Source organism: Phaenicophaeus curvirostris, chromosome 3, assembly GCF_032191515.1.
Source record: "Phaenicophaeus curvirostris isolate KB17595 chromosome 3, BPBGC_Pcur_1.0, whole genome shotgun sequence".
Lineage (NCBI taxonomy): Eukaryota > Metazoa > Chordata > Aves > Cuculiformes > Cuculidae > Phaenicophaeus > Phaenicophaeus curvirostris.
In genome coordinates, this window is record NC_091394.1 from 22,092,789 (window position 1) to 22,153,417 (window position 60,629).

Sequence of the window (60,629 nt, forward strand, 5' to 3'; positions counted from 1 at the left end):
TGGGTCCCTTTGTATACTCTTTTTTCATTAAGTTACTTTAAAATGCATTAAAAAGTCTGTTACAAAAATATGTACAGGAACATATATACATAGAAACATATATACATGTAAAACCACCCTCTGAGACATGCAAGACTAGATTCTAAAAGCTTAAAATACAGTATCAAGGTCTCTCTCAAATCTCTGCAATTTCAGTATGTGTAAGATTACAAGAATGACTGTAGTGATGGCAAAAAATATTTAATTATTGCTATGTATTTGCTATATGTTACCCTGCTTAATTCAGTCTTAAAGTCTCTCACATGTATACTTCTGCTAAGCCCAGCTACAGGGACAGATACCCAATATTTTTCTCATAACTATGCTTTGGAGAGGAACTATGTATTCCAGAAAGGAAAATCAATATTATTAGTTTAAGCTCTGTAACTCTCTCTCCTACCTGTCTTTAAATTGCCACAATTTACTGAGGAAATAAAAGCACATGTGGCTTCCTCAGCATTTTGTTCCAACTTTTCCTCATCCAAAGGGAGAAATGCAGTCATCATGATCAGTTTATCAGTTTACTCACATCCTCAGATGTGGCATCATCCTGCCAGGAAACAAACAACTTCACATGAATTATAACTGATCCCATACTCCAGATAATAAAATCTCAAGTATTTCAAGGCAACTACTCCAATAGCAATAGGAAGAACAAGGAAGCAGTGTGATGAATGACACTATCTAAATGCAAGTTTGATGGAGCTGGTCACTTATAGCCATCCTGAAAGACAGTTTTTTAATTCCTAGCAATAGAACTGCTTAGAAAGTAAGGTGAAGCACCACCGTAGGAAAACTAGTTGCTTTAGGGGGAATGAGACTAAATTAAACTTGTTTGTAAATTATTCATTAGGAAATATTTTCTCAGCTCAAACCATGTTTTTTATTAGTGTCTCTTCTTAAACCTATTAGATTGTTGAGATGATGAGCGCAGCACAGAGAGGAAGCAGTATATCTGGCTTGGTTTGTAAAATGAATGCTTTCCAAAACTCTATATGTGAATCCTGGAAAAGAATGGTTTTGATTTTCCCTTGAGAAATAGGCTTAAGCATTTTTGTCAATAGATATCCTTTTCAGATAGAAACCTAATGCATTCTGGCCCTGCTGAATGTTTTCAGAGCAGTGCACCCTGGCAGTAATAATAGTGTCAGATTTACTCTCATATTAAATTCACACTTGAGGAGCTGTAAATGATAAATTTCAGATTTATCTAACCCCTGATGTTATTTTCATTTTTTGAGTAAACTAAAGCAAAAGCTGCTTGCCAAAGGGAGTTCATAAGAGTCTGTCAATAAGACTGTCAATAAGGGTCTGAGCCTTGGGGTCATATAGTAAAATGTTGTATATATAGACATTGTATCAATTAATCTATAAGTAGCACAATGGCCTTCCTTTAGGCAAGCTTAAATCAGATATTTTAATGCTCTCTCTCTCTTTCCTTTTAGGTATGCGTATGTACGACATTCATAGAATCACCAGGTTGGAAAAGACCTCTTGGATCATCGAGTCCAATATTATATATATATATATTTATTATATATATATAATATTTATATATATATATTTCAGAAATCCTCAAAGAGAACTTGCATTAGGGTCAATTAAATAAACAAAGGAGGGATCTGGTACTCCAGGTACAGGACAACTAAGTTGCCTTCGGTTTTAATCCTAAATTTTAGAATGCTTCTCCACTGTGGTATGCACTGATCTCAGTGGGGAGTGGGCGGGAGGCAATTTCTGTGCCTTGCATGTTTATACAATGCCTTGAACATTTAAACAAGAAGATGTGCCTACTCAAGATGCAAGCATGATTGCTTTACACAGTAACCTTGAGCCTAGTGTTTACATTTCTGTAGAGAGCACCAGAATGAAAGCCCGATGTCCAAGGGATTGAGATCTGAGTAGGAGCTGGCATGGGAACCAGAGTATTCAGCTCTACTGACAAGTCAGAAAAGCAAGTAAGGGGCAATCCTGGCACAAAGGGCTCATGCACAATTCAGAAACAGAAGTTTTCCACAGAAGAATTTGTATTTTGTTTGATGTTTTTTTTCTTGTGCCTATTAGCATGATCCTACTAGCCTATATACAGCTTTCCCAGCTCACCTGGCATACTTACTCTCTCTTGAGCATAAGTAAATTATGAAACAGAGGTAAGGTTTGAGGTTTTTCCATTCACCAAAGAAAGCAGAAAGAAAAGACACATTGAGAATCTACGATTACCTTACAGTTCTGCTCAGCAGCGTGTTTTTTCCCTTCTTGATATAAGCTATAAACTCTCCCACACCTTTATAAAGTCTGTTCACCTGATCTGTCCATCAGAGATTTCTTCAGAACTGAACATTGCATTACTGGGGAATGAACTTCCCAGCCTTGCCTCACCATAGAAACGTGGCTGGATCTCAAGCAGGTTCCACCCAGAGGTTTTACTTTCCTCCTTAGGCTTCTTTCTTTCCTGGGAGCTATACCCTGTTCCTGATTTACTGAACCCAGCATTTAGGCACAGTATACATGCACCTTAAGGCCATTAAGATGAATAGTAAGAAAATGTCAATAGGTTTTAGATTGCAAATTATATCTAAATTAAATAACCTTACAATATTCACTATTTAATATGGCTTGTTCAAGAGAAGATTAAAATAAATATGACAACACCATTGCAGCATGATCATGGAGAGAATTATATGACTTGTCCCAGTTTTAAGGAAATTAGACTCAGTGGGAGAAGAAAAAAATCCTCAGACATAAGAACCAGCTGTAGCAATAAAATCAATTCCCTGCTCTTTTTTTTTTTAAAAAAAAAGGTCACAAGTGTGTGGGGAGATGTTTCTTTGGAGTTTGGGGGGAGGAGGAGTGTAGGTCTGTGAACACAGGTCTGTGAACACAGGTCTGCATCTGCACATCAGGAAGTCCTCCGAAGCTATTCCCTTTGAACCTGAAATAAGCAGAGTGGATGCTTCTGGGCACTGTTCTTCATATCTTTCCTGTTACACTACTCAGTCCAAGATATAATGTTGTCTCTCAAAATCCAGCCACCAGAAACACAAACCCAATATTTTTCTGCTCAGTTTAGCCCTAACATCATAGGATCTGGCTCCTCACCAGAGGTTCAGAATTACCTGAAAGTACTGTTGGAAGATACAGTATTTAGTTGTATCATACATTAAAATGGAAAGCATTGCAATTCACTCAATGAAACATAAGAAGTGCATAGAGAAGTCTTTCCTCAAAGCACCAGCTTCAGGTTACTCCAACCTACTTCCAGGCACTGAAGAAAGCTGAAGCATGCTAAATTGCCTAAACCTGTCTTAAACCTGGTAGCAGGCACGTTCTCTATACACCTCAGATGCAAAGAATTTGCAAAGACAGTAAAAGATTCCTATTGCAGTGCAGTCAACAGAACTAGGCACATGTGCAAATGCTGTACTTGCCAACGCAATAGAAGTCCAAGAAAGGAAGAGAAATCAAGAAAGAAACAGAAAAAGGTTCTGTATGCTGAGATGGCCCCAGACAGAATCAAATGTAGAGAACCTTTAGAACAAATCTCACACTTGAGTGCACAGTCTTGCCACTGGTGTTTGTAGCACGTGGATATAAAAATAAATAAATAAATAAATAAATAATTGTGTCACTGAAATAATTCTCATTCATGGATGTTTAAGGCACTCCTAAAAAGCAAGATGTATAGATATCCTGGGTTAAATTGGTGAAATGCAGCATTCCAGGATTAAACATCACGTCTGAATGGTAATAATGATCACAAAACTGCTGCATTGTAGTTCCTACTGGGCGTTTCACAACACAATCACTCATTCACTCTCCTCAGCCTGACTAGAGACAGAAATGGAGCAGCATCAGGACAATACTTACTCAATAATTGGCTCTTGTTTTGTGGTTTTCTCCCTCTCCACATTTTAGCAGTATGTGGCTGTTTCTATTATTTCCTGATCTGAGTCCTCTCTGCGTGTAGAGATGTTGCTAATGGCTAATTGTAGCCATTCTAGTCGGGAATGCATTTCAGCATGAAATATGCTGTATAGCCTGCATTTGTTCTTAATCAGGAAGCTCAGCTTCTAAGGAAGCGTACTGATACATCTGATATATCTCCTTTATTTTTATGTCTGGCACCTTACAAAAAAAATAAAAAAAGATTGTCAAGACCTCAGATTTTAACTCCTTCAGAGTATTGTATTAAGGAAAGATGAATCAGTTTGAATAAGAAAGGCATCCTTGTCTGGTAGCTCTCTGAGGGCAGAATTTCAGAGCAATATTATTTCTGATTTCAAATGTAAGCAGGATTTTGAAAATGCATCTGTCACCGAACTACTCAAAATTGAAAGTCTGTATCATAAAGTTTCTTAATCTGCCAGCTAGATATCCTGATCACAAGAACTTCAGTTGCAACACTGAAGTTGATCCATATCTCTATGACTCTTGTGGTTTGTGTATTCTTACAGGGAGATACTTGAACTGAGAACATCTACTTAGCTCTCTTTTTGAGTCAGACTTGTGAATTTCTCAAGAGGTACTCAAAGACCCCAGAAGTTAAAAACCCCACTGGATTTTAGCCATTTCACTGGAGCTGTGCCATCATATATCAGCTTGGGCGTAACTGCTGGAACAAGCAGATAACTTTGGGGTTTGGACTTTCAGTAACACATCACAATTATTTAGAGATTATTAAAGTACTTTTCATGATGAAGTGGATATCAGTGCAGCCTAATATTCCCTAGCAAAGAATAGGGATCTAATACAGATTCTTCTGAACTCATGGGGAAATTTACTATTGTTTTCATCAGATCCTCAGTTAGGAAATTGCTAAAGAAAGCAGAAGTGGAGGTTTTTCTTGATGTGATGCAATGGTAGATTTTCAGACATGCTGCGTGTATCCACTTTTTCTATTCCTCTTTTTTAACTAAAATATTAAAAATAACTTGTAATTTACAGAATTTGCACCTTAGAATATATTTTTTCCTGCCACAATTCATATAAAACCTGGCAGATTTCAATGGGCAGTATCTGCTCAAAGCTTATTTGGTTTTATACGGGTACAAGTTGGAAAGACCATGATCCACAAGTTGCCATATTGTAACATGAGTACAAACTGACCAAGTTAGAATCTGTTCTGTCAGGACGTATTTGATCAAGCCTTATAATGTGTCTTTTAACCCATTATATTAGTCCAGTTCATAAATTCTTATTTGCACAGAAATCTAAAGAGGCAGCTACTGTTTAGAACATCAAGTGTGGTGAGGAAATTTTTATATATCTACTATGTGAAATGGAAAAGCTATTATCTGATGAGAAAATGTTCAAGTTGTCTGCCTGGCAATGACTCACAAAAGGATGCCCTGAGTTTCAGTGCTGGAAGCCACACAAACTTGTTCCTGCTAGTATGTCTCACCTGCTATGGTAAGGAATCAGAGGTAATGTGCAAGCCAGAGTTGGCACCTCTTTCAGAAAGATTTTCTTAGATAAGCTCAAATAAACATCTGAAAAGTGAAAACAAGCCTCTAATAGCATGTTATGTCACCAAATTTTCAATTTGGCCCTGACAACATGCATGGCAATTTTTAGTTCTGAAAGTTAGAGTTCAGCTGTTTTTCTAAATGGGGGCTCTTTACCTATAGGCATTCATTAATAGGTGGGATCCATACTGGGACTGGTGCTGTTTAATATCTTCATCAATGATATTGACAGTAAGATTGAGTGCACCTTCTCCAAGTTTGCAGATGACACCAAGCTGAGTGGTGTAGTTGCCACACTAGAAGGACAGGATGTCATCCAGAGGGACCTGGACAGGCTGGAGAAGTGGGGCTGTGAGAACCTCATGAGGCTCAACAAGGCCAAGTGCAAGGTCCTACACCTGGGTCAGGGCAATCCCCATTTTCAGTCCATGATGGAGGATGATGTGATTGAGAGCTGCCCTGCAGATAAGGACTTGGGGGTGCTGGTTGACGAGAAGCTCGACAGGAGCTGGCAACGTGCCTTGCAGCCTAGAAGGCCGATTGTATCCTGGAAGCCTTCAAAAAAAGCTTGGCCAGCAGGTCGAGGGAGGTGATTCTGCCCCTCTATTCCTCTCTTGTGAGACCTCATTTGAAGTACTGTGTCCAGTTCTGGAATCCTCAATATAAGAAGGATATGGAACTGCTGGAATGAGTCCAGAGGAGGAGTACAAAGATGATTCAAGGCTGGAGCACCTTCCCTATGAGGACAGTTGGGGTTGTTCAGCTTGGAGAAGAGAAGGCTCCGAGGAAATCTTATAGTGACCTTCCAGTACATGAAAGGAGCCTACAAAAAAGCTGATGGGGGGACTATTCATAAAGACTTGTGGTGATAGGATGAGGGGGAATGAGTATAAACTGGAAAGGGGCAGATTTAGGCTTGATATAAGGAAGAATTTCTTCACCATGAAGGTGGTGAGGTACTGGCACAGATTGCCCAGGGAAGCTGTTGCTGTCCCATCCCTGGAGGTGTTTAAGGCCAGGTTGGACAGGGACTTGGGCAGCCTGATCTAGTGAGATGTCCCTGCCCATGGCAGATGGGGTTTGGAACTAAATGATCTTTAAAGTCCTTTCCAACCCTAACTATTCTATCATTCTATGATTATCGTATCACATTGGATCATACAGCAACTTAAAATATCAGAAAACTATTTCAGTGCCAGTGGAGGCTGGTATGGACAATAATATTGTGTGCCATTGTTGCAAGCAAGTGAAAAAAATAATTCATTGTATATAAAAATGTGTCCTGCATCTGGAGAGTTGCATCATATGGAGCTCTAGCTGTATAGACAGATGCATATATTAAAAAACAGTTTGGAAAGCATCTAGATACTGAGAAGGAGGGAGCTAGAATACACAATGGTGGCAAGAGAATCACTTGCTCAGCTGAGAAAAGGGATGAAGGGAATCAAGATTCAGGCTGCCCCAGAAAGACTCCGCAAAATTTAACCTGAGTTCTTCCAATATTTAGAAAAAAATAATGGGAGATGTAGGAAGCTACAGCTACTTCCCTTCCACTTGCTTAGGGTAGCAGCAGATCTAAGCCATTGCCTTTTGATTATCTAACAGCACTGTGTTCACTGGATGATTTGCCATGCTTCAATAATACAGCAACTCAAATATATATGATGATGCATTGTCGTGAGCTCATCTTAAGGCACAGATTGGAGTGGGGGGAGCATATAGACAATGCAAGTTCTTGCACACAGTACAAACCGTTACCATCAGAGCTGCTCCTAAAATGCAACCACAGCTCTAGATAACCTATACTTTGGCTGATAATCTTATTAGTATTTATGGGAACTGGTGTGCACAGTTACACACGGTGTTCCTTGCCAAAGGATCAATTTAATGTTCTGCCCTTAAGGTGCATCAGTTGTCTGAATAGTTTCCTCTTTATAGATTTGAGAATAGAATGCAATATGAGACTGCATTTTCAGATATTCCTGGCTGGGATCCAGTCCAAGATTCACAAATACATTGATTCAGAGAAGGAAATGAAGGAGATGAAGAGAAACAGGGGTAATGGGGAGACTTGATAGTCTGTGTCAGATAGATTGAATCAGTCTTCTATTACCTTCATCAGAGGGACAATATCCATCAAAGGTATGTTTAAGAAATGGCTCTGAATCACTGAGCTCTGTTTCTAAGTAACCAGAAAGCTTATGCTTCTGTGATGTGTTCTGACCTTTTAAAATTCTTCTTTAGAAATACACTTATGATTATGTCTACTACTCACCAGATTGGCACCTGTCAAAATGAACTTAGCTTGAATATTGAAGCAGGCTCCCTTTTCCTCATCTCATCATCTCCAAGCACCAGTTTCATTCCATAGTATTTTGGATGGGTTAATCTAATTGGTGATTCTTTCTAGGATCCAGAATACCATTTTTTCACAATTTCTCTACCTGAAGTAGAATCACATTCAAGAATGGTTCCTAGCTTGGGTGTCCCTACTGAGGCTAACTTATCATCTTCGATTTTCCACTCTAAGTCTTTATCTCAGCTAAGGCAGAGAAAGTCCTGTTATTCAATTCAATTTCCATTATGTACACAGTGCCCACTGACCTAAAACAAGAACAATATAATTACTGGCAAATTATAAGAGGAGGAGATATGCTGATACAAGCAAGATATTTGCAAGGAAGTGTGAAAGTTATAAGCCATTAGGCCAAAAGCCAGTGCAGGTAGGTCTGCTTAGGAATAGACATGTTTTCATCAGATTTGCTGATTCTTTCATAGAATCATACAATAACCAGGTTGGAAGAGACCCACCAGATCATCGAGTCCAACCATTCCTATCAAACACTAAACCATGGCCCTTAGCACCTCATCCACCCGTGCCTTAAACACCTCCAGGGAAGGTGAATCAACCACCTCCCTGGGCAGCCTGTTCCAGTGCCCAATGACCCTTTCTGTGAAGAATTTTTTCCTAATGTCCAGCCTAAACCTCCCCTGGCGGAGCTTGAGGCCATTCCCTCTTGTCCTGTCCACTGTCACTTGGGAGAAAACAGATAGAAATGTTTTCTATCAGATAGAAATCTTTTCAGATAGAAATCTTTTCTGTGGATTACGTGATATCTGTAGATTACGTGATATCTGTAGATTACGTGATGTCTGTAGATTACGTGATTTCTGTAGATTACATGATTTCAGTGAAATCTGTGTAGGAATTCTGCTAGAAACTTGTCTGCTTTCCCACTGTTCTTCTGCCCAGCTCTGGGGTCATCCTTCTTGTTGATGGACAGTGGGATAATGGAAATGCTTGTTACTCAGCAAATCAAGATACAGAGTTACTTTTGTATCCATGGCTCTGGGGTTTTCTTTCCTTTCATAAAAGGAGAGATACTACTTCATGAAGAGATATTGGTGATGTTCATCTCTGCACAGGACAACCCTGGATTTCACCATAATCCAGGTTCCCATCAGATGCAGAAAGTAATTCTCTCAGCTCAGCTCTCCACTGTGTCTGACATCTAGCTCTTCCTAATGCATATAAAAGCAGGATTTGGTGCTTAACTGCTTAGAAAGATGTGAGTGCACAGCCAACCCACTCAAGAACTTTGTATTAGTAAGAGAGAAAGAAAAAACTAAACAATCCACAAACATGCCTGAGGCGCTGAGGGGCATGGTTTAGTTTTTGATAGGAATGGTTGGACTCGATGATCCGGTGGGTCTCTTCCAACCTGGTGATTCTATGATTCTATAATTCTATGGCAGGTCAGGTGGTGCTGAATAGTATGTGGAAAAATCAAACCTTTGAGATATGTTTGTAAGGTACAACTGAGCTATCTGTAATATATATATCACATACTTCCTGATACAATGCCAAGGTTTTAAAGAATTGTCTGCAAATTTAAGATGACACTTTTCTTTTTTTCTAATCTTCCTGCTCATGTCCCATAGTGGATCAGTTTAAAAGGGTTTTCTGCCATCTTAATGTATGCTAGTGGTAAGGAAGTAATACAATCTGTTGTCCAAACATTGGATGTGTTTGATATTTATACTTACAAGGGTAAATTACTTTCTTTCTCCACAGGTATTTGTTCCCTTGCATCTGTGCTGACGTTGCCTAACTAAAAAAAAAAGCTGTCTTATGGATGAATACGTGTATTTCTCCTCTGACTAATTGTTGTTGCTGCCAAAGCTTCATATCCACCCTCTGCTGGAAACTGAACTTTTTCCACTTTCTGAAACTGAACTCCCATTAGACTTAATCTCATACTGCTTCATCCACGCTGTAACTCCTGGAATGAAATAAAATGCTGTGGGGTGGAAAGGACAAGACAATGATAAACAGACATACTTATAAGCTCAAGGTTCATCTTGAGTCAGATGAGCTCAAAATGGAAAACAACAATGATAACCTTCTACAAAATACATTACAGAATCCTCATTTTGGTCACAAAATTGCATGAGCCCTGCTGTTACGTGTATCTGCAGACAGCTGGAATTAGCAGAATGAGAAGAGCTATTTAAATTCTCTCATCTACTGCAGAAGTCTGTCCTGTCTGTCAGTTTGAGGCACTTGCTCCTTTGCTGAGGATGAGTGGAGAGTAGCCTGTCTCAGAGACCACAAATATATATGTACTAATTTCTCCATATAGTAATAAGCTCAGCCCAAGACATCTTTCTGAAACTGACAAAAAATTAGTACTTCCCTAAATTTGTCACATTGTCAATAACAGGTCCATCCCCTAAAACATCTGAAAATATTCCTGGAGTGAACAAGCACTTTTAGTTTATCAGTGTTGCTTTCCACTAGCACACTACTGCATGCAGAAATGCTTCCTGGGCTGGTTTCCTACTCCCAGCCATCTGTTACAATGGCATCCAGAGAGCGCAGAAATCCTTGGGTTTGTTTCATTGATGTGTATGTGCCAATGTAACAATAATAATAATAATAGTAATAATAATAATAATAACAAAACCAACAGGTTGACATGGGCAGGCTACCAAAATCCTGCCAGAGAGACTTCCCCTATTGGAAGTCTCAAGGAAAGGGCTGCCAGCTGCCTTTCCTATTTCCCTTATTTTCACTTCAGTGCCATGGTGATGAATGCACAGTAAGGATCAAACAATGCTTTGCTATCAGATGAGAAATCAGAATCCTTTCAAGGAAGAAAAAAATAGGTCCACATCATTAAAACACATAAAAAGTGCAAGAACATGTTTTCGTTGCACAGTCTGACTCTGAAGCCCATTTAATATTATTTCTCAGGTTATTTCCCAGGATAATTTCCATAAAACTATAGTTCTTTTCTATTAAAAAAAAAACCCAACAAACAAACAAACCCAAAAACCACAACAGTCCTGAAAAACCTGCTCTTCGGTAGCAGTAAATCAAGGTCAATAGTCACAGGAAGAGCATTTAACAAAAGATCAGTCAAATGGCACTTTGTGTAGTGTGTCAGTGAAATGCAGCCACCTGTGGAGTGGACCTTATGTGCTGTTGAGCAGTGCACATCAGGAACATTGAAGACTGAAGAGGGGCACCATTGCGTACCCATCTAGTTAGAAAAGCATATACGGAAGCCATAATTCGAAGAGAGCCAACTCTGTTGACCATAGGTGGTTTATACTGGTTGTTTGTTAATCATAGCATATATACAGATGTTCTCTCTCTGTGCACCTTTGGTCTCATCAGGCTTTTTAGCAACATATCCAGGAAGACAGGCATCCTAGTGGAAAGAAAGATGTATTGTCTTTGGTGAGATTTGCCTTCCAGCTCATATTAGTGTCCTCTTGCACTGAATATAATCCATTGGAAAAGGGGACTTTCAGGGACAAAAAGAAGATTGTGATGGTGATGGGTTTATTGCTGGAAACAAAGAGTTGAGTTTGTGGAGCTGAGAGAGCAGCACAGCAACTTGCTTGCTAGGCACCGAGGTAGTGAAGCTTGTTGCCCAGGGAGGGTACCTAAAGGTACAAGAATGAGATTGCAAATGTTTAGGTATGCTGGTAGCAAATGGCAGGAAAGGGTTGGAATGTAAACTATAGGATAAGGTCTGGCCCTGAAGAAAGAGAATGTATTCCAAGACTTCTATCCTGACTTTTTCTGAATACTTCTGGTTTCCTGGGAGAGACCCTGGGGGAAGGTAGAGGTCCTGAGTGTTGGTGTGTAGATGAGTCTTGGTGTAGAAAGGAGGGACTTATGTCTGCGAAGACCAGGAGATGGGAGTAACCTGCAAAGAATGGATGGGCTATACCTTAACAGAAACAAATCCAGTTTGCTGGTGCAGGAAACCAGGGCTAAGGGAGCTGACAGGCATGGAAAATTCTCTTTTGACAGCTGGCACACTCCTTAGAAGAGACATAGCTAATACTTATTGGGCCTCTGAGAAGGCCAGAAGGGAAATAAATAGCACAATCACAATGAACAGAAAAAATCAAACTTCTACAATGCCAATACTGAGTGACAGAGCAAGGACAGTACTTGCAAGTGCATTTACGCCAATGCTAGAAGTTTAAAAATGGCATGAGAGAGCTGGAACAGTTGGCATCAAATATCAAATAGCAATCTAGATCAAACTGGACCTTCGGGATGCAGTGGGAGGAAGATAATCAATGGTAGCTCTGTCACACTAGCCACTTTACATGAATGATAGGTTGGAGACTCAGGTGGGGAAGTGACACCGTATATGAAAGACTGCAAAAGAACAAATATATCATGGGGAAAAGACACACTGTAAAATGCTTGTGGTTTGAAATACTGTGATGGTACAAACACCGTGATTAGGCAGATGATAACATTTGGGAAATCCTATCTCAGATCAGAAAACCTGAGAGTTTACAACTGTGACAGTAGAAGTTTACAACAGGTGACTGTTGAAATCTTAAGCTACCTCTACACAGAGTGAATAAATGCATCGTCAGGATGAGATACAGAATAAATAGTTTCAGTAAGCACTTTAAGAACCTGTTCCTAGGCTACCCAAGGTGTGTGGGACCTGGTTCATGACACACTAGGTAAAGGGCTGGTCTGTAATAGTACCCATCATGCTACCAGGTGTAACACTACAGAGGGAAAGAACTAGCAAAATAAAGTCAAACTGTGGCTATTCAGTTGCAAGTAAGATATGTAGACATGAGGGAATTGATCAAACATATAAAGACCAATTCAAATGCCTTCCATGACCCTGTTCAAAAATACTATACTGGACACTGGTCAAAAATACTACGCCAGAAGCCCAAGTAAATGGTATAGCACAAGTGAAAAAGAGAACAATAAAATCCCTGAATAGAAGTAGAAATAGAAGAAAATAAGAAATAGAAAATAGAAAAGATTCCATAAAGAAGTCAGGTAGGTTACCACGGGGGGCAGGGGAGTTGGGGGGAAAGCCTGCGCTTTTGTGCTCAAATGAGAACAAAAATGGACATAAAGCAACTCAGGTCAAATGTAAACAGGAAATTAGGAGAGCTAAAAAAGAACTTCAGGAACACCTTGGATGCTTACGCTGACAGCACAAATGTTATGTAAATACTCAAAGGCAGGAAGCACTAGGAAATGTGAGACGGTTGGATGACCAAGGTGTAAAAAAGGACATTTAGGAACAAAAAGGTCATGGCAGAGAAGCTTAGTCAATTCTTTGCTTTTCTTCTTACTGATGAAGATAGCAGGAAGACACAAGCTCCCATCCCACTCTCTGTAGCAGATAGGTCAGAGAAGTTTGATATAAGGTAAATCATCAATAAGTATTAGATTAAATGAGTAAATTAATGTTAGCAAGTCACTGGGACTAGCTGTTGCTCACCTGGGAGTCCAGTGGGAACTGGAGTGTGAAACATATCCCATATCTTGGTCAGCAGTGCTGCACTAACATGCATGTGGTATGCCAAGATAAATCCCATCTACAAATACAGCCCAGAGGATCTTCTGGGAACCACAGGCTCTTGAGTCTCCCTCCGACTCCTGGTAAGAGGGAATCTGTTTTAGAAAATAGGATCTCAGAGCACAGGATGAACACGACCAGCTGGGAAAGAGCCAGTGTGGCTTCTGTAATGGAAAACCTCTCCTCCAAACTGGTGGACTCTGGGGGTGGGGGTATTAATAAGCATCTAGGTAAAGGAGATCCAGTTGGCTTCATACACTTGGATTTTCAAAAGTTTTTTTTCAAGGTTCCATGTCCAAGCTGTTTAAAGATGCTAAGCTGCCTTGAAGGAAAGCTTCTTCTGTGGATTCAAAAGGTAGAAAGCAAAGGGTTAGCACTTGTCCTTAAAAATCTTGAAAAAATAAATCTGTATTCATAGTCTTACATTCTTGGTGGTGTGAATTGAAAACACCTATAAGGTGCAGCTTAAACTATTGGGCTGGTGGAAGGGAAGCTTGTGGTGAATAGGTTCAGGGAAACTCACTTTCTTGAGAAGATAACAATGAAAGTCTGTTGAGGAAGTACACTTCAGAAGCTGAAGCCGAAGATGGTTGGAGCCCAGTGATACTCAAGACATGCAGGACACTAAGGAAGGAAGGAAGGCTAGTGAGAGCCTGACAAGGTCAGCATTAGATGAATAGTTCACTGTCAACCTGAAATGGAAACACCAGAAGGGGAACTGAAAATTATTTATAGAATTTATTTATGTTTTATTACCCTTAATTTTTCCTGAGTACATACGTTTCACCATCATCTTCCCATCTTTATGACAGTGTATTGCATTTGCATGGCAAGGTTTTGATAGCAGGGGGCTACAGCAGTAGCTTTGGTGAGAAGCTGCAAGGAGATTCCTGTATGTTCAATACAGCCAATGCCAGCTGGCTCCAAGATGGACCCACCGCTGGCCAAGGCTGAGTCCATCCGCAACAGTGGTAGCACTGCTGTGATAACATCCTTCAGAAGGCAGAAAAAAACTGTGCAGCATTCTGCAGATGGAGAGAGGAGTGAGAAGGTGTGAGAGAAACAACTCTGCAGACACCAAGGAGAGTGAAGGAGAAGGGGGAGGAGGTGCTGGAGCAGAGATTCCTCTGCAGCCCACGGTGCAGACCGTGATGAGGCAGGTTGTTGCTCTGCAGTCTACGGAGGCCCATGGTGAAGCAGATATTCACCTGCAGCACATCAAAGACCCTGTGCTGGAAGTGGTGTATGCACCCAAAGGAGGTTGTGACCCTGTGGGAAGCCTGCACTGGAGCAGGCTCCTGGCAGGACCTGTGGACCCATGGAGTGTGGAGCCCACGCTGTAGCAGTTTTGCTGGCAGGATTTGTGACCTGGTGGGGGGACTCATGCTGGAGAATTTTGTGAAAAACTGTAGCTCATGGGAAGGACTCACGTTGGAGAAGTTCATAGAGAACTGTCTCCATGGGAGGGACTACACGCTGGAGCAGTGGAAGAGTGCAAGCAGTCCTCCCCCTGGGGAGTAAGGCTTGGCAGAGACAACATGTAATGAACTGACCACAATCCCCGTTCCCCATTCCTCTGCACTGCTGGAGGGGAGGAGATAGAGAAAATGGTGAGTAAAGTCAAGCCTGGGAAGAAGGGAGAAGTGAGGGAAAGGTGGTTTTAAGGTTTGGGTTTATATCCCCTTATCCTACTGTGATTTGATTGGTGATAAATTAAATTAATTTTTCTTCAAGTTGAGCCTGTTTTCCCTGTGACAGTAATTGCTCATGATCTCACTCTGTCCTTATCTTGACCCATAAACCCTTTGTTAAATTTCCAACACCCTCCCCGCCCCCCCCGTGCTTCCGTCCAGCTGAGGAGGGGAGCGGTAGGCCAGTTTTGATGTGCACCTGGCATCTAGTCAAGGTCAACCCATCACAGACAAAGATTTACGACATGAATAATGACCATGTACAACTTAGTATGTTCAGTGACTTAGAAGAAGCTAAACTTACTGCTCACTTAAACAAAAGGCTACTCCCAGGATTTTATCTGCTTACTCTGCAGTTACCAAACATGTATGGATGAGAAATTGTTGTGAAGGAGAACCAGGCAGCTGTTGCAGAAATAATCTTAAATTTTTTATTCCACACAGCAGGGACTGAGATAAGATGTGTTTCCTGTGAAAACCTGCTTCTGTGGCACTGGGGCCTCCTCTGTTCTTCAGTGCCATGTAAAAGGAAAGACCTTAATCCAGCTATGCATTAAAATATTTTAAAGGGTTCTTGCAACTTTTCTGCCATATTTCCCTTTCTCCCAGTTCAAAACCAAAAACACCAAATCAGGATTTGGAGAGTGAAGAAGATGGTACAGTGCTGCTGTTGCGAGCGCACATTTAGAACCAATCACCACCAAGACAAGGAACTGCACCAGGTGCATCTTTGGTCTGTGCAGTGTTGAATTTTATTGGTCTCTACAGTAATGTGAGAAAGAGGAAAGCAATCTTTTGTAGTCTCTCTTCTGAAAGGATTGAATCTCTTCCAGTGCTGCAGATATGTATTTTAAAGAATATAAAGTTCACCAGGATAGATTAGTCCATTAAGGCAAGAGCATGGAGTTCTTCCCATTAAAAAGGAAAACAATAAAACCCTGAAGTTTGGGCTTATCATTCAAGCTGTAGGACCAATGCACTTTTAAGTAGACCGTAGTAAGGAAATTAATATTCCTCTCCCTTGCCTTGGCACTCCTCCAATTGCATATTAAGCCTGTGGGCTTATAGAGAAAAGACTTTACACATGAATATACGTCACATGTAATTCAGTATGAGAGGCTGATTCTTCCAATTAACATTAATTTTAGAGCTCTATTGATCAACGGTCATGTCTCTTGCCATTCTGCATTATCTGTCACTTTTCCAGGGATGTTTGCATGGCAAGAGCAGCCATCAGTAAGCAAAATGCTGCTAAAATGCTGCATGATGTCTTGGGCTTTTCTTTCTGACTTCAGCCTAGATCTCAGAGGAAGAGACTTTTCTCCTCCTAAGGAGGTTTCCTGTAGACACTGAGCATAACCAGGCCCTAAGCTGGATGGAGCCATTTCTCCAGTACTTCTTGGAGTTCTCTTCCCAAAAGAATCCCCATACTGTTTTACGCCTGTAGAAGCGATACAGAGGATAAGTTATGGTACTGGACAAAGCTCTACTATTGACAATGGAGCCAGCTTATCTGCACAGATAACGGAAGAAGTTGTCAAGGATCGCAAGTACAGAACATATGAAATGGCACTGGAAAAAAGGGAACGTCTAGACATTCCGTTCACAATATTGTGCCTACTGTGATAAGGTATTTAGCGAAATTCCCATTCACGAATAATTAATGCTGATCAGCTGGAACAGCGTAGCTCTTGATATTCTGCATGCTGCTCTTCCGCCATTCAGTCATTAACTGCTTTCAGCTTGTTTAACCATGCTAATAATATGCAAAAAAGGTTTTGATTTACAGGGCTGTCTTCTCAATATGAGTATTTTAAAGTTCATTATCACTTACAGAATGGGGCTCCAAGTGAGATAAAAACTTCAGCTGATGAATATTGTTAATAAAGCTCTGTGTGCTGATGAGCTGGGCTTCTGCATTTAGAAGCCAAATGAAAAAGCAAGGCTAGGTGAATCAGCATATGCTATACTACTGAGCTATCTAGAACTCACACAGTGACACTACTGACTGCTATTTAATCACACAAGATGACAGTACTGAAAGGAGATAAAAAGAAAAAAAGGGTATTTTTAAGGGGGTTACAAATCCAAATGCTGTTGCAGTTCAGCTGGGGAAGGTCTGTTGGACAGAGGGGCTTTCATTGCCTTTACAATTACACAGGATTTGTGACTACTGCATTTGAACCATCAGGTCCGGTTTTTTATTTCTCTGAACCTGCACATGGCTCCACTTGAAATGCAAAGGCTAACCCTTGCTTTTTCTTGGCTGAAAATCCTAGGGGCTTAGCACTCAGCTAGACCCCAAATATAGTTGTGGACAGGCTGTAGGAGCAGAGGTGGAGTGGAACAGATGGAGACATTATGTGTGGAACTAGGGAGGAGAGCGGGGGCAGGCAGCAGTGGGGAGCGAAGCTGCACGGCTGCAGAGGGTCCCACAGAGCAGGTGCTGGAGGGAACATGCGAGCTGCCTAAAGCACGTTCCTCCAGCTCCATGCAGGAAGTCTCAATGCTTCCCACCCATATGGTGCCTGAGCTAACATTAGAAGCATTCAGCATGCGCGAAGTACTAGCTCAGGAAAACGTAACAGGGCTGCTCCTAACAAATGTGAAACACTTCATCCACCTTGCCCCCGCATGTCATTTGCCCAGTTCAGCGCCTGTGCGAGTGCAAACTGGAAGTAAGTTCCAGGGCAAACAGCCTAATGAAAGCAGGAAGAGCAGAGGGGATGCTCTGTTCTCAAGGGTCCTGTTGGCATTGTTTGGCAGACTGGCATCACAATTAGTGCCCATGTTTTCGGAAATACCCATCTGGATATTACTTACTGAAGACTGGTTTTCAGTTACAGTGGCAGATAATTTGGTCTACCAATCAAGGCCTCCTGTGTCCAGAGTAACATTGACATTTAGGTTGAACATTAGGAAAAAATTTTTCACAGAAAGGGTCATTGGGCACTGGAACAGGCTGCCCAGGGAGGTGGTGGAGTCACCTTCCCTGGAGGTGTTTAAGGGACGGATGGACAAAGCACTGAGGGGCATGGTTTAGTATTTGAGAGGAATGGTTGGACTCAATGATCCGGTGGGTCTCTTCCAACCTGGTGATTCTATGATTCTATGTCAGCTGAAATGGGCAGTATGACTGGCCTGTTGTCCTGGCCTTGTCTCTCTGCCAGGCAGAAGTGCAGCCACCTTGGATGAATAAAGGAGAGGTGGTCTTTACCACAGTGCACAAACTTGTATGTTTCCAGCCATGGGTCTTCCCTTCATGTTTTACCCCTTTCCCTTCTTTTACCTGCTTACCTCAGGGCTCTCAGAGAAAATTTTCCCTTATCAAAACATCTCCTTATGACTGACTGTTGTTTTCAAGCACACCTTGAGGAAAGTCAGGGTTTTTTGCTTTCTGCTTTCAGCACAAAGAACTGAGACTGAAAAGATCTGGTGTTAGGCAGCAGCCTCCGCTGGATTCTGCCTCTGCATGTGCAATGCCTGTGTCTGGGTTGGATGCAGAGGTGGGATTTCTTATGCAAGCCCCTTAGCTCTGCGGCATGCAGTACATTTTCCCCAGGGCTGCAGGAAAGAGCATTTCACCCCTCATGCAGACACTCTGCAATGTAATGGGATGTGATGGATTTTGGTGAAAGTTGTCAAGGTACGACACAGAAGCTCCTACATTCCCAATATGCTGAACTGAGCTGCTTCCAGTCAGCTGGCTGCGGTTCACTTTGTTGTGGTTGACTTCTGGAGTCAATTTATCCCTGTGGCAGAAATGTTTTTGCTTTTTAATAGCTGCACTGCAGACCATTGTATTGCAAAAAGCAATAGTCTGCCCTGTCCTCTTTTTGCTGTTACGGGCTATATTTATAGACTTCAAGGCAATTTATGTGTTTGCTGTTGGAAGTGGACTGAACCTGCATTTTCTGTGAGGCTGATGCACTATCTATAACATTTTACATCCCTGCTCAAAAGTGTAACAAATGCTTGTATGTCATAAAGCAAGTTCTGTCTCCATGAGATGCAAGGAACTCAGCTACAGAAAAAGCAAGAAACGGTTTGTCCCTTTTGAAGCCATTCTGAGTGTACTGGGTCCTCACAAAGGTGAGTATCTTCCATAACTGAATGGATGAGACATTGTTGAAAGCAAGCTTAGAGATTGCTGTCTGAGGGACGAATCCAGCAACTGAATCAACAGGGTTTCTCTGTATTTTAGTGTCCAAATACACGACTAAATGTCCTGCATTTTAGTCTCCAAATGCAGACAACAGACAGCAGGGAAAGGAAAGCAATCAAGTGATCACACATCCCATGTTAACTGAATGTACTGAGCAACTAAAAGCATGTTTGTAAATAATATAAATTACATTAGGCAACCTCAAAGATCAGCTGGACTCTAAGCCCTTCTTAAAAGCTGAGCTTTTGGGGAGAACATCCCCAGCGTTGTGTGGCCCTGTGAACTGTAGAAGCAACCTTGGTCCCTACTGCAAGATTTATTTTTTCCTTCTGTCTGGATACATTTATCTCTTTCCTGCTGTAACCTTGATCTGTAGCTGTACTTCAGCTAGGGCATGTCAGATAGGAAGATGAATAGACGTGCAAGAATGCTGAGGCATTTTGCAATATCATCACCTTGGCCAAGGAGGAAGACAGTTTTCCGAAACCTGCTGGATAGTCATTCATAAATTGATGCTGTTTTATTAATGAAGCAATTCCAGTTTACTCTTCAATGGCTCATAAAATAGTTAGTTGTAGGACAGCACAGAGAGAAAAAGCAAAAGCCCTGTGTACATGATAACTAAGAAGTAAGACAAACAAAGAAGTTAAAAAGGAACTAAGTAAAATAAATGACATCTACTTGAGAAACAATTCCATAGCTAGAAATTGGTTGAGTGGCTATAGTTAATATTTTTCTGAAGTGGTTGGTTTATAGGAAAATCACCTGCTTCTTTAATGGACTTATAGAACATTAACTAACTCTGTAAATGTTAACCTCTAAAGTTCCACTGGGACTCTATTCTAGCAGACTGCAAACCTTTACAAACTCAGTTTGCAGGGGTCTTTGACTGCTAGAAATCTCCTCCCCTCCTCATAATACTTCTTTTTCTCCAAGCCCTTTAAGCCGTACTGCAGATTTCATTTTTTTTGCTCTGATAACCTTGAGAGCTGCTCTTAGGCAACTAATGAATTAAAACAGGGCAGATAAAGATGTGTGCATTCCTGAGAATATTCTCAAGAGATTCCCCTTGAGATAGTAGCCAAGAGGAATGAATGCCTTGAATGAATGTCATGCAGAGTTTGGAAGCATCCCAGATGTAAGTGGTACACTATAAAACCCTGAGAAGCAAAGATTTATTAAAGGTGCAAGGTCTTAGCAAGAATGGAATGCTAATAAGAGAGAAAAGCCCATAAACTGCTCTCATAATGTTGCTTTTAAACAAAACCACAGAGAGAGGGCTCTAATCAAGAATTCTAGGTAACAGTTGCCTTTTAATCTTCTCATGATATTTTTTTGTGTGAAGGTTTGAAAGACTTACAGGAAAATTTTAAGTGCTACTGACAATGTGGGCAGGTGGGGCACAGTTAAGATGGATGCTCCTGACGTGCAATTTAATGAATTTGTATGACCTTCAGTCCTAAGCATGGTGATTTCTTGCACTTGCCACTGGACGTGAAACAATCTAGCCAGTCAAAACGGGATTATTTCCTCACAATCAATGAGCCGGTAAAATGTTATACAGAATAACAGAAGATTTATTTATTCTCTCTGCTTGAGTGATTTGCTGTTAATAGCTGCAGCTGCCACAGACAGGCATAAAAATGAGTGTGGAAGTTCAAGAGCCTGCATGCTGGAATGCCTCGCCTAAGTGAGCATGTGAGAATGTGAGCTGTGCTCTGCTCCCGCTGACACAAACTGCAGGAAGAAAAATATGTAAAAAGTTATTTTGCTATCAGATTTCCTTTGGTTGTTTGCTAGAGTAATCAAGGAGCTTCTTTTCCTTTACTTGGAGTTCAGTCTCCTAACAGGGCAGGTGTCAAGGAACAAAGCATAGATTTGGAGCTACTAGCCAGCTTGAGATGCCCTAGAAAAAAGGTGATATAAGCAGTGGCAAAACAAGGGCACCGTGAAACGGTATCTGACCATTGGTAAGAACAGGTGGATTTCCAAACTGTTTAATGCTTGATGACCTTCCTAAGTCCAGATGATCCTGCTGGTGAGACATGATAAATGTTTGAGGAGGGCTGGCTGCAGATGCTGGCACTAATTTCCTGTAGACATGACCCTGAGCAACTTAGGTATGTGTGTACAGCTTTGGCTGTAATCCTGCTGAAAGTACCTCAGCTATTCTTAATGGCTGTGCTGGGATTGCTTATTGGAGCTATGCCACAGTACAGAAAAAAAATGGATGATGATTCATGGGGCCAAATGACCGAGTCATTTAAAATAAAACTTCAAAGGCATCTGGCTGATTTCTATATATAACTGCCTAGTAACAAAGAATTTGAACAGCCGGCCTATTAATTAAGAAGTAGGGGCACCCTCCTGCAAGAACTTAAAGGTTCAAATCAGTTCTGATCAGTTATCTGAAAAACACCTCCTCTCAGGAGAGGACTCTGTTTCAGATTACAAGTGAAGATAGATGCCCAGATCCTGGGGTGAGGTGAGATGTTGCATTAGATCCCGTTGATCAGTTCATTGTAGCTCCTTGCTAGAGGGTTATGTGGCCACAGCTGAGCCACCTAATCCTCTCTTTGTGCTCTGCAAATGGCTACAGAAATAAACCAGGATTGCACTGCTCCTCCCCTCTACCTATAAAATGCTGATTTTTCTGTCAGGAACCGTGTTGTGGTAAGAACTGTGGTGACTTAGGTGTTGGACGAGTCAATGACAAACTTAAGTGTAACATGGTCTCTCTTCTGCAGCTACGGCAGGCGTGGCTGAGCTAAGAAGACAGTTGAGCCAACAAAAATAGACTGTACAATGAACTATGGGGCTTCTACTGACACTGGTCAGCCAATCTCTAAAGCATTTGAGGATGGTGGATAGAGCTTTGCACCTTACTTGTCGCTTTTCCCTTCACTATAGGATAATGAACCTTCTATTGGCAGGAAAGCAGATGCAGCTGGCATGTGCCTTGTATTAAAAATGAAGAAAGACAATGCCAATTATCAGGCACTTGGATGTGGAATAAACTTACAACACACCATCTGAATAAAAATAACAGTCTAGGTTTATCCCTGGTCTATGGCCAGTTTCAGGTAATTTTAGTTGTTCTTGCCTAACGCTTAATGGAAAAAAACCTTGAACCAATTCTTCATCTGCTGAGATTTGAAAGCGTGTTCTTCATCAGCACAGTTTAGTTAAAATACAGCAGGATTTATTGAAATACCATGATGGCAAGGAATTCAGTGAGCTAGGTATGACTGCGCCTATGATAGATGTCAGAAAATATCTGGATTTGGGAACACTTCAGTGAATGTTTTATCCAGATTTTCAGTGCATATAATGTAAGCACATAGTTGCCTTACTGGCTAAGGTGATGGTGGTGGTTAGTGTAGCAGAATTGTGTGAGACCAAAGGCAGATCTTGCCCAGGAAAGCCAGATTGCTTTCCTGACTGTAAAGAGCAGAAATTTAAGGGTGGAAAGCTACCCAAGCCAAAAAAAGAAGCCAATGTATCTTTAGATGACTGTACAAACCCTGCCAAATCATTAACAGGCATTGGCAGGGATAGGAAATGTGAAATTGTTTCTGCATGGTGGGATTTGGTTGAGGTGGAGCGATGTAAGGCAAGTTGGCCTTGAGGTTTACAAGCATGTCCTCTTTTCTAGCTTAAAAGAACCACAAATAGCAGAGGAAACAGAGGCAAGAACACCACACTCGGGCCTCAGCTGGTATTTGGGGCTGTACCTGTGTCTGTTACAGAGCCTGACATAGTGCGTTGCAGCGGCTGAAATCTCTTTTGGAGCACTGTGGCCGATGTGCCGCAGCGTATGTGCTGGGGAAGACACTTTTTCCTACCAAGCTTGCTGGAAAATGTCCCCAGAGCCGAGTACTAGCCTATCCTGCAGCATTTTTCCATTTTTCCTCAGCGTCTGAGGTGCGTGGTTTACCCATTTGTTGTACGAATGCAACATCTATTGCTCTGGTGACTATTTACCAAGCCACTTAGTTTTGTAAATTTCTCTCTGGATCTTCCAGGCGCACTTTAATTATTTAAGAAAAAAAGAGTTCTCACTGATCTGGCAGAATAAAGAATGAAGTGTTCCAAGGAAGAAAGCATCTTGCTATAAATTTCATTTTGTAAAACATTTGGTTATTCTTTGTGGCCTCTAGAGCTCATAAGAAATTTAAAGATCCCCACTCCTCTTAGCCAATTACATTTGCTGCAGCTAATTCTGTTATTCAGGTTATTGACTGTCTGTAATTCCTACCCAGACCTGTTTCCTGAAGATCCTTCAAGAAAGGAATGTTAAGATATAAGGTCATCTGATGATGTGAATATGCACTCCTTTTGAGGCCCGGTAGACATTCACTTTTGTCTATTAACACACAATGCAGGAGTAGCAAACCTCCTACTTCCACACCCAAGGTTATGGAATTTATCACTGTAAATTCTCAGCAAAGATAAAAAAGCTGAAAAAATAAATCCAATGAAGTCAGAAGCAAATAAGACTCCAACGCAACAAGAGTAATGAATGATAGAAAGCATATTTCAGTCTTCAATAACACATTTTCTTGCATTAGAGAACTGCACAAAGCAGTAAATGTTTGTTTGGTAATGTCATTATTTTAAAACCTTTTCAATGACCCCTTTTTGCTTTTGGAAAGACTCACATAACTTTACACTGGGAAGTGCTGACTGCTTTTAGAGGAGAGCAATTCTGACTCCCTCCCTGGTCCAGCTAGCATTTATCATTCTGCTTTTAGTCTGGTACCCTAGATATGTGCAGAAATCCTTAACACAAAACCGGCTACAAGTCTCCTGTTACTGCTTCTGTTGTTCCTGAAGTGCCTGACTGCAGCGTCTTATGCAGGGTAGTTTGGGATATAGTGGAAGAAAACAGACTTTTCTTCTGGGTCAGATTCCTGAAAAGAATTGACTGGGCTTGCCAACACATGAAGTGCCATCAATTGATCATCGTAACTATCCAGGCCCTGCTGACTGCTGAGGATTCAGGATTTGACGACAGTGTGGTGAATGCTGTTCTTCAGATGCAGCATGGTCATCAGTTGGCCTAAAGCAATTAACTACTAATATTCAAAGCTTTTAAGATATATTTTAAATTTTCAGCCAGATGTGGCCTAAAGCTTATCTCTAACCTCTCATCTATTATAGGTCATACTGGTATAAACCGACTTGAGTCTCTGAAGCGCAGTTTTCTACCAGCAGCTTTATGCAGATAGTATGTAAGATGACCAAACCCTTGAACAATGAAGCCCGATTAGCACAGGAGGGGCTAAGTTTTAATGGACCAAAAATAACTCTGAAGAATTGTAGCAAAGAATCTCACTCAGATGCCACCCAAGCATCAGATGTGAGCTGGGCAACAGTCCAGCTCCTTTAAGCCCTCTACCTTGTGGAAACTCATTAGGGATCAATTATGTGCACTTGGAGGGGGTGCTGACTATGAAATTAAGTCATGAAAATGAAATTTTCACACCTGACTTTTACTGAAATTTACATACGTGACTCTCTTGTGTCTCTATCACACTCTACATCCCATTTGCTTCCCTCTTTTTTTCTTGGTCCCCTCCCTTCTAGATAACAAGCACACGTTTTTCCCTCTAGTACCACTTGGGTTGCTTTTAAATAACTTAAGCATACAAAACAAAAGAACCACTTCCAAAAGGAGACAGCAGATGTACTCTACCAGCTTCACCAATTCTTTCGTTCTGCTGATTCATTCTGCGATGCTTGGTGCAGCATCGGGACCACTTCAACAGTCTGCTATGACTGGATGGACAGGCAGAACCCCAGCCTTGTCCAAAATGGGATATCTTCCCTATGCTTCTTCCTAGCCTTTTGCACTATGAGTGCAGCAGCTTGAGAAAGGATCATCTCCTCTGGGAATGGCACACCCTCTGAATCACAGTCTCACCAGGAAATTCTTGCCCCAGAGTATCCACTACACCCAGATTGTCTCAAATCTATTTGGTTGCCTTCGGACTTTACCTTCTTCTCATTCTCACCCTAAGAGCCAGAAAACGTAAGGTTAGAGCAGGGGAGCACAAGTGCAAGGCCAGGTCATAGCTGGAAAAACAGCTTCTTAATGGGAACCATCATTATTTGGAATTTCTTTAGGAAACAAAAAATTGCCCTCTACTATCTGTTGTACAGTCTTTAGGATTTAGGCTAGGCAGGTAAAAGATTAACCTGTAACACCGTGAAGCGTGTTTAATAAAAGTACTCTCAGATCTTTGACATAGCTGGAGTTATCTGCAAGCTGTGCAGACTGCAGCACTGTTGCTGGATGTCATACGCTGTCTGCACACTTGTCTGCGTGCCCTTTGCCAGCAACACTCTCCCTGGACCAACATAAAGATATGAATCGCAATTCATCTCACACAGGTCTATCGCTAATTTTAACTCATGTTAGCGGTGAGCTCTGTCTTCTCACCCTACCTGTATTTGATATGAAGGTACTCTTACTATGTTTATTTTTATAGTAAACACTAAGAAAAGCTTTCCTATGCCCTCTGCTGGTTTTCCAAAGGACTAATTTTTTAGCTTGGAGTTAAAACTTCCTTTAGAATACCAGTAGGTTTCCATACCTCTCCTCCATTTTCTTCTGAACTGCAGTAAGATGTATAGGACAGAATCACAGGTGCATATAATACAAAGTGCCTCCTTCAGCTTCCCTGTGATTTGCCAAATGACTAGCAATTTTCATTTTTGCTTACTTGCATTTCTTTCTGAAGCAGATGGTTCAGGAAATTCAGGCAATCCCCATAATTTCCTAAGCAGCAGGCTTCTTGGAGCAAGTCTGCACAGAGGAGTTTCCTTTGCGCCCTTTCACACTGAGGAGAGCAGCAAACTCCATGCATCTTCAGCCTGAACCTTGCAGACCCAAAGTCATTTGCCGTTGGATCAACTATCTCCTTGTATTTCTGCCTTCACTGCCAAGACTATTTAACACCAACCTCTAAGACATTAGCAACTGTACTATGTTAAGCTCAACTCTTCCAGGATAACAGTCCTGTCCTTAATGTGAGTTTGGGATATTCCATGAGTGCTTTCCAAAAGCTCCAGACTGAACAGCGTTCTGATGCTAACTGCAGACTTGTGCTGGTATTCAAAACCAGTTCAGCAGGCTTCAAGGCTTCAAGTTAAGGTCCTGGTTAAGATGTCTAACCCCTTTCTACATTTCTGTGGCATTTCACTTTGCTCTATGTGTAAGGAAAATCTAATTTGTCCATAAGCATCAGGACCCTTCGATAACAATCTTTAACTTCAAAGAAGAAAGATACAAGCAGTCCCCAAGGGCCAGATGCTGAGGCTTGACAAACAAGAAGTACAATGTACCCTCAGGGCTAAAATCTATACCACAGATTGCCAACCTGGCAAGTTGTGCCAGGTTATGAGTGTAATAAAGGTTATGAGTGTAATAAAGGATATGACGTTAAGATTCTCATAGCTGGAGTCATACAGACGAGACTAGATCTCTTACTTCCAACTCTGAGAGTGAAGTCCAATAGCCCAGAGCAAACTGTCTAGAATGAATTCAGACGTGAGCTAGATGAAGCTATGGATGCACAATGGCGGTAACTCTGCCTTGTCAGGAAAAAAAAATATTCACTCATCAGCCCAACTTTAGTTTAAGATTTTGGGTGTGAACACAGCCTTTTTTCAAAATTCTCTCTGTTTCAGTGTTCCCTTCAATCAAATCTGTGCCTTTTTAATGCATTAGTCACTTGATTTACAAAATGCTGTGTCAAGTCTATAGCCTACATTACTGATCAAGTTGTCTGCTCAGTAAAAACAGGAACAGTAAAAAACTTGCAAGGCAGCAGAATTTATCAAACAGCAAAAGAAAATAACCAAAATGCAAAACACCACAAACAAACTCACAAAACAAAATGACACAGCATGCACCTCCATTGAGAGATGATCACTTTCTTAAGAGTCCCATAAATATCTCTTCCAGCAGTGTTGATGTGCCAACAGTACTACTTTTTTCCAAATTTAATTCTTAGGCAGAATTTAGTGGATTATTTTAAGAGGTCAAAATATAGTGTTAATTGACAAAGTCTCCCCCTGCTATCCCCCTTGATAATTGTGCACATACCATGCCCAGGAGAGGAAGAAAATTTATATTAAAATCATGCCAATGAAAGCCACTTCTAGGGAATCCAGAGTAATCCTGCAATGCGCAAGTGCAGCCTGACCATAGCCAGCTGCAGCTGCCTTCACAATGAACACATAGGCAAACAAGTAGAAGTTTTCCTGTGGTGCACACTCACAGTGCTCAGCACACAGCATCTCAGAGCTTCATGAGTGAGTCTACACCTTTGTGTGTAAGTGCCCACCTCCTGGTAAGGTCATGGAAGCTTTTAACTTCTACAACGCACCAGGACTGACACTAGTGCTGCTGCCTCAGCTCTTTAGCAAGGAAGTTTTCTCTACAACTGCCTGTAACTGTTCACCTGCTTCAGTGGGAGAGCCAGCCTCTTTTCTAGCCAACACGTCTTGGGTCACTTTGTTTCAGGAGATCACATGGAACACCAGTACGCAATGAGCACAACAAAAGCTGCCATCAATAGTAACTTTAGAATATTAATCAGGAAATCTTTTAAATATTAGGGTTAATTTTAAGCAGGTTTTAAGTAATGAAAATTCATACAATTCAACATAAAACAAGTGCATTGTAAATTACTAATCCTGCACTGAACTGGAGCATTAAACACATACAGTCAAGATTAATCCTGGAATTGTTTTCCATCAGTGCATTTCTTTAAACAATTATCTCTTAATCTTCCCAGAATTTCTGTTCTCCAATTTGCTCCTCAACAGTGCCAACTAGAAGTCCAAAACACCCAGCTAACTTATGTCTGGCACCACAAGTGAAAACCCTCAATACATTCCCATCTCGGGCTCTGTCCTCTACAGGCTCCTAGATCTAGGACCTTCTCTCCCTAGGACCTCAACCATTTTACAGAATTGGGAATCAAACAAACTTAGTGAAATGACAATGCCAACTGTCCCACAGAAAAGGACTGCACAAAGACAGGCTGCAAGGGTATGCATTCATCTTTATTCATAGCAGTGACTACTTTACTACATATTCCATTTAAGATTTTTTTTTTTAAGTTAGGCCAATCATCATTTCACTGGAAGAGACAAGCTCCCCGCTCTTTTTCTCACAGACAGGCAGGCACGTCAGCCTACGCATCCTCACTTGATAGGCACCAAGTCAATTTTAAGAACAGAATCCTTGACCCAGAAACCATTAATTCCCCCTGCCCAAAACCAGTTGCATGCAGCTCTCTTGGGAACTCAGAATCTGACTTGCATGCGGAAATGCATCTGCTTTGTAGCATTGTTTTTCATTCCTGTCTTGAGCATCCACTTTGACTTCATTCTCTGCAGGTACTGCATATCACGCCGCTGAGCAAAGGCTGCCCCTTCAGGGAAAGAGGAAGAAGAGAACAAGGAATAAATGCCTGGAAGCCTACTTATTACTTAGATGCAAACAAGCTCATCTTTCCATTTACATCAGCTGTTAGCTGTGTTGGGAAGGAATCCCATACTGGCACCCTTATCTTCACTTTTGTCTTGGGAATGGCCAGTTCCCTCTATGAAAATCCATGACAGTGATTAAGGGAAAAGGTTGTTCTGCTTTCCAATGTGTGATTCTTGTATTTCAAAAGTGGATATAGATCACATCATTGCTCCCCAACTGGAAAACTACTCTTAACTACCAATGGATGATTTATGTCACATTATTAAACTAGCAGGAGTAGTGGTTTTGACTGGCAGAAACCAATGAATCTTGAATATCACAAACATGCAAGTTAATGAACTGAAAGGTTTGCACAGAAGGTGCAACAGATTTTAAACACCAACAACTTCCTATAACTCATTCTGCTTGGATGTTAAGAATGAAAGGGAACTGAGTGGAAGACAAGCTACTGCATAAAACCCCACAAATGTGAAACAAGCTCGATCTATTTGAATGTGGAGAGATGACATCCTAGAACTTCTTCCTCTGCAAAAAGCTCACATTGTCACTTACCTGTCTGGCTCGTCCAGCCCAAAGCTCTGTACTGCTGCAACACCCGACCCACTGCCTTCTTATTTCTCACAACAGCCACTGTTCTTGACAGACCAAACCGCTGCTTGTAGTACGTCATTAAAGAACGATGACCCACTCTTGCCCCTGTTCAGAGGAGGGGACATCTCATTACTCATAATGAAGCAATTTCTGAAACTATTTCTGCACTATTCAAGCATATTGTGAAAACTGTGGGAAATCCCTATGCTGAGAAATGTTTTTAAAAGGCCCAGAACCTTAAAACTTCGGGACTACTAGAAACTCTGTGTAGTTACTGTAAGAACTGTTGCACTGCACTCGAAGCAAAAAAAAGCAAACAACAGAGTGCTACTGTTTGAGAGGGCCTTAGCTTAGGTAACAAACAGGCAGTTATCAGAAAATCCTAATTAGGATAATGAGCAGAGAGGCATTGCTGTTTCAAATAACTAGGGAAGTAACTTGCTGACATTCAGGAAATCTGTTACTGTGTAGCCAACAGCACTTCTCAGAATAAAAGGGCTGAAGTCCCCTCATACAAAAACCATCAAAACAAAAAAAATGCAATCAAGAGTGCCAAAAGCTATACAAGACAGGAGTAAGGTTGTTTAAATAAAATAATTTTACTGAACTTGTTTACTAAGTTAGTTACCAGGTGCCTCTCAGTAAAAATACTACGCTAGATAACTTAAGTTATAGCTTCTCCAACGTGCACTAAAACAAGATATAGAAACTCTTGGAATATATCATGAGAGTCACAGGCTAATGAAAAGGTAAAGTGAGCAAAGGAAGCCCCTGCCCCAGTCCACACATGTTAATGCTGAAGAAGCCAAACTACTTGGAAGTGAAAATAATGAGAAGTGAGACCAAAACCCCAAAGACAGGTAGATGCAAAATCTCCCTTGCCAAAGGAAAACACTTACAACAATGACCTACACTTCAGGCAACAGCTGCAGCCAAGAGAAACGCAGATAAAGCATGTTGTAACACAAATCCTATGTCTACCTGAAGGAAGGATCAGTTCCATGGTGTCATCATCATAATCCAACTCTCTCACTGCTGGACGCTCTCCAGGCACCTGTGCATCTTCCCCATCCTCGTGATCAGGATAGCTGCTCCTGCGGAAGAGTAGTGGTACATGGTTTATACATGGTGATCAGCCACAGCTATCCTGACCCATGACACAAACTGCTATGCCCAGCTATGGCAAGCCACAAACATTGTCACGTTTCGCCTGACCTGGTCAGAGTTCTTCCCAGTAGCACCTTTCACAGGCTGAAGACAAGGACCACCCTTCTTCTACCTGATTCTGTAAAACTCAGAATGGTTCTGCTGCTGCACGCTTAACATTGACTTACGGTGAAAAGCCACCATGGTGCAGCCCACCAGCTCTGCAAAGCTACTGAATGAGAGCTCCAAGAAACCCTGCTAAATGCACCCATCACCACAACAGGAGGTATTTCTGACCATTTCTGTTGGTGCAATGAAATCTGACTCAGTAACAACACACATACAAAACAGAATTCAAAATCTAGTTTCACGTAGGACTGGTATAAGTGGTCACAGGAGCAGAGTTGTTATGCTTAGGTAGAAAAGTGAACTAGCTGGGCAAAATAAGCATCAGAATCAGAAACTGGACTAAGTTAATTAAATTAATGAGGAAAAGAATGAATCATAATATCTGATGTAACACTTGACTGTCCTTCTGTCTGTTGCCATCTGTACTCCCCTCAAAGAAAAGCATCCTCACCTAAAATCATAGAAATCAGCAAATTCCAAGGCAGCATCTCCATCTGTGAAGAGTTTGCAGTGGCTTTTATCATTCATGTGAGCCTGTACTGCTTCTGTAGAGTAGAAGGATTTCCCTTTTTCATTGCACCAGATGCAGATTTTCCCAACGCCAACTTTCTCTCCTGCAGAAAATATTGACACTTCTGTTGGTCTGAGTAGAGCCCCCCAAGTCAACAATTAGCATTTCTGCAATGCAGCCTTTCCAGCTTACAGGCACGGACTAAGTAAGAGCCTTGAGCCCTTCATTTCCAGAAAAGTCCTGCTGTTCCTATGCCTTGACCACTTAATTCCATCAGGGACTGATGAAGCACTTGAAGATTTCATACGATAATGTATGGATTATTATGTATTCTCAGTAATAAATTTCATACTTCAAATATAGTTTTCTATTGCATACTCCAGAATTAATCTCATCATTATTTGTAGACTTCTAGGAAGATACTTTTTCCTAGGTTTCAGCTCTCTCACAAGTATTTAAACTGATGAGGCAACTACTTGCAACTCATTACTAGACTAACACTGTTCATATGCACACTTTAGCAAAAGTCCTAAACTTCACGTTTGTAGAATCATAGAATAGTTTGGGTTGGAAGACAGCTCAAAGATCATCTGGTTCCAACCCCCTGCCACGGGCAGGGACACCTCCCACTAGATCAGGCTGCCCAAGGCCCCATCCAACCTGGCCTTGAAAACCTCCAAGGATGGGGCAGCCACAGCTTCCCTGGGCAACCTGTGCCAGTGCCTCACTCTCATTGTGAAGAATTTCTTCCTAATGTCTAGTCTAAATCCTCCCCCCTCCAACTTAAAGCCATTAAGCCAGACAACTTTGTCAACATTAGAAAACCACATGAGATGTTCAGGGCACATGACCATGTTTACTCAAAGGGGTTTTCTCTCACTCCCCCCCCAAAAAACCTGCATTCCTGTTCATGATCAAAATGCTCAATTAGGCACACTCAGGTTTTACACCCACCCCTCCAAAAATGTTTAAAGTCATATCCAAGTGAAAATGAATAACATCAACAGTACGTAATTATCCAAAATCAGGAGAACATTTACAGGCATACCCAGGTACTTAATTAGTCCTCTGAGATCCACAAGGTACTCTATGTCTGGAATGAAGAAACTGTGAACTTTTGTCATATGGGCCACATTTTTCGTGAGAGATCTTGAATGGTGAGGACAGAACAAGCAGTCAGTGACTGGTATGGCCCCAACAGCAGAGGTGCTATCAGCTTCTGCCTGCTCCTCCTCTTCTTCTCCCACACTTTCCACCTCTTCTTCAGACCCGATGTCTTCATCAGAGTCCATATCTTCCCAGTCTTCTAAAGGAAGTTAAAAAAAATATTTATTTATATGATTAAGCAAAACAAGAATTAAGTTAGAAAAGTTTACCATAGAAAACATAGCATTTTCTGTCCTTAAGGCACAGTGCCACACAGTCACTTCCAGGTGCAAGAATAAACCACTGCCAGTAAAACACTTCTTTCTAAGACACACAGCAATGCTCAAGTCTCCTCTTAAAAAAGTTGAAAGATCTGCTATTTCTTTCCCCTCCATTTTCTCAGCTATTAACACTTTATTGTTGTTCCAAAGCCTTAAATTTAATTTACTAGAGCACTAGAACGTATGCACGGCTCATTAAAAACAACACAACTCTGTCAGGATCATGAAAATACACATTTCCAGCAGTGATGGAAAACAGGCTCCTGTTCACACGCACATCGTTAACAACAGAGAACAAAGCCAGCTGTCACGGATACACTATGTTACGTTATATGTCACTATATATCAAGATTATACACACTTTACACATTTGCAAGATTACTGCAGAGCTCATTAAAGGATACATGAACCAGCAACTTGATTATACTGCTAGAGAGGTCTAGAAATCGTTTTTAAGTTCAGTTCTAGGGCAGTGAGCATTTCCCAGTATTCTATTCCGACTGGTCCCCTTCTGTGCTATGTGCACAGAGTGTTTGAGAACAGGGAACATGGTACTACCTAGTGTTGCAGGCTGCTAGTTAGCAATCTTTGCCATAGGATATAGCCTAGTAGTTTTAAAGACTTGGCACTGAATTAACAGGGCTTGTAGGAAACATTACCGCACAACTACTTAAAAGGAAAATTAACATTCAGAAACCTACTGAGATTTTAATTTTACCATTACAGTTTATGACTAACACATTAATGCAAAGCAGGTGCAAGCCGGCTCCTTCTTTAGATGTTAAGTTGTACTCTAAGACATTTCTTCTCCTGTAGAACATATTCACTGAATTGAAACTGAACTTTTACCAGCATAAAACTGCTGTAACAGATGTAATAACATGACACAATGGCTTCAGTAGTGACAGTGGCATAGTATGGTCCCACTTGATACCCATTCCCTTGTTGCAGTTTAACCACTCCACGCAACTGCTCCAATAGGTGCATCTGGAGCTGCACTGTAAACTACAGCACTGAAAGCATCCAGGTTGAAAATAACCATTTTCTGGGAATTCTGAAGCTCTGATCTTTTCAATTGTTCACTTTCCAGGCTGACCTTCAACAAACAGCTGTAGCCACACAAGCAGCAAGGGTGAAGCAGTAAGAACAGGCAGCTGAGGCGGCAACTCCTAAACTGATTTCAATATAGATGCCAGAAGCTGTGCCATAGTGTCAGGCTAAGGAACAAACTTTCTCCTCTGGTATTGATGGGCAGAGAAAAATGAAACCATCCCCTTCAACAGATCAGTAAACTGACTGATGAGACAACAGCAAATGATCAGGACTGGATTTTCTGTGCATCTATTTTTTACAGAAGTAGTTCCAGGGTAAGCTTTTTGTTAGTCTTCCTTAAAAGAAACTTCCCCTGGAATTTTACTTGGGAAATAGTGCTCATATTTTAAAATATTTATATTCATCTCTCATACGCATTAGTATCTTGCACAGCTCGCAGTTCAGACACCAACAGAAAGTCCATGACTGCAAGCACGGGCCAACCTTAAATCCTTTGTTAAGCCGAGACTTTAATTAACAGGAAATGTTTTCTGGTGGAAAATTCTGTACTGCTACAGAAACAGAACAAGGCTTTTACACAAAACTAACAACTACATAGCTTACACTAAGCCATCTCTTATTAGTATGTTCCTCGCCTTACCTTCTTCCTCATCCTCTTCTTCCTCTGGTTGCTGTTTGGCCAGCTTCTTTGCTTGCTGCTCAAACCACTGTAGCCGTGGAGGTTTTTCTGATCGTTCTCTACTCTGTGGTACGCTGGCACTTCCCTTAGAAACAGGAGAGCTGCTTGCACTACTAGGAGGTAAAGGTGTCTTCTTTGGAGACGAAGACGGCTGAGCTCTGATGGCCAGCTGAATAGCTGCATTCATTTCATCTTTGTTTACACTCTCTGGGGCCAGCCCCTTTTCCAGGTTTTTTTCATTTAATATTTTCACCTTCTTGCTGACAGCTTGAACAGCCTTCTTCTCCAACTCCAGGTGCTTCTTGGACTTCAAGTGATTCTCATAGGCATTGAAAGTGGAGAATCTCTTGCTGCAAACTGTGCAGTAAGTGGCAGTGATTTTGTTCTGCTCCTCTGCTACTGCCCTCTGGGCTAGGACTCTCTCTTGGAAATTCTCAGCAGTGACAGGAGGCATGTCAGCAACCTTACGCTTCAGATTGTATCTATGCCAGTCGGTTTTGTAATGGGCACGCTGAATGTCAGCATCCTTGAAAGCCACACGACAAGTGATGCAAGTGTAGGTTGCCATTTCTAGAATGTGGGAAAAAAATAATAAATATGCTAACAAAGACAAGTAACTGCCATACCTCCCACGTGCAGAGCTCCCTATTGCTTTCCTAGCCCAAACTGGTATTTTACTGCCATAAACCAAGCGATGCAGAATCACGTTTGCTGTTAATCACAAACTCCTAGCAGAAACCTCAGGGTCAGAACAGTCTGATCCAGTCCATTACTACCAAAGAATCACAGAATGCTTTGGGCTGCAAGAAACCTTTACGGGTCATCTAGCCCAACCCCCCTGCAGGAGCAGGGACACCTTTAACTAGATCAGGTTGCTCAGAGCCCCATCCAACTTGACCTCCAATGCTTCCAGGGATGGGACCTCCACTATTTCCCTGGGCACCTCATTCAGTGTTGCACTACCCTCATGGTGAAAAATTCCTTTCTTATATCCAGTCTAATTGTACCCCTACTTCATTTAAAACCATTACTCCTTGCCCTGTCACCATCGGGCCTTGCTAAAAAGTCTCTCCCCATCTTTCCTCTAGTACCTCTGAAGTACTGGAAGGCTGCTATAAGGTCTCCTTCAGAACCTCCTCTTCTCCGGGCTGAACAACTCCACTCTCTCAGTTTGTCCTCATATGGGAAGTGCTCCATCCCTCTGATCATCTTCATGGCCTTAAGTTGGACTTTTTCCAAGAGCTCCACGTCCTTCCTGTACTAAAGGCCCCAGAGCTGGACACAGTACTCCAGCTGAGGTCTCACCAGAGTCGAGTGCGGCGGCATCACCTCCCTCAACCTGTTGGCCACGCTTGTTTTGATGCAGCCTAGGTGGCCAGTAGCTACATATTAGATCGCCTTGGGGGTGATAAAAAAAAAACCCTAAAACAGATTAGAAGAACAGGTACATAAGAGAGAGAGGCTCTAAAGCTGTTAAGTCTTCACATCACACTACTGAATGGAGCAATAATATTTACAATTCAAGCTGCACAAATTATTCAAGCAGATAAAGCACTTGCAGAACCGTGTGTGGTTATGCCAGCTGTTCCCATCATCCCCAGGCATTTCTACTTACTATTTGAACCCACAAAACCAGAGCACAGAATCTTCCCCTGCATGGGGCTCAGGAAAACAAAACTGGAAGGCTCACAAGCCTTCACTCCAAGGCTCAGCCAAGCCTTTTGAGACAAATTTATGTCTCCCCACAGGGTCTTTATTATGGCTGAGGTGGATCTGCCCCTCTGCTCCGCTCTAGTGAGACCACACCTGGAATGCTGCATCCAGCTCTGGAGTCCTCAGCACAGGAAAGACATAGACCTGTTGGAACAGGTCGAAAGGAGGGACACAAAAGGGGCTGGAGCATCTCCGCTGTGAAGAGAGGCTGACAGAGTTGGAAGTGTTTAGCCTGGAGAAGAGAAAACTCTGAGGAGACCTTATAGCGACCTTCCAGTGCTTAAAGGGAGCTACAGGGAAGCTGGGGAGGGGCTCCTTATCAGGGAACGCAGGGATAGGACAAGGGGGAATGGTTTTAAGCTAAAAGAGGGGAGATTTCTATCAGATATTCATAGAATCATAGACTAATCTGGGGTGGAAGAGACCTTAAAGATTACCCAGTTCCACCCCTCTGCCATGGGCAGGTACACATCCCACTAGATCAGGGTGCCTAAGGCCCCATCCAACCCGTCCTTTGACACCTCCAGGGATGGGGCAGCCACAACTTCCTTGGGCAACCTTGTGCCAATTTCTTCCCAATATTTAGATTTAGACTAGACATAAGGAGCAATTTCTTCACAATGAGGGTGGCGAGGCACTGGCACAGGCTGCCCCGTCCCTGGCGGTGTTCAAGGCCGGGCTGGATGGGGCCTTCATCAGCCTGGACTAGGGGGATGTTCCTGTCCACGGCAGGGGGGTTGGAACTGGATGATCTTTAAGGTCCCTTCGCCTCAACCCACCCCATGCCCGTGTGCGTCCAGGCACCCGGTGCGGACGCTGGCACCGCTCCAACCCGGGGGGAGGCGGAAAGGAAAAAAGAAACCGAAACCAAACCGAAGCAGAGCAGCGCTGGGCCCGGCCGGGCGGCTCCAGCACGGGCTGCCGGGCGGCGGTCCCTCTCCCCGTCCCGCTCCCGCCGCGGCCCCCGCACACCTGCCCGCCGCCACCCGCCGGCCCGACAACCAGGAGGAAGCGACCAGCGACCCGGAAGTGCGGGGCCCAGAGCCGGAAGGACGCGAGCCGGAAGGGCGGGGCCTCTTCCGGGCGCAGCGCGGGGCGGGCTGAGAGGGGGCTGAAGCGGCTCCGTGTTCCAGCTCCGCTGCCGGGGGCAGGGCACCTCCCGGCAGGAGAGAAGGGAGGGAATAGGCGGAGAGGCAGCAGGATCCCCGCTTCGTCGTCGTTTGGAGCCACAGAACCATGGTCTGGTTTGGGCTGTAAGGGGCCGTGGGGTCACGCGTTCACAGCCCCGCAGGATCAAGAACATCTTTATAGAATCATAGAATATTTAGGGTTGGAAGGGACATTAAAGATCATCTAGTTCCAACCCCCCTGACATGGGCAAGGACACGTCTCACCAGACAAGACTGCCCAAGGCTCCATCTAACCTGGCCTTGAAGATCTCCAGGGACAGGGCAGCCACAACTGCCCTGGGCAACCTGTTCCAGTGTCTTCCCGGTGAAGAAATTCTACCTAATGTCTAGTCTAAATCTGCCCCTTTTCAGTTTATATGTATTCCCCCTTGTCCTGTCACCATAAGCCTTTATGAATAGTCCCCCCTCAGCTTTCTTGTAGGCCCTTTTTTGGGTATTGGAAGGTTGCTATAAGATCTCGGAGCCTTCTCTTCTCCAAGCTGAACAAGGCCAACTCTCTCAGCCTTTCCTCATAGCAGAGGTGCTCTAGCTCACCCTCTAACAGATAACCCGTCAGAGCTGTGAGTGCACTCATGTGCCTTCAATAGCTGCGACCAGCCTCACTTGAAGCTGCTCCACACCCTTGGGCGCAGGGACTCTATTGAAGCTCAGCCCTGAGTGTTCACTCTTTGCCTGGGCTATGGTAGAGGATGTTTCCAGGCATGGGGCATCTGCCACTGCTCTGAGCAGCCTGGGCCAGTGCTTCACCACACTTGTCGTTAAAAAATTTTTCCTACTACCTAGTCTAAACTTCTCTTTTTTGTTTAAAGCCATTTTCCCCTTGTCCTATCCCTGCACTCCCTGACAAAGAGCCCTCCCCAGCTTTCCTGTAGCCCCTTCACATACTGGAAAGTTGCTATAAAGTCTCCCCAGCATCTTCTCCAGGCTGAACAACCCCAACTCTTTCAGCCTCTCCTCCTATGGGAGGTGCTCCAGGTCTTTGAGCATTTTTGTGTCCTTCTTCTGAATCTGCTCCAACAGATCCATGTCCTTTCTGTGCTGGGGGCTCCAGAACTGGATGCAATACTCCAGGCTGGGTCTCTCCAGGGCAGAGCAGAGGAGCAGAATCGCCTCCCTTGACCTGCTGACCACACTTATTTTGATGCAGCCTAGGACAGGGCTGGCTTTCTGGGCTGTGAGCGCACATTGCCTGCCAGCTCACATCAAGCCTCTCATCCACCAGGAACCCCCAGTCCTAATCCACAGGCTGCTCTCAGGCTCTTCATCCCCCAGCCTGTATCGATACTGAGGGTTGCCCCAACCCAGAGAAGTGCAAGGTCTTGCATCTTCGTTGAACCTCACGAGGTTTTTCACAAGCCCACTTCTGCAGCTCGTCAAGGTCTCTCTGGATGACATTCCATCCCTCAATGTTATGAACCTCGCCGCTCAGCTTGGTGTCATCCACAACCTTGCTGAGGGTGCACCTGATGCCATCATCTATGTCACTGATTTTTCCCTGTTTCGGGAACAAACATACAACTGGATACGATGAAAGATAAAAACTAACACATATTTATTAAATGGTTTTACAAACAATCAATAGAATAATTCTGTGTTTACAAAATAGTAATCAGGCTAGGTAAAGTGCTGTGAAATATTTTAAATAAAGACATTTTGTAATTTTCCAGTTTCTGGTTACCCGGATCAGAGCTGTTTACAGACTGTTACACTGCTCATGTGCTGGGAACAGACACAGAAACTACTGGGAGCTCATTTAGAAGGCTCAAACAGTCTGGAAAAAGTGCAAAACAAACAAAAAACAAATAAAATGAGTCTAACTCCAGATCCTATTACTGTGGGTGAAAATTATTTCCCCTCCTCTGCACAGAGTATTTGTTTTTACGAACAACATGAAGAATGATAAGTGGGCGTGCAGCACATACCCATGGAAAGCCCTTGTGTGCTGGACATAAGTGCTTTTACGCTGGATTTCACACACCTAAAGCCACCAAACAAACGAAGACTGCTCCACCTGCCACTCAGATGTACTAATGCAAGAGGAAATTTTCCAAGTACGAATTGCTGAACTGCACCCCACTGACCCAGTCTTGACACGTTTCCTTCCAGCAGGGATGCGGGAGGAAGCCAGTGCAAGGCGAGGGAGGGCAAGCACTAACCACATTACTGTAAAAATACACAGCACCTTCCATGTACTACCAGGTGAGAGCACACAAGATCACGCACGCAGAAATGATCCTATGGCAAGATCATTCTCTGTGTTACCCCATGGCACTGGCTCACCTCACATGTCCACACTCGGTGATCTTGCGCTCTATGCTGACTGTACATTTGACTGGAAATTGCATGCAAGCAGGCTTTCCATGGAACAAATGCGTATCTCAACACTACGTGCTACCTCATGCTCGCTTGCCTGTCTTCCTGTCCATGTATTCAGTTTTGGAATATGGGAAGGAGATGACCAGTGTTCAGTAGGAAAGACATTATGGACCACTGTGATGGGAATTTTCAAGAAGCTGCTATTTCGTGGCTGCTGCTAGAGTATAGCAAAGTGAAGGTTTCTTGAGGGATTTCCAACTGAAGGCAGTGTGGAAGGGGTCTTACCAAGGACAGAAATGTATTCTTTTTTTCTGCTGTCAAACTGCTGGCAGCGGAATGTACTGTGTCCAAGCAACTTGTTTCTTACATGCGGCTGTTAGGGAGGGAAAATGTAATTTTCTGCAGAAAGCCCAATCATCTTTCCACTACCTAATAAGAAATATTAAATGTTAAAGAATTACCTCCTTCTCATTACACAGTATTTAGGGGCTTGAATGTAACTGACTACCATAAGAACAGAAAAATAAAATTCTAAAGACACCTAAATAAGCAATTATGCTCCTAAACTTTAAAGATTTGCTTGTTCAAGTTCTGCTTTGTTTTTCTTTCTGGAAGAAGAAACTGGAGAACAGACTGGAGAAGAATCAGTCTGTTTTTCTAGCTTGAAACCAGAAAATGGATCATTGACAAAAAGTCTGAGAAACTCCTCCAACTGCTTTTCCTTCTTGATCTTATCTATTATTCTAGAAGAGTGCCCCTGTGTTACATACTTTTATAACCACAAGTATTCTTCCTAAAACAACAATAAAGTGCACGCTGTTGTAATGCCACCATTGACAGCCAGCTAGTCCGGCTCATCAATCCTCTCCAGAAAAGCCTGTGAAGGACTGTTCTCTCCCGCCCCTTGCCTGTCCCACAGCCAGTTTCCTCTCCTGGCACCAGTATTCCTGCACAAGGAAGCACACGGGTTGTTTTGGTGTCCTACAACATTTCATCAGCAACTTGGAAGTTGCACTCTTCTATCTTTATAGATTGTCCTAAACATGCAGCAAGGAAATGAGGCTTTTAACTCATCTTAGAAATTTAAATGGCCTTTAAACTTACTGGTTTCCAGCAAAAGCTTCTTCTATTTATTTGTTTACTTTTTCCAAATGGGAAGGACAGGCTAGGGGAAGCTAAAACGGAAACTTAACAACCAATGCTGTGGAAGTGATTTGGCCATGTTTTTTTAATGATTTCCAGAAACTTGCTTTTCACATTAAGATGTTGTAATTTCAAAAGCTGCATCTTGTGGAATCTACATCCAGCATCCACTTGGTTTGTAATGGATTTGATAATGAAGGCACAGGCTCACTTTTTTACTGGTAAAGGACAGCAAATACAGTCAATATGCATTACTGACACAAAAGCACAAGCAACAATAAAGCTAGTGTCAAAAATTGTCAACATCTTTCCTTTCGCTACAATCTTTTTTGCCTTCTGCCTATTTTTTCACCTCAGAAAGAAAAACAAATTAAAATGGAGTTAACTTCAAACACAGGTTTACCTACACATACATGTTAGTGGAAGATTCCTATGATCTGTTGCTGTACTTTTTGAGGGTCCCAGATGACAGAATTCACCTCTTCAAATGCCAGCAAATGGAAAAATCACTTGAGTAGTAGTAGCAGCTGACATGGTCCCTCAACATTGCTAACAGTTTACATCACATTATAAAAACTAGCTTTATTTCTTCCTATTTCTTTGATTACTATTGCTTGGTATTACAATTCAACTTTGTCATAGGTGAACAAAAAAGCCCTAGAAAAAGTTAAGTAAGGTACGTGCTTAAGATCCCATGCCACTCACTAAGCACGTGTGGAGTTTTAAACTGGCAAATAATTTAAACTTCTTTTTAGTTTGTTTTAAATTACATGCCAAGAAGAAGAGTGTCTTCTACAGCAAATGACCTCACTGAATACTTTTAAGTGTCTTAAAAGATTCAGCTTGCAAGAGAAATTCTGGTTTTAGCTGTCTAATATACTATAATAATAGCTGTCTTGGGTGGAAAAAACCTAACCCCACAGAATCCTGAATTAAGGAAGTGGCACCTAAAAAAGACTTTTCTTCTTTCTTTATTTTAATCTCTAAAACCTATTTCAAACAATGACTACCCCTTACCTGCTCCCAAAAAATTTGTTCTGTTTATGCGATATTAACTTTTAAATATAAAAATGTGTTGGCTGACTTCACATGGGCAATACTGCCAAAGACCAGACTTCATCAAGGAACACAGCAGGCATGCCACTTTACAACTCTACAAGCCTAAAACAGCAAAAAACTTGGAAATGCATCACCATATCCAAAATAATTCAAAGGTTTTAAGTATGAAATCAAGTTCTTTGATAGTGTTGCACACACATTTAAACTAGAGTTGTGCTGGTTAATGTGTTTCATATACAGTAGATGCACCACACATAATGCTAAGTGCAGGGATTCATACTTTTTGGTATGATTGAAGGAGGTGAGATTCAGTTAATCTCATTGCAATCCTCTGATAACTCACTCTTGCTACGTGAATCATTAATTGCATTACATGGTTGGCAACCAAGAGTAAATAAACTACCAATGTTGAAAATTTGGCTCAGGACTCCGTAACAGATGGTTGGTAAGAAGATAAAAAAAACCCCTCTCCCTGAACTCTTTTGAACAACTGACCTCCAACACTCATCTGCAACCAAACTGTGGATAGATAATTCATTTCCATGCTATTACATTGAGGTATAACTACCAGGAACATTAAACTATCAGTATCAGCTGATATTTATCCAGTTAATTCACTCTGCATAAAGGAAATTATTACAACACATCTAAAGTGATAGTTAAAGCTTACAGCTCAGAATTTTCCTTTTTTTTTTTTTGCATTTGATTTTTTTTGTGTATGTTTTATTTTTAATTTCTATGTTACCAGCTGCAATTTCCAGTTAATGACTTCCAAGCAGATTTGAAAGGAAGCCTGAAGATTTTTTCTTTTCCTGGGATTCTGCTTCTTGGCCTTGTGAAAGTCCCAATTCTTTCTCAATCTGCTCAAGCTCAGACTGGTCAAGCAGTTCAAAATCATCAGCTTCCTCTGTGTCTGTCTCCTCACTCAAACTGGGTGCTGCGTGCGAAGGAGCTTGCTGTGCAGCCTGCAGCTGGTCTTTGATGGCAGCAGACACTGCAGCTGCGATGACATCCCCAGCAATTCCACTCATTAAGTTAAAGGTTTGGTCACTGGTCAAAGGCAAGGAGAGCCCTGCAGTGGATGGTCTCTCTTTACTTTGTCTGGAAGCATGATCTGCCTTGAAATATGTTTGTTCTTTTTTCTGTTTTTGCTGGATGGGCATACCAATGCTCGAGTCATCATCATCATTTGTTCCGGCACCATTTTCTAAAGAAGGAAATTCTGAAAGATCTCTAGCGAAAGCTTCTTCATGATCACTAGGTCGGTCAAAATCTATTACAGGTTTAACAGAATGAAACAGTGTTAGCAAACATGAAAGACTTACCCCAAAAACATGTGAAAATGCAATTAATAAGTGTTTCTTTGAACACATTTACTAATCGATAGTCTAGTAGTCTTCCATAGTCTCAATGCAGAGGAGCTTTGTGTGACATCTAAAATAAAATGGGTTTTGAATAATTTAATACCACAAATCACCTGGTATCAACTTCACTCAAAGTTATTTGAGGAAAGTACCTTCTTAGAAATGGTATCTATCAGTATATGAAACTAGTTCTAAATACACAAGAAACATGAAGCCCTAAAATTTATAATGATAATAGGTCTCTAAACTCTTTTTCTTCACAATATATATAAAGTACAAATATGTAAGCATGTATGAATGTATTACAAGCTTTTGATACACTTGTAGAATAAAAAAAGAACTTTTATTTTTTTTTAAATAAAGATATAGACCAAACATAAATTCTTAATCTGTAACTTTCTCCTTTCCCGGCTAATGCTTGTCTTAATTAGGAAACACAAAATGGAAACTCTACAGCTGACCAGGATTATTTCATTTTTTTCAAGAGGATAAAAAGCAGACTGCAAGCAAATAAAAGTTTATATTTTAATGGCTGCATTAATGGCACAATATTTGCTATTAGAAATGTGTAAAACCTACTGTGCAGTACGTGGCCTGTGGAAGAGGCCTAAATGAGCAGAAGGGAATATTTTGATCTAGTATTTGAATGAGGAGATAAAAATAATTAGTTTGAACGTACTTTCTATGAAAACAAGCAATCGGAGCATTCATAAGGGCTAAGGAAATGAATCCTAAAATGTCTCATATGTCATTTTCTCCATTTTCTTTGGGAAAAAGGGAAAGAGGGAAGGCGAGGAGGAAGGGTTGTGCTGTCTCAAATTTTGCTTTGTCCTCAAATTCTCTAATTATTTTCAGGTAACTGACATGGCTGCAATTCATCAATGAAACAGATGAAGCCATTACGTACCATCAGATGTATCGGTCTGTGGCGAATACCCCTCAGATAAGTTAAAGGTCCCATTATCGGTCCAAGATACTTCTGATACATCTGTGTCAGACACTGACAGCTCTTTGGCAACAACTGCAGGACTAACCTAAACATAAAAAAGTCCCATATGTGTATTCTTATACTCAAAAAGTACATGCTACATGAGGGCAAGGCTTAGAAACTGAAAAAGAAGCATCTTGCATGTCCTAGCAATATAAACTGCCTCCTACTTAAGATTTAACTGTAGAGATATGAAAATAAAGGAGTACACAATAGAAGTGAAACATCCCTATTCACTACTGATGAAATACTGCGTAAGAATTCCTACAAAACAGATTTTTTTTATATATCAACCAGTGTTGATTATAATGGAAGATCCTTTGCCATACAGTTATTCAGAATATTAAGAGAGAATGGAATTATTATGAGTATTCTCATACATGTCTAGAAGGATATTTATAAATAATATACTGATTTACACTATCATTGAAAATGATCAGACAAGTGATTACAAAATTATCTGACAAATTATGTAGGTTTTCTGTGAACAATTCCCTTTTATATTTTAATTTGGTAAAAACAACTGCAATTTCACTGTTGCAAATAAATAGCTGCCTTTGCTATTAAATTTTAGTTTATTTTTTCTACAGCCAATAGAAAATAAACAAATTCTTAGTTTAGGAAGCCAAAAAAACCCCACTACCTTGAGGGCCAGAAGTCACAAGTGCATTAAGTTAATTCTTATAAGCCTATAAAGAGACTATAAATCACTTTTAAAGCACACTGTTTAGTTTAGGAACACAGCCTTCTGGGCAGGCTTTAGTCTTCCACAAAAACCAGAGACAGCAGTCTAAAATATTCTATATAGATTTTAAAAGCAAGACAGGGCTGACTGAAAAAAGTCACCTTCGGACACAGAGCTGATATGTCTAATTCACTGTCATCTTCTGTGGGTTTTGTTTTTCCTGTTTCTGCAAGAAAAAAAATACTTTTTATCCTACTCATGACAACAGACTGTGAAGTTCAGTGTGTGTTCTCTGTCACACAGCTTGAGTAGTGCAGCAAACTTTCACCTGTTGACACAGTGCATCATTTACATAATATGCTACTAAGGTGAGGAGAAAACGTTGATTGAGAGCCTAGATATTTATCAAAACACATCACACAGCAGTCAGAGTGGGACTGAAACACACTTAGTTTCAGATGTCTCTGTTGCTCACCACAATACAGTGCTCCCTAGCAATATATCTATCTTTTAAACTATGCTGTTGGTACAATCCACAGTTGTAACATACTGCTAAAACAGGCAGTGTCATTATCCCAGTATATTACTTTTACATAAGAACATGCAATTTTCTGGATAACTGCATGTAACCTCAATTCACGAAACCTTTTTTTCTTCTTTGCACCTGGTTCCCCTGCATTCACAACATTTTTCTGCAAATATGCATGCAAAGCATCCTCTGAAGTCTGAGAGAGTGATGCTCCTTGCAGATGAACAGAGACACAAATTTTGCCTCCTCTTTCTGTCAGAGAATTGTCTCATGAATATTTTAAACCAGTATAAGACGAAAACCACAGTCACATTATTCTCAGTGTCCCAGTTTTGTAAATTGCTATTTCCTCTCTTAGGCCAGTACAAGGGTTTGTGAATCCATGTGGTGAATCCAAGTGGCAAAGCAAGGTAGGGAACTTGTTAAATTAAGCTGTAGGGTGAGAGGCAAGAAAGAATTAATCTAACCTCAACCATTTTTCTAGTGCTGGCTTATGAAATGTATTAAACAATAGTCTGATCTCTCTCTCTGCCAGTTTTACCTAAAAGTAGAACAAGGTGAAATAATACATGAAAGAAAACTTTCAAAGCATTATTTCTTATTTCCAACAACTACTGCATTATATATAAGAGAAGGGGAAAAGGCAGATGGTTTCTTTCATTGTGTCTAGGAACAGCACATTGTAACATGACTGCTTTTTAAAGCAGATATCAAGTCTGCTGTTGTAACACTAACTGAAAAGGGTGGGATACCTGCAAGTAATGTATTACAAAGGTTTAATTACCAAAACTGTAGCACACACAAGAATTAAACTAAAGATAACATTATTCACATAAACATTTTTCTTGAAACAGCTTTATTTCTTAAAATCTAGAAGTTTCCAGTATTATAAGGATTTCAGATGAGACAGGCAAGATTCTGTTTTAAACTGATTTCTCCCCTTTCTGACTAAGAAGTTTGATTAATTTGTAGCTCCTATCCTACTGCAATTCTTAAATGCTTATGAGTACTTGGGGAAGAAAACAAATTCTTGTTGCTGGTTCAGATCAAGTAATACCTTTACAATTGACTGCACAGGACAAACCAAACCATCTACAAAGTGAATAAAATTTTCTCTGCATACAGGAATACATTACTTGGGGCTATACTTAATTACTCACCAGATCTCTCTCTTTTCTTCTGGTTGATGTATTCCACTATTCCAAAATCTAGTTTCATCAGAACAGTCTTAATTTTGTTGCACACTTTCTGTCCAAATTCATTGCACTTAAGGAAGGGACATAAAAAGGCACACAATACTGTGATAAAAATGAACACAGAGAGAAAAAAATGTATTGAAATATTGCTTTATAATTAGTTACCCAATAAAGATTAAACAATACATGTACTAGGATAACTACTAAATTTACATAATGCAATAAATTTTACATAAAAAGGCACTGTGAAATGCCCATGCTAGAAAAACTGTTAACATCAAACCCAGTTTCTAGGAGCCATTCCTGCTTGTCACAGAAAATATTGTTGTATTCATATCAACTGACACCTTTTTTACTTTGAGTAAGGCATAATTTATGATTATTACAGCATTTCTCATTAATTTTATTTTAGTCTGATTTTGATACCTCTACCTGTGAAACACAACTATGCAATATCATGCCAGAATCAACAATACATAAACAGAACACTCTCTGTAAAGAGTCCAAATAATAAACAAACCACATACATAAATCATGATTGCAAAAGAGACCATACTTACGCAGGACATAGGAGAGGACAACTCCAGGAATGTAACTTCCCAAGACAGTGAAAAACGTACATACGCTGCAGACTAGTAGGCAAAACTGGCAAAAACAATAAAACTGGCTATTAACACTTCCAATGATTAAATACTTGGAACATTTTGTAATAGAAAAATGTTGCACGCTAACTGAAATCTAAAGTGCAGTGGAAAATGGAATTTTATTATGCTTGTTTGTTTTTAAAATTAGGAAGTACTTTTAACACTTCTTGTGCAAATAAGCATCAAAAAGTCCATTATGACTAATTAGGATTTAGCCCCTCATCTATTTTCTATATATTGAATATAAAGGTTTAACAAATTCATTGTTATTGGCAAAATTACTAGAAGTTACTTCACCTTCATTACACAGGAAAACACTGAACAGTTGATAAGCAGGAAAAAAAATCCCAAATCACTAACTGAAATATTACAATGCATACTTGCTGCATGCTTACAAAAGCAAAAAACCCTTCCCACTAGTACATTTCTCTCCCCTTTTGTGTTGCTTTGTGAAACTGTTTTCTCTCATATGCTGGCAAGTATTCTCTTGATGCTTGTTAGCTACTCTAGCAACTGCTAACAATAAGACTGAGCTGATTTTTCAATATGAAACCTGAGTTTTGGCCTCTGCTGTGACTGAGACATATAGCGCATCTTTCACAACGGCACAATGCCGGGTATAGAACTGATCTGAAAGCTTGAGAGTTTAAAGAAATAATCCATTTGCTTTTGGAGTTTAATTGCAATAAAATGATTAATTCAAAGAAATATTGCACAAAGCATCAATGCCTAGTTTTCTTCTAATTACAGCAGTAAAAAAACATGGCTTAAAGAATGAGGTCAGGAAAAATAAAGGAAAACATGCTCTCAAAATTAACTTTTCTAAATCAGGATTAGATATATCTTAACATACAATTATTGTGCCATGTTACTGGGTATATTGATACCGCATTTCCTTGCCTCAATATACACCTGTATTCTACTTCTTTTAGATATAACTGTTATCTTAAATATAATAACTTCTTTTTGCATAATCTATTCATCTCTGCAATGTGTTTCATCCTGTTTCTCATCCGTACTTTCAGCCTAAATGCCTTAACAGTTGAGTGTGGTACTAAGTACTTCAAATTTGTTAAGTCTGAAGGTCTTGTTTTCGTGAAAGATTTTGTGGCAAAGTGAACTGAGATGAAAAGAGGGGACCCTCCCTCTTAATTTCCTTCTAAATTTTTATATCTAGCAATATATATATTAACATATATGAAAAATGAAATCTACTATTGCCATGATCTACACTAGTTATAGTTTTATTTGGAAAAGGAAGCTGCTTCACTTTTGGCTAGAACTATTATTCGTAACAATCTTCCTATTAGGAAAGAAGAAATATTATTCTTGCTTGCCTTTCCATCAACTGGGTTCTCCAGCTCAGTCTTTCAGTAGAAAACCCCAAAACATACTGGTATAGAAGAAAAATTATTCCAACAAAATACGAATGATTCTGTGCCATCAGATAATGCTTGTGTGGCTATTTCTGAAAGCTACAGTTACTTGGGAAAAACATGAATGCTTAGGAACTGTGTACTTTTCCAGCTTTTTCCTGCACAGGAGAAAGTTAGCAGAAACTCAAGACAATGTGTATTTCTCTTTTTTTTTTTTTTTTTTTTTTAATTCTCCTTGCTTGTTTTTAAAAAATCTATCTCGTCTTCTTACTAAACAATATAGAACTTACTTTGCCAGGGTTTTGTTCCTTGAAGTGGGACATTTCTTGAAGAAATACAAGTAAATTCATCAGTGTTTCTGAAACGCACTGATTTATTCTGGGTCTGTAGTCTTGCCTGGAATTGATGATACTCCAGCTGAGTGAAGCAAACAAAAATATCCATGAACTTTGGTTATAGCTCATACAAAAGTTGAAACTGGTTGAAACCAGCATGTTGTAAAGCTATAGTCTCCTGTGATCCAGGGGCTGCTGCTATGCTACAGCAATGTGTGCTTCTTTTCCACCGATCTTATATTGGGCTAATTTGATCTTTTTTTTTTTTAATAAATAATTAAAATAAATAATTAAAATAAAATAATTAAAATAAAATAATTAAAATAATTAAAATAAAATAAATAATTAAAATAATTAAAATAAATAATAAATAAATAATTTAAAAAAAAAATCTGCTCCATTGTAGCAATTCTCAGTCCATACAAGAAATTGCTTAAGAAATTACTGCTTATTCATTCTGGCCATATGAAAACATTGGATTTAAGGCACAGTTGTCATCTAAATTAAGCAACTGAACCCCAAATTTATTTCTTAATATCATTTTTTCTTAAAAAATATATATCACAGTACTTTTCTTTGCCACAGAAGGGCCACAGACACTAATACATTTAATTTCATGCACATAATCCTTGTGCTTTTTCTTTTCTATTTTTTCTTCTTGTTCTACAAACTATGATGATCCAAAATTTATCCAACTTAGAAAAAAATAAATTGTTCTTGAAGTCCTGATGGTTACATTCATTTCCTCACTGAATTTTTGGTTTTCTGTTTTATGGAAAGGACTGTTTCTGAAGCTTAGCTGTTCAGTCCTTTTAATAAAATAAATTAAAAAGACCTATACAGAAGAATTTGCTGAAAGACATGAGAAAACATAGGTTATCTAATTGCGGCTGATCAGTTAAAGCAATATCCATTTTAAATGAACACATTGTAAAACTTTTTGGAGTAGACAAAACATCTACAACAGAGGTGTTTTATGACACAACAAATGAAAGAAGAAATGTACAGAGGCCAGTCAATGCCAAATCAAACTGGTACAAAGTATGAATGCACCACCATGCAAATATTGTGAATCTGAAGTAAATTCTGCACCAGTTTAACGAAGTTATCTTTTGTGTAGTTCACTACTCAGTACCGACACTGCACCTTTAGTGATTAAAAGCTTCCACATTCATATTAGCCTTGCACAACAACGGATTGCTTAGTCATTTTTCTTGGCACACAGTGCAAAAGTTAAAGGCCATCATGAGCATTTGGCTTTTTCTCAGTTGAAAGCCGATTAGTCGGTTGCTTTTATCTACCTTCCCTACTGAGAACACATGCATAACCTGCCTTTGCTTTATTGTACTTTATTTAATGATCATTCTTACTAATAAGGCACCCCTATATTTAAGATATGAACACATTAATGTCTCATTTCCTGATATAAGGAAATCCACAACATATATTTGTACTATGTTTTTGCAAGTCTTTGGCAATATCGATGCACATATACAACAGTTCTAAAGTCCACAGAGTATATCCAGACTCCACCTTGGAGCTTTGTTCCCATAAGTGTCAAAGTGGTGCATATTTAAAATGACAGTGCTGCTTTTTAATTTGCTTAAGACCTAACATTTCTCAAACCAGATGTGGATCCCTATATAGCAAATGTAACCGTACCAAAACAAGCTTTTTTTTTTTTCATAAATATTTTCCAGATCCTTAGAATAAGTTCACAAACTTCCAAGAACTGACAAACCAAAAGTTGTGTTTTTCAAAAGTGCTTTAAAAAAAGTTGCTCCCTCATATTATTTTTACTTTTCCAGTCTACAAAGCAAAAGCGTACAATAATGTTTTTATATGGGCAAAAGTTCATACCCCACCTGCACCAAGAACTGAAATGCAGATCTTTCTAGCAAGAGCAACTGGTTTACTTACACAGCCTGAGGATATAATGGTTGAAGGAAAATGGATCTGAATCCTTTAAATTCTTAACTTGAAAGTTACACATATAATTGCACTGGACTACAAGGGAGATAGTGATTTTTTCTGAAAAAGAAAGGCTTCTGAATTGCTTTTCTTTGCAGAGCTGGGGTTATATGCTGATACTGAGAGGGAAGTGATCTCTCACATAGCAGCAAGCAAGACATAGTAACACAGCACTGAAGGGATGGTTTTTAAAGGGTCAGGTTGCCTAAACTAGATAGAAGCTTTGATTAATTAATCAGAATAGCAAATAAAATAATACATTCCACGCTGTTTGTTACATTATAACATCAAACAAAAAAAGAAAAGTTTGGGATTACCATGTAACCTTAGATTTCTGGTCACAGATTAATAATAAAACTAGGTAAATCACACGTAACTATATGTATAAATATCTATTTCACTTTATTTTCCAAATTAAAAAAATCTCTTCATAAATTCTCAGTCATATAACCAAAAGATACAGAGAAAGTGAACTCTGAATTTCAAATCTAAAATTTCAGGAAAAAGAACACATAACTTAAGCTCTTCTTAAAATCTTTAACTAATGTTACAGCCAAACCTCAGACAACCTCATGTCTGACATGCAAGTCAGCAAAGTCTAAAGCCACTTTTTCTTACAATGATAAATTCTTCCTCTCATTTCTTCTAAACACGCAGGATAAGAGGATTTGGGGCTTACCATGAATCGTACACTTTGGTCCAACTGCTGCCCACATTTGTGAATTTTTATATACTTCTGTCTAAGCCAGGAATAAGTCTTCTCCTCCCACATACACGATATCCAGATAACTTATTTTCTACGACACTGCAGACATACTGATTACTTGGAAGTAGCTTTCCTAACATAATGGAGGTTAACCAGCACCTCCTCTTTTCAGACACATAGTCTGAGTAGCTCCATTTTTGTAAAAAAGTAAGGAACAGCTTAGGCCAAAAGTAACGAGTTAAAACACACGTGGAGAATCTTCACCTTTCACTATGTCTGAGCTACTGTACAGCAAGTTCGCCAGGAGGTGGTGACACAGCAACATCAGTATTAGAGCAAGGTTTGGGAGCCATTTCATACAGAACCTGAATAGCAGACATGGGCAGTTCATATTCAAATATCATACGCATGGCAGGTGCAGAATGTAACTTAAAGAAAAACTAGTATTTCAACCATGGTGTAAAACGGATTAAAGTTCAAAACCCAAACTGTTGCGCTATTTCTGACTATTATAGCACAGCATTTATAGTATTGTAGCAGTGTGATTTCCTCTTACGTTACAAAATATTCAGGGTGAGAGGTTTCTCCACCCCACTCTAGGAAAAGAAGCATAGACAATTTAAAATAACGTACCTGAAGTTCACAGAATGAGAGTCTGATGTCTTGGACTAGGTGACTTTTGTAAGACACACAAAATGCAACATGTTTTACAGGAATGCATGGCACTGCATTGCAGGTATTTGTCTCTGACAGAGGATGTAAATAAAACCATTAAATAACTCATGAAGAACCCAGAGGGAAAGGGATTAGCAATGTTACACGGAACTTTTTGTCCACTTTCCATCCACAATAGTGATTTCAATTTCCATCTTCTCAAGCCACTAACTGCCAGAAAAAAGTGGTATACAAAAGTTTTGTCTTATGACCACTGTAATTTTCATGGCTAGGCTACTGTCCTTAAAGACACCTTTCTTCCAGCTTTTGTAAACCATTCTGAAGCATTAGTAATATGTATTTTAAGATTTGCCTGTTTATTCTAGTGTTGAAATATACTACTATGGCAGTATTCTGAATTACAAAATCACGTTTCAGAATTTACTCCTATCCTTTCCTTAAACCTGTGCACAATCAAAGTAGATCTTAGTGGATCCACAAAGAGAGAAAACAGATAGGCCAAAAGTCTACCATCAAAGCAGATCTTTGAAATACAAAGGATGATTGTAGATAGTTGGCTTACTAACTTTAAGTTAATTGGAACAAAAAAAGGGAGAGGGAAATGTCGAGAGCATAAACTACAATAATAATGCTAACTATTTTCATATACACTAATCACCAATAAAAGACAATACAAATTAAAGAGGAGGAGAAACTGCAAGGCACGCTGCTATAATTTATAACAGTTTAAAAAAAACATGCAAATTATGCAGAAAAATAGCACATTTGCAGAGAAATTTCTTTGGATTTGCTTCTCTTCATTGTTAATAGTGCTTTCTTTTGCTAAGTTTAAAAGATGTTGAAAGTATGAGCTGCAGTGCAAATAAATTGTATTGCTACATGGGTTGGTCCCTTGGTCTGCACGTGATGCATTGATAAAGAGGAAACCAAGCAAGAGAAGTGGATGGCATCAGTGAAGTTTGCTTCAAAATACTACAAACCCTCTATTAAACTTGCTCTGCAAGAGAATACTTGGTGGTTTCTTGTAGCACTAAGCCACAAGAAATCATAAAACATCTTTGTCGGTTCCACTAGACCTACATTTTTCTATTTTACAAAGAAAACCAGGGACTATTTTGAGGTCTTATTCTAATCTTAGGCAGCTAGAAGTGTAAGAAAGTTAGCTTGATGAACTTCAGTACAACAATCAGATGCACATGCTGCCTCTTCTTATTCATACCTTCCAACAACTACCAGCCCTGGTGGCATCTGTCCCTCCTGTTCCTCTTCCTCAGAGCCCACTTGAGCAGCAGTGTTACCCAGAGGCCAGAGGGTTGGAACAAGAGATCCCGGTGAAGAGGGGGGCTAGAAAGAAGGAAAGGGGTCCAACCTATAGTTGTATGTATGCAAACATGGAGACTTTGTCACACATTTATAGAAACAGATAAACAAACTTTCATTAGAACAAAACCTGTCAGTCACCTTTTGTTCTAATGTAATACGTTGCATTACAATGCATACTCCAGACAAATTAATTTTTCAATGATCACGTTTAAAGACTAAAAGAAAAAAAGAATATAACATGATACAGATGATGAATGTGGAATGCAAGACTATGGCATCAGTCAACCAAGAACATAAAAAACGACTTCAGCTTAATATTAGTGGAGTTACTTAGAGTATCCTAATAAATGGCTTAAATATGAACCCTATACTTCCTGCCAAAACAACTTTTTGGACTCCTGTCAAGGTGCTCCTTTGATGACAGGAGCAGCCCTCTCTCCCACAACAATTTCAAAGGTTTTCGTTACACGATTTAGAAAGAATAAAATTTTATGCTCTCACCACTTATCCTGAGTTTGATATACCAAGTGTACTACACTTTTATTCTAAAACTACTGTAAATAAGATTGAAAATGTTTACAGAGAAAATTACTCATATACTTCTGACTATCTATTGTGTAATTTCTAAAACGGAGCAAATGAATAAACTGTTACCTAGTAGCTGCAAAAAAAAACCCCAAAAACCAAAACAAAAAACAACCCTCCCATCCCAGATGCTTCAGCCCATCACAGTCACAAACTTTGGCCAGAAGAGTCGGTGGCATTACATTCTCTAAAAATGACTGATGGTGTCATGCTCTCATTTTGTATCTAGACATCTGTTCAAGCAAAGCCCCGTCACATTTCTCTCAGAAAGGTCAGTAGCTATCATGTTACAGGTTTAAAGAGCTCTTCGTGATGTACTGGATTTTGCTAAGTTATGTGTACACAGTTTTATATGTAGCTTCACATAGATATGCTACTCAGAACTGCAGCAGTGACAAAGTAAACAATGATGTGGTGAATCTGAAGGACTGCATCTACATAAACAAACAATGACCTGGTAATTAAAGAGCTTCTAAACCTTCTTGATTTCCCAACTATAACCACACACGCTTGAATCCTGTGCAGACTCTATAATTTTAAGAGTAACTTAGAATGTATTAGTCAAGGTGGAAGAGCTGAAAGTTACATTCCCAAAGATACGCAAACCAAAATACAGGTAATGTGGCTATTTTGTAGTCTTTTAAAAAGAAATGTCTAGAGCTTATAGATTGCTGCAGCTATAAGGGATGTGGATATTCAAGGACAAACTTCATAGGAAACCAGGAGTTAAGTACAAAACTTGACCAAATGAAATCAAGTATGTAAACTGTTAGCAAAACCCAAGCAAATCAAGCAGATTTGCTTTTTCAGAGCTTTCACAGGCCTCTCCTGTGAGGAAAGGAATCACCACAGTGCAGGAAGAAGCGATTATAATGATGCACTCACCATTCTCAAAAACAAAAATTTTATACCTGAAGAGCTAAGCCAAAAATATACATTAAAATTTGTCTTCTAAATTATTCAGGTACAGAGATAATAGATATGAAAGAGCATTTAGATTAAAAAAAAAAAAGTTTGTGAAAAACATTTTAAATGGGTTTTTTTTACATTTAAATTTCAGGTGACCACACACTGAAAATAACCATTCCTCTCTTTCAATACAATACAGTGTAAAAAGCACATAAGTGCATTAAAGTACCAACGGCAAAACCTTTAAGTTCTACTATTGAACTGAGTGGTAGAAACCAATGGAATATTGATTAGCCTTATTGCAACACAATGCAACAAATCTGTGTATGTTATGTGCGGTATGCAGAAAGCCATAGCAAACACCACTGAACTCACAGCATGGCATCTGGATGACCGACGTGGCTAATTTAAAGGGCGATTATGTAGAATTGTGCTTTATCCTGTGCTGCATTTGGATCCTATGTGATCGTTAAGTATACCAAAATAATTTTATTTGTGTCATGTGGCTATGACCAAATCAACAAAACTTGCTATTTAAATGAATCACCAGGTCACCATGCAAAATCCTGCTTGCTTCAAAGAGCGCCATGAAAGTAGGCTGTATCACTGAAAGAACAAGGAACATAGGAAGCATCCACAATGTCCCAATATGTCCCAGTAAGATAAACAGAATATAAACCAACAAAATTTTAAGCATTTAATTGTCCAGCTCCTCTACAGAGCCTCTAAGAAAACTGACAGGTCAGATCTCGCAGGAAACCCTTCCTTTAACCTGTATTTCTTTTGTCCAGCTCTCCTGAGAGGAACATCAGCTACTCCATTTTGAGGTCATTCAAAACATGAAATGTGATCTGATAGTCAAGTGCTATTAGGTCCAAAGTAATGACTTAGTCAACAAGTGCGGATTTTTTTAAACATCTCTTTGCATAAAAATTGAATAAATACTATTACAAACTTGTTTTCCATTTAGCAGAGACTATAATGCTATTACTATGTGGTTTTGTCTTTTTACCAAGACAGTGTGATCTTCCAGGTCAGCTTTCAATTTGTAACAGAAACTAGTGATGCAAAAGAGACATTTTTATTGCACTATTTTTGTTTAGAAACGGAAATAATTTATGTCAACAGGAGTATAGAGGTTTGTTTGCAGAAATTTAAACAGCTCTGCCTAACTGTTAGAAGCGATTCTTTGACATTTAGTTTTCTTCCGCAAAGACAACTCTTTTAACCCTTTTTCACAAATTCAGTTAATTTTTTCTTCCTTCAGCCCCCACCTGCTTCAGCTGGGATACTCCTAGTTCAGGCCAAGAGAAAGATGAGCTGAGCACTCCACGAGTTTCAAAGCAGATGAACAAAAAAGAGAAACTGGATTTTCAAGTGCCAGATAAAGAATATTTTTAACCTACAAAAACATGAAAGTTACTTTTTGTATAATATTACAAGGCCACTTTAACTCTACGTGGAACTTCATTCTGACTCTTTTCAATGGGTTTTAATACATTTTGTATGAGTAGGTGATAATTCACTTTCATGTGTTACTGCTTTACTGAGAGTTTCTGGCATGAGCTAAACATTTGTTGCCTACATTTGCGCACTGAATTAAATCATAAAAGGAAATCAAATACTTTCAACTTTATTAACCAATACTAGCAAAAGAAACACATGTTGTATAATTACAAATCAACATGTCTAGAGTAATTAAATAACATGCAGATTTGACTTAAAAATGGATCTCCATTTTTCTAAGTCCAAATACATACCCAGAAAGGTCATGCACTATAAGACTGTAGTTCAAAACCAACTGGTTCAAAGTAATGTAGCTTTGTCTCCCATTTTTATTCAAGTTATAAAAAGGTTCCTGGCTAACAGTTTAGTGCACCATCCTTTTCAATAGCAGGCAGGTTACAGTAACAACACAAACGTTCTCACAGAGGAAGTTACCTGTCAGTATCTCTGTAAAGCACCTATAGCCAAGTCCTTCCACAACTTAAGGACTGATTATTCACAGTACCTTTTATATATTCTTGACCATCACTAGATTCTTCATGAGTTGTATTGGTTTTTTTTTTAATTCAGTGATACCATCTTACACCAAAACTGTAGAGGATCTGATGATAAAGAAATACTGAGGGAAAATACTGTCCTCATGCTAAACTGTTTTCAATCCTTTACCTTTGACCACATCTTTCCTTACTGTTTTTGATCTGCTACTGCCTAGGATCATATGACAAAACAAAACACAAGATGTGAGTGGGTACTTGATCTTCACAACTCTTAGCTGCTTTTACTACCCTCCCTAAGAACTACTTGTCTATATATTCCTTTGCTTATTAGACATCTAAATTCATGGTATGACTAACAGACGATTGACTAACGCTACATCTTTAACTATGATGCTACAGTGTTCATTAAATACACTTGTGATGCAATATTACATATTTTCTGAAGTGGGACATGAATTCAAGAGGGGAGAGGATGTAAGAAGTATTTGTTCGCATCCGAGAAGCAGCTACAAGAAGTGCAATGCACTGAAACTGATCAGTGAACAAGGACCGCTTTACAGCTTCCACAAAATACCACTGCCCTCCTTTTTTAAATACATAAAGCAATAGCTTTGATTCAGTGTGCCCTCAAAATCACCCCATTATGTGTGCACTTACATTACCATCTCTTCTTTTGTGATTCTAAAGTGAATTGCTCCAGTATATTTCCCATATTGCTCCAGTATAGTTCCCATAGCTCCTCCTTCTATTCCGGAACTTCTGTTGAACTTGGAACAAAATATTCTGACCTCTACCCAATCTCATTAGCACTTGTGCAGGAATGTTCTCTATCTATATCCTACTTGTACCACCAAGACAAAAAGGCAAATTAATTCCATAAAAAAAACCCAGAACCTTTTGATTAAACTATTTTCTCTAACCTTTTTGTTCAATGGCAAAGAAACACAAGGATGAGGGACTGGGATCAGAGCCAATTAATTTAATAGTAGTTCCAGAAATGATAAATGGGGAAAGCAGGCCCGATAACCACGCTTTTGAAGGTTACTGCTTTAGAAATGTTGATACTTTTCCTTTTTCTGAAAAAAGCCAAACAACTTTGAGTCATAAAAATCAAAGTCTTAAAGGTTTAGGCCTAGTAATATTTAGGCCTTCTATTTAACTGACAAAGCTTGCTACAAGCTTTTATAGAGAAAGAACCATGAACAAAGGAAGTAAGATAATACAACATTTGTGTGTTTTGCATACCGGTTGGTTTTGAAATTATTTATTTTTTTCAAAATAGTTTTTTCTTCTTGGCTGGTAAGATTTTCTCCCATCTTGACTTAAGAAAAAACCAAACCCACATTTTCACACATTTTCAAGGAAGGACATGATGCATAGCCTTTATAAAATGGATTCAAAAGAAAAAAAAAATAGTTACTGTGATCTGAAACCTCTTTTTTTCATGCATATTGGTTTCCGGTATTGAAAAAGAAACAATTTAAAAAACTGGAGATCCAGCTAAACTTTTTTTTTTTTTCCTTAAAAGAAAAGAAGATAATGCTACCTACTACTACAACTACTTTTATTCCATGTCATATTTAGGGCACAACTTAGATCTCTGCAAATGGAAATGCACAGGTGACCCCACCCTTGCAGAGACAAAATTAGGCCATTGGGGATCCATTCACCCCCACACATCCAATAAGTATGTCCAGACATGGTCACCTAATCTACAACAGACAACCTGAAATACCTTCTGTATTTCACCTATCTTACCACAATACATTGACATATGTATGGGAAAACATCTGCAATGTTTAAATTTAAATATGAATAGAAGAAATCAAAATCCAAGTCACAAAAAATTGCTCACTTCCAATTCTTTTAATTTCTTGAACTTACCTCTCTACACTGGCATTTTGTTAACTAACCTTTAAAAAGAATGTCTATTTCTACATACATGACGATTTTTTTTTCAATATCAAATATTTCATTAACACTGCTTTAGAATAAACATTTTCATTACCATCAAGAGAGTGAAAATCGTGACTACAGTAAGACCACTTGCACTTTAAGAATCGTCGCTTGTAAGCTCTGTCATAGCCAAGTATCAATAGTGTCTACTTTTAGAATACATTAAAATCTGTCTACTTATCTAGCTTTATTTAGTTCATTTATTTCCACAGGAATGTGCTGGATCATATTTGAGAAAAAAGTATTTGTAAAACTGTTATTAAGTTTTGGATCCAACTATTTTCTTTTTGTCTGGACTGCTGGTTTTATAAGCTAATTAAGATAAAAGTCTAACTTCAGAAAGAAAGACATATCTCCAAGGGACACAGTGCCCTGTCTTACAGTAATGAGTTATAGTTCAGTCAGTAACGTGGCTCCAAATAACTATTTGTCTCTCTGACATTTTGAGGCTTCTAAGTTGTCCCATGGTTAGGAAAATTGACTAGGTAGAAACCACCCAGTATTTTTTTCCCTTCAGCTTTATCTTAGGAAATACCTAAAAGGTGTACAATTTAACCTCTGAGCAGACATTAACACTTCTCTCCTAAAAAGCCTTACGTTAGCATTAGAGGCAAACCCCTCAAGAATTAGATGATCTGTTATAACACAGAGCAAATGGATTTTAGGTTGAGAACTCAGGAGCACACACAGATTAAAACACAAAGCCTTGGTCCATGCTGCATGAGGTGGCCATCAGAATTAATGTACAGTACCTTTCATCTTGTCCCAGATCCTCACTGTCTGGCATTTCAGATGTAAAGGAATTCTCTCTCTCTACCAATCTAGATAATCCAGGCAACGAGCTTCTAGTCTGGTTTGTGTTTTAGAAGTAACAACCCAGGCACCTGTCCCGTTTGCCGCTGAGAGGAGTGCTCCTTGCTCAGAGAGCAAATGTTTACAAGACATCCTAAGTGCCTGCTGCTCTTGAATGAAGTTCAGAACGTTCGGCTTTGATTGGCCAAGGCTAAAAATAAACAAGTCATGACTCACCTCACACACTATGACAGGGTGTTCAGTAGCAAGCACAGCCAAGAGCAAAACAGTTTTTTTTTCCTTTAATCATGTGAGGGAGAATCACCATCCAGTACATTTTATTTTTCTGCTTCTCCTGGAAATCCTCCTCAACGTCTTCCCTTTTTTTCAGGGGTAGGTGAGAAGCAACCAAAATGTTAGGAAGCTAAATGACACAAACTTTAAAGTAATGATTAAAAAAATATAAGAGCAAAGACCTTACTGCAACTGTAAAAATATTCCTTTCCTTCCTCTGCACACAGTGTTAGTCACAAGCTGTCAGAAAATCAAAATTTTTCTCCATTAGCTAAATTCACAGAAGAAATAAAAACTCAGCAATTCTTTTAAAATAAGGAGTTAGAAAACAAATTTTCAATAAAGATTAATGCATTGTCTTTAAGTTCCGATTCCAACCTCGTCTGCCACAAGCAGCCTCAACTGTCATAGGGGTACCAGTAAACTCTACTTGAAAAGTACTCTAAATAAAGTATGTGGACAAGAGGAGGTTTTCTGCCAAAATACTCCTAATGATTCTGTGAACAGCATAAAGGGATCTGACAAATTCACTTTCCCCATATTGCTTTTTGCTGTGTGCACGACAGGGATTCTATCACTCCAGCTACACCAGCTATGTCTCTATT

General features: G+C 40.0%; 2 protein-coding genes across 7 annotated transcripts; both read right to left on the reverse strand.

Annotated features, from left to right (window-relative positions):
- Positions 1 to 28,285: 28,285 nt before the first annotated feature.
- ZNF622 (zinc finger protein 622) lies at positions 28,286 to 36,999 on the reverse strand. 4 transcript variants are annotated; one of them, XM_069853500.1, is made up of 7 exons: positions 36,958 to 36,999; positions 34,234 to 34,842; positions 32,162 to 32,419; positions 31,054 to 31,216; positions 30,309 to 30,421; positions 29,289 to 29,432; positions 28,286 to 28,677 (listed from the first exon to the last, which is right to left on the reverse strand). In XM_069853500.1, exons 2-7 carry the CDS (start codon positions 34,838 to 34,840, stop codon positions 28,550 to 28,552), a joined length of 1,413 nt encoding a protein of 470 aa, XP_069709601.1. In that variant the 5' UTR covers positions 34,841 to 34,842; positions 36,958 to 36,999; the 3' UTR covers positions 28,286 to 28,549. The 4 variants fall into 4 exon arrangements, with proteins under 4 accessions (XP_069709601.1, XP_069709602.1, XP_069709599.1 ...); XM_069853501.1 differs by lacking the exon at positions 36,958 to 36,999 and adding an exon at positions 36,859 to 36,881; XM_069853498.1 differs by lacking the exon at positions 36,958 to 36,999 and adding an exon at positions 35,364 to 35,635.
- Positions 37,000 to 38,705: 1,706 nt separating this feature from the next.
- RETREG1 (reticulophagy regulator 1) lies at positions 38,706 to 60,117 on the reverse strand. 3 transcript variants are annotated; one of them, XM_069853506.1, is made up of 7 exons: positions 59,968 to 60,117; positions 48,766 to 48,892; positions 47,016 to 47,100; positions 46,420 to 46,557; positions 44,892 to 44,956; positions 43,965 to 44,091; positions 38,706 to 42,966 (listed from the first exon to the last, which is right to left on the reverse strand). In XM_069853506.1, the coding sequence occupies exons 2-7, from the start codon at positions 48,823 to 48,825 to the stop codon at positions 42,455 to 42,457; spliced, it is 987 nt and encodes a 328-aa protein (XP_069709607.1). In that variant the 5' UTR covers positions 48,826 to 48,892; positions 59,968 to 60,117; the 3' UTR covers positions 38,706 to 42,454. The 3 variants fall into 3 exon arrangements, with proteins under 3 accessions (XP_069709607.1, XP_069709606.1, XP_069709609.1); XM_069853505.1 differs by lacking the exon at positions 59,968 to 60,117 and adding an exon at positions 59,691 to 59,910; XM_069853508.1 differs by lacking the exon at positions 59,968 to 60,117 and adding an exon at positions 52,121 to 52,219.
- Between the last annotated feature and the right edge of the window lie 512 nt (positions 60,118 to 60,629).

Coding starts and splice junctions, on each gene's coding strand:
- RETREG1 (XM_069853505.1), bottom strand. CDS start 59,725: ATGCCAGACAGTGAGGATCTGGGACAAGATGAAAG. Junction 44,092..44,891: donor TATCAGCTCTGTGTCCGAAG/GTGACTTTTTTC, acceptor TTTTATGTTTAG/GTTAGTCCTGCAGTTGTTGC. Junction 42,967..43,964: donor ACAGACCGATACATCTGATG/GTACGTAATGGC, acceptor AACCTGTAATAG/ATTTTGACCGACCTAGTGAT.
- ZNF622 (XM_069853498.1), bottom strand. CDS start 35,487: ATGAAGATGATCAGAGGGATGGAGCACTTCCCATATGAGGACAAACTG. Junction 29,433..30,308: donor GGAACTGATCCTTCCTTCAG/GTAGACATAGGA, acceptor TCCTCTGAACAG/GGGCAAGAGTGGGTCATCGT. Junction 28,678..29,288: donor GGGCTGGACGAGCCAGACAG/GTAAGTGACAAT, acceptor CTTTCCCTGAAG/GGGCAGCCTTTGCTCAGCGG.